The following is a 72,089-nucleotide window of genomic DNA, read 5'->3' as shown; positions in this document are numbered from 1 at the left end:
GATGATTAGTAGATGGAGGAGTTCGAGGCTAGGATAGCCAAAGGGTTAGAGAACAAATGATTCAAAAGATGAATTCGAAGATAGTTGCATTAGGTGAAGAAAAGTTTAAGGCTTTTGTGGCGCAATTAGGTCTTCAAGTACCAAATCAAACAAAGGAAGATGCGCTGGTCTGAAGTCCTCACACTCCAATTAATCCTAGTAGCTGTCACTCGAGGGACAACGAACCATTTGTGAACTTGCAGATATATATTTATTTTAAATCTTCTAGAATTATACCTTGATTAGGTTGTAATGGTGGTGCTAATTTGCATTTGGTAATATAATCTCTTACATTTTACCAAAAAAAAAAAAAAAACTTCTAGAATTATGATATTATGCGTCTAAGACATATAATTAATGATATTGTGTTCTTATTGGATGTTAAGAGTCCAGTTTCGTGTCGTTTGGCGTTAGCGGATGTCTCAGGGGCTGATCATTGCAGTTGAGGGTACCGTTCATCCACAAATGGAGTCATCATCACATCTTACGGCCGTGAAAGTGAGTGTTGGTGATTGTTTTTTTTCTGATTACGCAAATGCTCAAGTTCCACTACCTACTCCATTCATCACGAAACTCAGTCAAGCTATCAGTTCATTCATAGAATAGCCGAAAGAAAGAGTATTTTTAGTCTTAGATAATCAGGTAACTTATATTTAATATCTTGATTTATATAATAAGTAAGCTCGATTTATATAGTAAATAATCTTTATACATATATAATATGAATTAAAAAGAAGTCGAATTGAATTAGGAACATTTGTCTAAGGAAGGTGCGGTGAAAAAGAAAAAAAAATTGGTAGTGATCCTTGCACCGACGAGTCTGCACATAGGCACGTAGATCCTTTTATCGACTTGTCACTGGAAGATATGGATGATATTGTCAAAGATATGCACCGATTATTTTGCAACCGACCCTCAGATGAGCCTTTTAGTATGCAATTATCGAAGGGTACTGTTTTCAATTATGATAGGGATCAGATGGTCATTCTTTCACGATAAGATATTTTTCAACTTCTCACGGAATCATCGCTTAATGTATCCATTTTGCAAATATTTATGATGTGAGAATTCTCAAACTCTAAACTAATTAACATTGATTTTTATTTTTACTGTTTCTCCTAACTATAAGTAGTTGGAGTTTAGGCATTTGGAAGAGGAGTCTGAAGCAGATGGTGGTACTATTGGTTTCATTTGTCCAAGAATGATTTTGGAGACCATGATACTCAATCAACCAGATACCGTGATCAACTACATGGCAAGTTCAATGAAAGTGAATCAACATATGCATTTCATCCGATGTATGTACATTCAAAAGTATGTGAGTTAAACTAATTTTTACTTTGTTTTATATTTATGAACTTGTGGTTATATGAGTGTCACATTTTTCTTCATGCCTTAGGAAACATTGGATTTTTCTTGTAATTTTTCTATCTAAGAAAGTGGTAGATATATTTGATTTGCTCCAGAGAGATAGAAAATTAGCTATCAAGATGACGCTGAATAGTTAAGTTCATAGTTGTTATACATGTTAATTATTTTACATGCATTTTATGATATTTTAAACAATTATAAATGTTTATAGTAATTAATTGTTACACAATTTCTATACTTAGTGCATATTCAAGTTTCACGCGCCTTTAAGGATCCAATAAAGGAACTAAATTGTCTTGCATAACTATGCCGGTAAAACTTTTATGATTTTTGTATTTGATACACATTTTATAATTCTATTTAGGATTTTATTCCGATTCTAATATATATCTTAATTTTGGTGTAGTGTGCTCAACAATCGGGAGGAGCGAAATGCGGCTATTTCGTGATGAGATACATGCTTGAAATCGTCCGCTTGCACTATGATTCAAATCATTTACAGGAGGTATATGTATGTCGTAAATTTGTTATTTACAATTATAGAATTTTCAAGTATATTAATTAATTTCATATCTTTCTAAGATTTTCCACCAAGTGCTCAGCCACTCATAACTGAGATCGACGAACTCAAAGAACTTTTTGCAAAATACTTTGTAGCGATCGTCAAAGCAGCAAACTAACTAGTTAGTATATGTATTTGTAGGCTGGTCAATATTTTGTTGATTGAACCTTGTTGGTCGCTTGATTGCAATATTGGTTGCTTGCTTGAGATGTACTGGAACAGGTTTTGGTTATATATGCAAAATTTTTCCAACGATTTCATGGGTTGTCCAAATTACAAAGGAGACTCTGCCGAATTTTTTGCTCATAATTTATTAATGTAATGTTCATTTAGTTTTGAAGTTTAAGGTTTAGTATATGAAAAAAAAACAAAAAATATGAAGCTGAAAAAAAAATTATATGAAGCTGAAAAAAAAACAAAAAACACTCATTTGCGTCGCACGAGGAACAAGATGCGATGCAGATGTTGGCCATTTGCGTTGCATGTTGTTCCTCGTGCGATGCAAATGAGTGAATTGGGTTGCCGGCATGGCTTGGCAACACTCATCATTTGCGTCGCACATGGCATAACATGCGACACAGATGATGGCCATTCATGTTGTGACCTGTGCGACACAAATGAGTGAGGTTGGGCTGCTGGCATGCCATGGCAACACTCATCTGCGTCGCATGCTTGCAATGTGCGATACAGATGAGTGTTGTTAGGAATTGGTTCGATTCATCATCTGTGTCGAACGCAGATCGATGTGTGACGCAGATGTGTGCCATTTGCATCGCTTGTTACGCTGCATGCGACGCAGATGATTGACGCAAATGACTATTGTATGCATGGAAGAGGCATCATGTGCATCGTATGTTGCATCGTGTCTGACGCAAATAGCTCATCAACTGCGTCGTTTCCATGTTCGACGCAGATCTCCTTTCCCCATTTGCGTCGAGACTTGTGCCATCTAAGCCGAGTCCGAAGCAATTGTAGGTCCTAGGTCCGACGAAAATCGTTAATTTCGTACTAGTTCACAACTGGGTGTGGAGTCCTCTAAATGTCCCAAAACATGCTTTCATATGTTGGCTTATAACTCTTGGAAAAATCAAGACAAGAGAACGCTTGATGGCTGATGGAATTTAATTTGTAGTACAATGCAGTGTTTGTTGTGTGATACTGGTCAAGATGGGTGTTTGCATCTATTTTTTAGATGCCATTACAACATAAGCATTTGTGCCTATCATGAATTGGTTGCATATTAGTGTCGAAAATGATGAATGCATGTACACAACTTGGAAGGAATGGGGGAGATGTTAAAGAACAAAACGTCAACAACAAATTTGTTATGCTGCCTTAGCTACTACAGTCTATCACATTTGGAGAGCTAGGAATCATTCGTTATTGAACAATGCTATGGTGATGCCTGACAAAGTTGTTAAATGTATCAAAGATGATGTATGTTTGAGAGTCAAAACTAGAATGTCCGAGGCTTGGTCTTTTACTGTCACTGATTGGTTTTCTGCTCTTGTTGAGTAGGTTGTTTTTTTTCTTTCTGTGTTGTAAGTGTTTTGTTTCTCAGTAGAGGCTTGTTATAGTGAGTGGTGTTCTCTCTATTGATGGTGATTTCTCACTGATTTTAGTAATATATTTTTACATTTTACCAAAAAAAAAAAATTAAAGTTAAAGAGCATATCCGAGAAATTGAATTCTTCTTCTGAAATGATGAAGGACTAGCATATATTTTGGGCCCTTGACTTACGTCCAAAGTGGAAATTTTATATATGGATGTTACTTAACCGGGGCTCGCCCTGACTAGTAATCTAAGAAAGAGAAATATTCAAATATGTTCTAATTGTTGGCTCTGTAACAAGTATGAAGAAACAGAAGATCATCTTTTTAAAGACTGTCAGGTCGTATCCTATATTTGGGGGTATGTGCCCTTTGGGATAAGAGTCCACATTGATAGCATTATTCCGGTCAATGACTTGATGAAGTTATTCTGGAAAATCAACGGCAGCTACATTACTAGGATTAGGTACTTTGTAGCCACTATGTGGGCTATTTAGCTCCATAGGAATAATGTAATCTTCAGAAGTGTTGACATCTCACCATTTTCAATTATGTCTAACATGAATCTTCTACTGGTCGAGGAGGAAAAAAGAAGCGAATTCAAATAGTCAAATTCTATCACACGCACTTCCATAGCCCCTCCCTCTAATGATTACTCAATTAGATGGGGGACCTATCAAGGTGAAGTCTGCAATGTATGGTATTGGGTAGGTCGGGATCACGAATGGTCAAAAAGTTTTGGAAGGTAATGACAAAGTGATCACTTCTTCTGCTCTACAAGCTAAGTGGAAAGTCTTGCTCTTTTAAGGGATATGTCTGAAGCGTCGAAGAAAGGGATCTCAAGCATTAGAATCTTCACGGACTCTTTAACTCTTCTTCACCACTGAACGAATGACCATGTTCCATTTGAGTTATTTGATATGAATGATGTCAAAGCAAAATGCCGGATTTTCTATTTTGTGAAATAAAAAAGGTAAATAGGTCGGAGGTTCACCTTGTCCATAATCTACCTTTTGTTTTAGTGTTGTTTTGTCTTTGCTTGTACTTGTTATAAAAAATAAAAAAAAGAAAACAATGCAATATAAAAAATAGGACACTAAATTAGGTAAAAATACAATAATTTTTATTTTTATTTTAGAGAAGAAAAGCTTCTATAAGATGATTTTATATTAGACAAAACCACTACTTATTGGACAAATCAATTCTATGAGCCGATCGCTGATCATATAGCTCACTAAGCACTTTCAATTTAATTCTTGTAAGAAAGAATCATTTTATTATATCTACACCTGATGATGATGTTCAAATTTAGTTCAACAATATTCGTACTAGGACAACTTTGAAGTGTGAAAGTTTTATTCTCCTCATGGTGTTTCAACTAACCTTAAAAGAAATTCAAACAACGTAAGTATTAAAAACAAGTTCAAGAAAATTCAAGTAAGTTAAATTAACTTCAATTATGGGAATTAAAATAAGTTTTGGTGAGTCAGAAGTCCATAAGGAAGGTCCCAACACAGGTGATACCTGTGACTACTATGAATTCCTTTCAAGCACTGACAAAAGATGAAGTGACAGTAGGACAAATTATGTGTGAAATTGTGGAGAATGAAGCTGGGAGGGGTGAGAACCCTCCAAATTCTCATGAATAAAGTCCTCTGTTGGAATATAAGAGGCTTAAATGGCCCTGTAAAACATAAAGTAGTTAGGAATTTTATTCAGAACTATTCTACAGGGTTAGTTAGCCTCTTAGAAACAAGAGTAAAGGTTAGCAACATGGGAAACCTTTACTTAAATATATGTCATGGATGGTGTTTTACTTCAAACTCACAATTCCAAAAAAGGGGTAGAATTATTATGTTCTGGAACCCAAATTTCTTCCATGTGAACATTATCAAATGTACTAGCCAGTTAGTGCATTGTTATGTTAAGCCTACTAATGGCCAAGCAGAATTCTATGTTTCTTTGTGTATGCATTCAATGATGCTGGAGGTAGGAGGCAATTATGGGAGGATCTAAAAAGCATAAGGGTTAATAATGTAGCATGGATTTGGATGGGTGACTTTAATTGTGTTCTGAATATGGTGAATAGACTGGGTGCTCCAATTAGAGCAAGTGAATGTGCAGACTTTAGGAGGTGTGTGGAGAGCTGTAACATGGATGACATGAAGGCAACAAGGTGCTTCTACACTTGGAAAAATAAATAGGGAGAAGATACCAGGGTTTTTTCCAAGATTGATAGGGTCATGTGTAACATAGAGTGGGTGGAAGCTTATCAATCTACAGAGGCAAACTTCTTACCTAAAGGGGAGTTTGACCACTGCCCTATGGTCTGACTGCACACCCACAACAGAATTTTGGTAAGAAGCCTTTTAGGTATTTTGATATGTGGAAACATGCTGAAAATTTTGAGAGGATAATCCAGGAGTCTTGGAGTATAGAAGTGGTTGGCACTCCTATGTTTAAGCTCACTCAGAAGTTGAAAAAGGTGAAAGAGTCCTTAACGCTATTGAATAGAGAGGGCTTCACATATCTTCAAGCAAAGGAGCTTAAAATTGCAACAGCTCTAAGGAATTGTCAGGTCAAACTTCATCAACAACCTGGTAATGTTGAATTGAGAAAGCAGGAAGCTGAGGCAGCTCAAGAGCACAAAAGTGCAAATGAAGCTTACTTGTCTTTTCTGAAACAAAATGCAAAATCAGCATGAATAAAAGATGGAGACATGAACACCAAGCTGTTTCATAGAAGTATTAAGAGAAGGCAGATTCAGAATGCTGTTTTTGGCATTCATAATGATGTAGGAAATTGGGTGAACAAGCCTGATCAAGTCATTGAGGCTTTTCTGGATTATTACCACCATCTGTTAGGTGATAAATCTCAGCAGAGAAAGAAGGTGAAAACAAGCATAGTTCAGTGTTGGCCTGTTGTGAATACTCAGCAGTGTGCAAATCTTCTAAGATCTGTTACTAGAGAGGAAGTGAAACAGGCTTTATGGTCTATTCATGGTGATAAGGCCCCTGGGCCTGATGGGTTTGGAAGTCACTTTTACAAAGCATGTTGGCACATTGTAGGACCTGATGTCATTGCAGATGTGGTGGATTTCTTTACTCATGGAAGATTGCTAAAGGAGGTAAATTCAACTACAATCACCCTTATTTCTAAGGTGATATGCCCTAGTCATGTGGGGGACTATAGACCTATTTCTTGTAGTAATGTGATTTATAAATGCATTACAAAAGTGCTTTGTAATAGACTGGGGGAGATACTTCCTGACATTATCATGGAGAATCAAGGTGCATTTGTGCATAGTAGATACATCATGCACAATATTATGATCTGTCAGGACTTAGTGAGACATTATGGAAGGAACAAAACTAGCCCTGGGTGTATGTTGAAGATAGACATGAGGAAAGCCTATGACACTATTGAATGGGATTTCTTGGAGGAAATGTTGAGAGAGTTAGGTTTTCTAGGGAAGATAATTGATTTGATCATGACTTGTGTCAGATCTCCTAAATTTTCATCAATGATAAATGGTAGCCTTCATGGTTATTTTGCATCTCAGCAGAGAGGTATAAGGCAGGGGGATCCTCTATCTCCCTTGCTTTTTGTGGTGTGCATGGAATACTTTTCAAGAATTTTAAAGAAAGTGAGTGAAAGGCCAGGGTTCAAATTTCATCCTAAGTGTGCTCCTATGGGCCTTACACACTTATGTTTTGCTGATGATATACTACTGTGTTGTAAAGGGAATTTTCAGTCCATACTATTACTACTTAGAGGCTTCAAACTCTTCTCTGTATCCTCTGGCCTTCAAGCAAATGCGCAAAAATCTGCCATATATTGCACTGGTATGGAAAGTGGGGAAATATAAAGGGTCCTTGACATATCTGGCTTTGTGAGAGAATTCCTTCCATTTAAATATCTGGGGGTCCCCATCTGCTGAAAGAGGATATCCATTGCAGATTGTGAGAAGTTAACTGAAAAGATCATAGCTAGAATTCCAGTATGGGGGACTAGAAACATCTCATTTGCTGGAAGGGTTCAGCTAATCAATTCTGTGCTTCTAAGTATGCATTCCTACTGGGCACAAGTGTTTGTGATCCCTAAACATGTTATGCAAGACATTGAGAGAATTTGCAGGGCCTTTTATGGTCATGAGATTCATACAGCACCAAACCAGGTTATGTGAAATGGAGCAAAGTGTGCACTCCTAAAGCTGCAGGGGGTTTAGGTATCAGGAATATTTACCTATGGAATGTAGCAGCTCTTGGTAAATATGTCTGGGCTGTGGAAAAGAAGATTGATAACTTATGGGTGAAATGGGTCCACAATGTATATATTAAGCAGGGAACCTGGTGGGATTATGTTCCAAAAACCACATGTAGCTGGTATTGGAAGCAGCTTTGTAATGTTAAAGAGAAGTTGAAGAGACTCTTTACTGTTGCTCAGTTTCAGCAAATCAGAGCTACTCTATACAGGAGATTTATGGGAAGTTAACAGGTGAATATGAGAGACTCCAGTGGCGTCAGGTAATCAGGGGGAGAACAAGTTTACCCAAGCATCAGTTCTGTTCATGGTTAGCTATGCAAGGCAAATTACAGACAAAAGAAAACCTGTTTAGATTTGGGATCTGTGCAGATAATACATGCTTATTATGTGGGATGCAGGTGGAATCCCATGACCACCTTTTCTTTAATTGTCATTTCAGTAGAGAATGTATGATAGCAGTAAAGAGATGGTGTGATCTGAAAACTCAGGAGGTAACACTCCAGCGGATTGTTGAGTGGTTAAGTAGAAGACGTAGAGGAACCAAGTTCCAAAGATTGGTGCAAAGTGCTGCTGTTGAAGCAGCAGTATACATGATATGGCAAGCTAGCAATGAAGCATTATGGCTTGGTAAAGTAAATAGAGTTGATCATACTGTAAAGAAGATACAGGAGATAGTAAAATGTAGAGTCAGGAATGTTATACCAAAGAAAACGAGTCTTAGAGATAAGGAATGGTTTGAAGCCTTGTAAGGTGTTCTATCTTGTTCTGTTCCTCTGTTTGTTAGAGGAATTCTTGGGTGTAAGTGTAATGGTTGTTTTCTGAAGTAAATATAATCATCTCTTACTTATCAAAAAAAAAAAAAAACAATAATAAGTTTTGATAAGTTGAGTTTGAGAATAACGAGTTACACTTCTAAACAAACAATTTGGATAACATAAATCTAGGGAAAATAAGTTGTGATAAGTGAAGTTAAGATAAAGAATTAAGATATGCTTTCTAATTATTTTAATCATGGAGTGCGAGTATATAAAAAGTTTTTCATATCACCATATGCATCTGATACCACGTTTTTAGTACATAAGACAAACTTTCACTTCCACTCTTTATTTAGCTAATTCAATAATGCATATGTTTATACTTTATATAATGTCATTAAATATAATAATCTTAGTTAACATAAATATAAAAAGACAGGTCCATTCCATAGCTTCTATGATGGTCACAAGCACCAAGCAAGTAGGCAAAAGACCCACCACCACTATCAACTTGCCATTACATGACAAAAAAGGTAGTGAGACGACTCATTTAAAAGGGCAGAAGCATTCCCCCTTCTTTTCCATCCAACCACACTCACTCTCCTTTTCTCCCTTTCTTCCTCACTCTCACAAATTAAACATACACATTTTTCTCTCTTCTTCAACAAATTAAATCTTGTTTGTAGAATCTTAGGACTAGGTTCTATCAAATCTAAACCCAACAAAACATAAAAATGTTGCGTACACTGGCAGCTTTGAGGCAGCACATGATCACTAAAAGAAAGAGCCCTAAGGTTGCTGATGAGACCATGTTTAGCAACATTAGCATGGATGCTTCTGGCATGCCTATATATGGCGCTCCTCATGACATCAACCGAAGCACAAGCTCGCGGCACGCTTCGAACGGGCTTTCAGTTATTTCTACCATCTTTCGCATACCGTTTTCCATCCTTTCTTGCTTCTCGCAGCACCATGGCAACGCAAGTGATGCGATATGGGTATCTGGAGATATGGTCAGAAGTACTTCAGAGATTGATCATCTTATGATATGTGACAGTATGCGTTATGCAATTTTGATGTAAAAATTTATACAATTAGAACACCTTTTTTTTTCTTTTTAATTTATTAGTGGATCAATAGTAGAGGAGTGGGGATTTAAAAAAAAAAAACAAATGACAATATACACGAGTACATGTAAAAACTAAGAAGTATTATAAACTGCTGGTTGGTGTATGTAGTCTCTGTATATTCTTCTAGCTCATGATCTTGGATAATAATTAAGGTACTTTGTTTCTATTTTCTTTATTCTTGTTTCTCGACATATTTTTTTTTTTACTTGGAATTTGAGTTTGAGAAGTATTTGAAACTTTCTTTTTGGTGTTATAATTTTGGCCCAATGTGTTGCAAAAAATAATCTCTTAATTATGGTATGTTCTCTACAGCTTATTTTCAGTTCAGTTCAGTTCAGTTCAGTTCGGCTTTGGACAATACTTTTACTCTCAAATATTACTATTCATTTCAGTTCAGTTAAATTCAGTTGAGTTCAGTTCAATTCAATTCAGTTCAGTTCAATTCAATTCAATTGTTTTATGCCGAAGAGAACATGCCCTTAATCTATCGAACTAGTAAAAGGTTAACTAGGGCTGCGAAGGAGTCCATATCTTTGCCATGAACCTGTAAAAGCACGAATTTAACCTATTAATTCGTTAAGGAAATTAATAACCCGATATATATATTCTAAATACGTTTAGTAAATGTCCAAATGAGCTAAATCGAACAAGGTGCTCAATATTGTTTGGTGTTTAGGACTTTGTCTTTATGTATAAGATCATGATTCAGGAGTAAAATATGTTCACTTATTTCTACAAATTGGGCTGCAATAAATAACTAGAACGAATAATTTTATGACCTTTTTTCACTTCTTTTCTCTCACAAAGCTTGGGAGAGTTTTCCCTTTCCTTATGTTATAATGATTGACAACCCTAAAGGAGGATTATTGAGAAAAAGATAATTGAATCAATGAAGTGAACAACCTCCAACAGTGATCTGCTGCCCATTATCCATACATTCAAAATAATGTTATAGGTAGAATTCGATCCCAAATCATAGCCATATAATGCGACTGTCACGTGATTTCAGGAATCAAGCTAGTTATGGGTAATACGACATGCATTAGTGGAATTTGTTTCCCTAGTCATAGTATACGGGAACCCTATTAAGTGAAATTATAATGGAAAAATGCTTAACATAGTCATTAAGACCATGTTTCGATCACTAACTAAATTTCAAAGTCGAAATAATAAGCCGTTAATAGCATATATCAACTTATACATAATCTATTGATAGATCGGTTATAATCTTCATTCTATTTTTAGGAAATAATTTCAATTCTTATACATAGCTCTCAAGATTATGAATGATAAAAGTCTTTGAAAATGTTCTTTGTACCATAATTTTGTATCATCAAGACTTGCCATCTTTTGGTACATACGAAGAATAATAAATAAAAATTTTGAAATCATCGATGCACTACTTTGATATTTTTTATTAGTCACTAATTATTGGATAATATTATATGTAAAGGGATAATATTATATTGTAAAGGGTAGAAAGGTACTTTCATAGTCATATGTCTGTATTATAAACACTATATATATTGAATGCCAGGTTAACCTACAACAGGTTAACACACAATTATTCCCACACTTGTACATGGTATCAAGAGCCTAGGTTTTTTTTTCCTAAAAGAAAAAAAAAAAAAAAAAAAAAAACCTCCACTACCGAAATTTTGGTTTCATCGGTATTTTTTTTTTTTTTTCAAGAACCTGGCTATGGCGTCCTCTCAGCCTTCCGCTGCTACTCTGCCGCCACCGTCGGCCTTGTCTTCTGCCGCTCCGACCATCCTGTCGGCGCCGCTCTTCGCCGCACCGGCTACCGCCGCCGTCGTTTCGGGCGCAGCTCTGCAGCAACACGCTGCCTCTTTTCTTTCGCAGTCGTTGTTCGCTGCTGCACCACTTCCGTCGCCCATCCGCGACAACTCCGGCCATGTTCCGCCGATGAATGTCCACGGCTGGTCCATGTCAGGTCACGCCACCCCGTCGACCGCCCCTATTCAGATGCCAAGCCCTGCATCTTCCTCGCGAGTCCACCCACGATTTCCTCCTGGTTTTTCAAACCCCCAGTCGCCTATCCCTCTCACCGGTGCTGTGCACCCGACCGAGCCACCTTCACAGCAGGCCCCACCATATTCCGGCCACCCATACCACGCCAATGCGCCGTCTTTCTTCGGTCTTCCTCAGATTTCGGCCCCTAATCTTAGTAATTTGGTAACGATTACTCTTTCTTCTCCTGAAGATTATTTATTATGGAAAACCCAAATTACTTGTTTATTACTTGCCCATAATCTACTTGGTATGGTTGATGGTTCTGCTAGTATTCCCTCTGCAACTGTTCTTGATGCACATGGTGTTTTTATTCCTAATGATCAGTTCTATGCATATTTGCGTATGGATCAACAAATAAAATCTTGGATTTTTGCCACACTCTCTATGGATGTTTTTGTAGATGTGCATGATTTATCTACTTCTGTGGAAATTTGGACTCGTTTACAAACTAGATTTGGCTCGATCAATGGAATTAAAGGGTCGTTTGACACGTATTAAAAAGACTGCTTCCCAGACTATAGATGGATATTTACGTGAGATTAAGGTGATTGCTCGTACTATGATTATTCATTCTGACTTTCCTGCGGAATTTTGGGTTGATGCATCATATACTGCCACTTACACTATCAATAGATTACCCAGCTCGGTTTTAGGGGGTGTTTCTCCTTTTGAAAAATTATTTCATCGTCCTCCTTCCTATCAATTTTTGAAAACATTTGGATATGAATGCTTTCCTTTATTTCTGGACTCTAAAAATCACAAACTGCAACCTAAATCTAAAACCTGTGTTTTTATTGGATATGCATTGGAATATAAAAGGTATCGATGTTTTGATCCTACTACCAAGAAAGTCTACACTAGTCGTCATGTCTTGTTTCATGAACATAAATTTCCATATCGTGCTTTGGTTGGTCCTGTATCTCATGAATCTTACACGTCTCCTAGTGTCTTGACTGCTGACTGGTCTCCCACGAATGTCACACCTGAGCTGCCCTCGGCTCCTGTGCCTCTTTCCGTGTCGACCCACGTGTCTGTTTCCCCTGCGCCGGTCTCTCCCTCACCCAGCTCTGCTGTGCCTCGTGCTTTGTCTTCGGGCACTGTCCTCCCCTCGCCCAGGTCTTCCCAGCACATTGCCTCGCCAGCGCACGCTATTTCCACAGGCTCGCCAGCGCATACTGGTTTAGCAGCCTCGCCAGCGCACGCTGGCTCAGTCGCCTCGCCCATTCACCCTTGTGTGTCGTCTCCCCACTCTGCACTGGCTGGCTCCCCCGCTTGCACAGAGTCCGCAACGTCTGCCCACGACCACTCATCGTCGCATGGTCTTGTGTCACCCCCCATCACCCCTCCTCCCTCGTCTTCCGTCACTAATCATCATCCGATGGTTACGCGCCTAAAAAGTGGTGTGTCTAAGCCTAAAATCTTCATGAACTTAAAAACTGATATAACTGAGTCTGAACCTACTAATTTTAAACAAGCATCTAAAGACTCACGTTGGCGTCAAGCTATGTTAGATGAATATAATGCTTTGATTACAAATGACACCTGGGAGTTGGTACCTCGCAACTATGATAAGAATTTACTTGGTTGTAAGTGGGTTTACAAGATTAAATATCGTTCTGATGGTTCTGTGGAGCGGTTCAAAGCCAGACTTGTTGTTTTTGGCAATCATCAACAGGCAGGTATTGATTACTTTGAAACCTTTAGTCCTGTTGTTAAACCTACTACTGTTCGCTTGGTTCTTACTATTGCTGTTTCTCTTAAATGGTCTATTCGTCAGTTAGATGTCAAAAATGCTTTTCTTCATGGTTTTCTTAATGAAGAGGTTTATATGCGTCAACCTCCGGGTTTTATTCATCCATCTAAACCTACTCATATTTGTCGTCTCAGAAAGTCCATTTATGGTTTGAAACAAGCTCCTAGGGCCTGGTTCTCCAGGTTTAGCAACTTTCTTTTATCTATTGGTTTCAAGTGCAGCAGTTGTGACACTTCTATGTTCACTCTCAAATATCGTGGTCATCTCATTATTCTTCTATTATATGTTGATGACATTGTCCTTACTGGTAGTAGTCCTCCTCTTGTTGCCAAATTCATCTCTGTTCTTTCTTCTCAATTTGCTATGAAGGATTTAGGGGATCTTCATTATTTCTTAGGTGTGCAGGTTGTGCGTACTCCTTCTGGTTTATTTTTGTCCCAATATAAGTATGTTTCTGATTTACTTCGTAAATTTCATCTGCATACTGTTAAACCAGTTACCACTCCTGTTGTCTCTAGGGTAACATTGTCTCTGCTTGATGGAGAACTTCTTGCTGATCCCACAGATTATCGTAGTATGGTTGGTGAATTGCAGTACTTAATTATGACTCGTCCTGATATTGCTTATGCTGTTAATATGGTGTCCCAGTTTATGCATGCTCCTCGTACTACTCACCTTCATGCTGTGAAAAGAATTTTCAGATATTTGCAGGGCACTTTGGATTATGGGTTGTATTTATACAGCAGCAGCTCTCCTACTATTATTATTGCCTATTCTGATGCAGATTGGGCAGGATGTCCTGACACACGGCGTTCTACTACTGGCTATGCTGTTTTTCTTGGGAAGAATTTAATTTCCTGGCGTTCTAAAAAGCAACCTACTGTCTCCAAATCCTCCACTGAAGCTGAATACATGGCAATTGCCTACACAGCTGCAGAAACTATTTGGCTCAAGCAACTTCTTGCTGACATTAGCCATCTTTCTCTCTCACTCTCTTTCTCTCTCAACCGTTCTTCCTCTTCTCCTACTTATCTCACTGCTAATCCAGTTCATCATGATCGTAGCAAACATATCGATGTTGACTATCACTTTGTTCGAGAAATGATTGCCAAGGGAGGTCTTATTGTTCGACATGTTCCTACACAGTCTCAGGTTGCCGACATCTTTACTAAAGGCCTATTTACTGACTTGTTTACTAAACACCGTACCAATCTATCCGTTGTTTCACCCCGTAAAGATTGAGGGGGTGTATTGGATAATATTATATGTAAAGGGATAATATTATATTGTAAAGGGTAGAAAGGTACTTTCATAGTCATAGGTCTGTATTATAAACACTATATATATTGAATGCCAGGTTAACCTACAACAGGTTAACACACAATTATTCCCACACTTGTACACTAATTAATTGTTTTAGAAAGTTGATACTCTCATTAAGATAATCAAACAACTTCTTAAATATATGATTAGTGTATGTAAAAGTCGAAATACTACACCTAATAAAGAATGAATGAAGTTACTTCTAACATCAATATGCTTCGAAGATACTTATATATGTTTGATTTAATAACATCGAATTCACGAGGACAAAATTTTTTTGCATCGTTTCAAAAGATACACAAGAGATAAGGTCCCATATTAGTTATAAACGAAGATATGGGAACCAATTCTGTATGCACCTTTTTCTTGCATTTGGTTCAGAGAGCACTTATTGGAATATATTCTGTGCATATCTTTCCCTGCAATACCAAACAATGTCTCCTTTCTAACATGATTATCTGAACAGTACCATGCTATTAAAGTATTACAATGTAATCTTTTTACTCCCCTCCCCCAAAATTCTAACAAGAGTTCAAGAGTACCTGTATAACTTCTCCACCTAGGACCCAATTCAATTACATTTGTAAAAACAATTGATATCTGATTAGTTTTTCAGTATATTTTTATTTTCAATTTTTATACGATTATCTAATTATCTTCATAATTACTTCTATCATTACAAGTCATATACCCCCTAACTCCCTCTGCCCCTTAAATCTCAATCAGATGTTTGGGATAGGAATTGAACCCTATACTTTGCTAGGAAATATAGAAAAACTCACCACTTAAACCAACCCCAATTTTTTATATAATTGTGTTGAAACTATAGCAAGAGAACGATTATGATATGGTCCTTGAGTTTAAATTACAATTAATAATAAAAAAAAAATTAAATTACTATCTTATTAGTAACTTCATTGTTTCAGTTACGTAATTTACGTACAATAAAGATGTTAAGCAAGTAGATTGCTATGTAAAAACTTTTCCTCTATTTTTGTTTGTCTTCTTGGTTTTATTTTTTAATTAGTTATTAGGGTCGGGTTATCCCCCGAGTAAGAAAAAAATTTCATTTATTAATATAATACTTTATGATAATAACACTACATACAACTTAGTGGTTAAGACTTTCGTATATGTAATTGAGATCTCGGGATCGAACCCCTATACTATGCAATTTCTAAATTTTTTTATTGTACATAGATTACATGTACTAAAATTCCCTAGGGAGAGTGTCACGTGACACAGTTTCTTGTTCATGTACGTCTTTTAATATATTTGTATAGATACTAAAGAGGGGAAAGACTTACATTTGACTTTCTGGTGAGTACAATAAATATATCAAATGTGCATCTAAAAAAACGATGATGTATCAACTCGTCGGTTGGACAAACTCTTCTAACCAGGTTCATAATAATTGCGTGTTATGATAACTTATTGGGGAAACAGCACATAACAACAATAGAATCAAACAGTAATTTCATTGATGTTAATGTATACAAAATATAGTTTTGCTCATTGACTTTCTAGCTTTAATTTGTTGACAATGGAGAGAATTGACAAAATTCCAAAGAGGGTAAGAATCATGATTAAGGGAGGAAAATGTAAAGAAAATCACTTTCATTGAATATATAGTCAATCCTCACTACAAGGATGAGCAAAATGCTAGTATGAATATCATTCAATTCATGTTAAAAGTGAAAAGAATATACCAAGCTTGATATATACTCAAATAGAGTAATAATAATGAGTGATGTGGTTCAATCTATATCCATATTAAGTGGGAAGCAAGCAAGGGAAGTAGACAAAGCAACCACTCCCAATTTGATTTAGGTTCCTATAATTGGGAACAAAAATCCCACTACCCTTGTCATTATGACTTGAGTACATGCACTTCATGAATCATGAAATTAATCTCCATTATATTTATTAATTGTGATAGGTTCACTAAAGTTTTGTCAACTCCTACTTTCAATTTACCCATCTATATTCGTTCTTTCTAGAAAAGTTGAAGGAATAAGCTTAGGCAAGAAAGTCAACTAATTATGCACAAGAAAACCTTCTCCAAACATTTTTCAGGTTATTTACAAAGTGGTTTTTGATAAACTAGATGGCAACTTAAATCCTTAAAGGACCACCACCTTTGCCGACTGGTTCAATAGACATGTATAGTCCATAAGAAAAAAATTGTTTCATTGAGACCATGAAGTTTTTCAATCAAATAAAATTGCATTTTCACACAAACACCAAATATACATACTTTAGAAATGGATTATTTTAGTTGTTTTTAATTTAATTGATATCCTGATTAGGAGGTCAAATTATAGGTTATGATCTAGTGGTTGTTTGGTATACATGAAAATCTTTTGATTATTAATAAGCATATCTTTTGATTGTAAGAGCTTGCTAACCATATTAATTGCATATAATATCTCAAACCAAATGATTATTGCCATTAAGAACTCAAAATCACCAAGCTCATTTGTCGCTAAGGATTTAGTTTCACTTTTTATTGTAGAATCAAGATCATTTTCTGATACTTCAAGTAAAGCTTCTCTAAAATCTGACATTTGAGATCTTATAGATTTAACACTATCTACACAATTCTCCCAACGAGTGGATGACAATAACTTTGGAGTCAATCCTTTTACATTATCTTTCAAAAGTTGCCACCTTTTAGTAGAATTTTCATAAATTGTATAAATTCGTTGAATAACTCCAAAAAATATTTAGCTTTACCACATTAGTTATCCATATCACACAATGCTAAATTAAGACTATGACAACCACAAGGAGTATAAAATGCTCTCGGATTAAAGTCTAAAAACTTCTTTTGAACACCTTGATGTTTTCCTTTCATATTTGATCCATTATCATATCCTTATCCTCGTGCATCAAATATGTTAAGATTAAGATTTTTCAGCTCGCTTTGTAAAACTTTAAAAGTCCTTGACCAGTTGTATCATTCACATTTAAAAATCCTAAAAAAGATTCCTCAATTCTAATAGAGAATTTGAAGAAACATCAACATATCTTATTATCAAAGACATTTGCTGTTGGTGGCTAACATTGGGTGTATAATCGAGTATCACGGAGAAAAATTTTGCTTGTTTGATTTTTTTAATGATTTCAGTTTTTATTGCACAAGCAAGCAAAAGTATTAACTCGTTTTGGATGTTATGGGCAAGATAATGCAAGTGAACATCGTCATTTATAACACGTCTTACATGTTCTTGAACAATAGGGTCAAACTCTGCTAACATTTCAATTAAACCCAAAAAAATTACCATTGTTATTTTAGTACAATTACTCTTTAGAACCCCCAAAAGGCCAAACTATGTTTAGCAAGTAATTTCACTATTGAAATGATTCTTTTCAAAACATTCTTCCAGTGCTCTTTCTCTTTTTCAATTAGATTTTGAGTTGTTTTATCTATAGTTTCATTTTTATTTAGCCTCAAACGCAGCTCATACCAAATAGCCATATTATTAACATGTTACATGCCTGTCTCGTGCTATCTCAGTCTTTCACCAATATGTGCCCAATCATTAATATAAAATCCTTGTTTGTAAATTGACCTCTACTAATCCCTCTTTTGAAAACCTTACAAGAAAAACAAAATACTTTATCAAGCTCTTTTGAATAGATAAGTCAATCTCTATCGCACTTCTCTTCATTAGATAAAACTCTAGTGTATGCATTAGCAGTAAATCGTCTAGAATATTTGTCTATAGGACCCTTCACAATAATAGAAAGATCTTTTTTAGGACATTTCATTACTAATACATCAATCATTTTAGAATCAAGGGGCATCCCAATTTCTTGGATCAAATATATCAAACAAAGATTCAAATGGGGTTTCTTGCTTTCCATTGTCATTACTATTATACTCCACATCCTCATCATAGTCATTGTTAGAAACAACATTTTGATTATCCAAATTATCATTTTCAATAGGCACATCACCTCTATTTTCGAGTCCACATTTTGATTCTCCATATCAACATTCTCGTTAGTAACCTCATTTTCAAGAACTTCATCATTTATCTTCTCAATATTTTGATTATCAACATGAATATGAGGCTCTTTTATAATAAATTTATCAAGAGCTCCTATTTGGGATTGAGTTAACTCCTCAAGCCTTTTTTTTTCTTACGTTTTTCATGCCCAGATTCATACTTTCTAGTTTTAGGAGGCATGGGAAAAAAACAACTAAAGTGTAAATCACACAATCAACAATTTAAGACGTAAATAAAAGTGAAAAAAACGAGCGAAAACCTGACAATTAAGCAATAATTCTCCAATTTGTGATGAATATTCCTCAATTAATCAATTATTAAGCACTAATTTCAACCTAAAAAATCAATGAAAAAAATCTCATTAAAATATACACAATACCATTAATCCTTAAAATTATAAAACATTACTTCTAGTACAAAGAACATAACTGAAAACTACACAAAATTTTACCTACTAAAACATATAATACTACTCCTAGTACAAAGAACATATACTGAAAATATAAAACTATAAAGCCACTAAGGCACTAAGTGAGTAACAATTCATATGGTCATACACTCATACCTGATGCGGTGCTGCCACTGTGCCACATCTAGTAGAATTTTTTTTTTTTATTTTAGAGGGGAGCCACATCTAGTAGACTAGTACAGCTGTACAGTACTAATCGTCTTCTTCAAGTTCATATGAAGCAAATGTCCATGAGTTACTGTAAGAAAATTCCAACCATTTCAAACCAAAAATTAAACACAACAAATTGATAATTGATAAACACAATCGAATAACTAGTGAATAATAATTAGTGTAGATATTTAGAATTTAGGATTCACCTGTCTCATACTTTCATCTCTCTATTTTAATTTCTTCGAAGTTCGACTTCGACGGTCGACCGCAAATTTCACGAATCTTCTGTTCTTCACTTCGACCGCAAATTTCACGAATATTTAGAAACATAAGATATTCAGTTCTTCACGGATCACGATTCGACTTCACGAATCTGGTTTCTTCTGCCTCTCCAAATTTCCAGAAATCAAAAATTAACAAAAATTTGAAGGTATGAATTTCGATTTTTTTTGTCTGAGAACTAATTGATAATTAATGAAAAAATATAAATGAGTTAAAAATATATAAAGAGTGAAAAAATAAGCCGTTAATTGAAGATTGAATGGAGAAATCATAATTGATATTTTCATATTCTAGGTAACGGTTGATAAGGAATGAGTGAGAGAATTTTAAGAAGTTGTTAAGAGAAATTGAGAAATTAAGAATTTAGAAGATTTTTAAAAGATAACAAATTTCTGAAAATTGGAAAGAGAAATTAGGGGAAGTTAGAGAAGAACGTGGTTTGTTTCATGTTTGCAGTTTACACACCGAGATTGAAGAATGAAGACAAAGAACTGGAAGAATTTTTTTATTTTTTTTAAAAGTTGGGCTGTAATATTTGGGAATTGGGCCCTCAAAATTTCGGGGCCCTGTGCTGATGGTCTGTTTGCACAGGCCATTGGCCGACCCTGCTCCTTAATTCCATGATAGTATAACTTCCTCAAAAGTAAGGATTACTTTGTTGGCAACATATTTATCTTCTTCTTTGAGAAGGGAAGAAAATTTGATAAACCTAATTAGATACAAGGTTTAGAATGTTCCAAACAACAATCCAATGTGTAAGTTGTGTAATTTCCCTTGACTGGGATTTCTCATTCATTCACATTATGTAGGTTTCATTACAACCTCTACTATGAGAATCCACACTTGCTATATTTACACAATAGATCACAATCATATGCACATAATATATAAACAGAGGATATTAATATATATTCTCTAACACACCCCCGCAGTTGGAGCAGGAGGAGGCCGGATGCTCAAACTGGATCTGAAGTCAAGAAACAGTTATCGAGGAAGCCCTTTTAGTGAAGATGGTTGCATATTGATAAGGAGAGGGAACATGAAGGATGCGAACATGACCCAAATCAACCTTTTCATGAACAACATGAATATCCATCTCGATGTGCTTGGTGCGCTGATGATGAACAGGATTGCTGGCTAAATATATGGCAGACACATTATCACAATAAACAAGGGTGGCCTTACGCGGAGAGCAATGAAGCTCAAGAAGAAGGTTCTGCAACCAACAAGTTTCAGCAACGATATTGGAAACACCTCTATATATAGCTTTAGCACTTGAACAAGAGAGGGTGGCTTGTCGTTTAGCAGACCAAGAGATAAGATTGTCTCATAAGAAGACACAATACCTCGAAGTGGAGCGGCGGGTATCGGGTGATTCGCCCCAATCAGCTTCAGTATAAGAGATTAATTTATTCGGGGAAGATGCATACAAGTGTAACCCATTATCAAGAGTGCCTTTGATATAGCGAATAATGCGCTTTAGAGCGTTGAAATAAGGTCACGAGGAGCATGCATGAAGAGACAAACTTGTTGAACGACATATGCAATATCAGGTCGAGTGAAGATGAGATACTAGAGAGCCCATGCAAGGCTCCGATAAAGAGAATTGTCAAGGACTGGTGCACCATCCTCAACACTTAGTTTTGATTGGGTATCACCAGGAGTTGTGACACTTTTAAAATTACTCATTTTCGCCCTGTGAATGATTTCCTCAGCATACTTCTTTTGACAGAGAAACATATTACTCGTGGAGCGCTGAACGGAAATCCCCAAAAAGAAGCTCAATTTCCCCAAATTCGTCATACAGAACTCAAATTTGATCATATCATTGATGCGGTTTTTGAGAGAGTCTAAAGATGCAGTCAACACAATATCATCGACATATAATAACAAATATTCACTATGTGATATATGATGATAAATAAAGAAAGAGATGTCAATGCGACTACACATAAAACCAATATGCAACAAAAACTAAGCGAATCTATGATACCAAGCCCATGGAGCCTGCTTGAGTCCATAGAGAGACTTCCGAAGGCGGCAAACATGAGTAGGAGCAGAGGGATCCACAAACCCCGGGGGTTGATGCATATAAACAATTTCATTGAGAGGACCGTGCAAGAAAGTATTCTTGACATCTAATTGGTGAATCGGCCAATTCTTACCCATAGCAATGCTCACAACAGTGCGAATGGTGGCAGGTTTAAAAATTGGACTGAAATTTTCATCACAATCCACCCCGCCTTGTTGAGATTCACCATTAGCAATAAGGCAAGCCTTATAGCGATCAAGTTCACATGTGTCCCTATATTTATGATGAAACAACCGTAGCGAATGAATAACATTCACCCCCTCTGGTTTGGGAACAAGATCCCAAGTATGTGGTTCAATAAGAGCATTAAATTCCTCATTCTTGGCAGCATTGCAATGAGGGTCAAACAAGGCAAGTTTTGGGCTTTTAAGTATAGGAGAAATAGTATGGAGTGGAGAGATTAGAATGAACTTTGGGGTTTAGAAACCCCAAGTTAGGCTCGAGTAACCATAGGATGAGATGGTTAGTGTGCCGAATTAGGGGGAGCAAGGGTCCCAGGTGAGGGAGGAATGGGCCTAGAAGTTTGGGCCACGGGATTAAGGGCAGAAGGGTGGATTGGGTGGGTGTTCGGATGGTTGAGAGTAGTAGAGGTTACCAGGTCCCGTTCAGTAGAGGAGTAGGGAACGGAGTGTGGAGAACTGTGCTCATGAGGAGGCCTAGTAATGGTTGTAGGAGTGTGGGCCGAAGGAGATGCAGGAGAAAGAAGTTAGGTTATCACATGAGGAGACAACAACTATCCAGGAAGTCATAGTCATTTTTTTGGAATTTCTCAATTGAAGCAAATGGGAAAATGCTTTCTTCAAAGGTAACATGATGTGAGATGATAATTTTATGAGAAGATAAGTCAAGACACAAGTACCCTTTATGGTTGGACGGGAAACCAAGAAAAGACAAGGAGTTGAACGAGGTGCTAATGTATGTGGAGCGGTGGAGGAAAGATTAGTAAAGAAAAGTATATAATCATAAGTGGGTAGTCGGCGAAAAAGAATTTCGGTGGGTGTTTTGTGATGAAGAGTTACAGCATGCAAGATGTTAACAATATATTGCACCATGTGTAGGGCATAGACCCAGTAAGAAGGTGGGAGAGATGCATGAAAGAGGAAGGGTACGAATCATGTTATTAATGGTACGAATCATGGGCTCAGCCTTACCATTTTGTGAGGAAGTATAAGGGCAAGAAAAACCATGCCATGTGTTTGACAAAATTGATGAAAAGGGTTATTATCAAATTGACGTCCATTGTCACATTGGAAGGTTTTTATATTTCATTCAAACTGAGTGTGAACATAAGCCCGAAAAGATAGAAAAGTGGAATAAACTTGAGACTTGTGTTTTAAAGGAAACACCCATCAAAAATGAGAAAAATCATCGAGAAGTACAAGATAAAATTAATGTCCCAATTTGCTAGTAATAGGAGAAGTCCAGAGGTCGGCATGAATAATATCAAAAGGGAAGAAGGAAATACTAGTTAAAGAAGAGAAAGGGAGGTTAACATGCTTTCCAATAGGACAAGAATAACAAGTGGGAGTTATTTGCTCCTTATTACATTGAATGAACTTATTATGACTAAGACGATTGAAAATATGACCTCCAGGATGTCCCAATCTATTGTGTCAAGTTACGGAGAGATGGCAGCAAGAGAGAAGTGATGTATGAGATGTGTTTGCAGCGAAAGTAGATGAGAATGGATATAGGTCACCCACACTATTGCATCTCGTGATAAGTGTCCCCGTACGGAGGTCTTTCACATAAAAACCAAACGGATCAAATCAACAGATACACAATTATCACAGGTGAATTTTCTCATAGAGATTAAGTTTTTAATGATTTTAGGAGCAACAAGGACATTTTTAAGTGTCAATGGAGGATAAGGAGGGGAGGTTGTGGTGGTGCCATAACTCTTAATTGTAATGCAATTGCCATTAGCAACATAAATGAATTGAGGTGTGCTCAAATTAAACAATTGTGAGAGATTACCAGAAGTTTGGGTGAGATGAGAAGTTACCCCGGTGTCCATATACCAACTGTCATCTGGAGGTTGCAAGCTTATCGTGCTGTAAGCCTGGCTCAGTTAAGTAGGAGACATAAGAGGACTATAAACTTGATGTTGGGCCGAAAAATAAACCTGCTGAGGGTGCTGATAGGTTCGGCGTGTGCTATGAGAGGGGCCCAAAATGTTGTTGGGTTGTCGTGGGCCAGCAACTGTCGGGTAAGGACAAGGAGGAGATGCCCAATTAGCAGGGTGTTGCCATATTGGTCCAGATTGACCATAAGAAGGTTGTTGGGCTTGCTATTAGGCCACAACATAATTACTATGGGTCTGGTAGGCAGGAGCGTTTGGAACGTTACGTCCATGGGAATGATTTCCCCTTCCTCCACGCCTGCTGCCCTTGCCTCCACGCCGATTTCCACGACCACGCCCGCGACCACCACCACGGTGGGTCTGGTCAGAAGACGATGGTGGAGTAGAAGAAGGTGCGTTAATAGTGGTGGTATTGCTAGCAACCAAGGCCACTTAAGAGTGTTCTTCTTGCTTAGATCGTCTAGTTTCCTCCAATAATAATTGAGAACGAGCTTTGTGAAAATTGGGTAAAGGATCGGCTTGCTGAATAATATTTGCTATGGTGTCATACTCACCTTTAGGTAAACCATTAATGAGTAGCAGGACCATTTTATTGTCGGTAACTGAGCTTCCAACGTTGACAATTGATCCGCTAAAAGTTTCAACTGTTTGCAATATTCTGCCATGTTTGTGAAGTTTTCAAGACAGGTTGTATTGAATTGCTCCTCTAAATATAAAACCCTAGTTTGTTTATTGTCTTGAAAAATCTCTTCCAAACTCTTCCACAAGACCATAGTAGTGGAGCCGGGTTTCGTAATCGTGTGAAGGAGGTCTTTACATATGGTATCGTAAATCCATTGTTTAATAGATGCATCCAAGCGCTTCCATGTGAGATCGTCAATGTTGGAGGGCCGAGAAACAATGGAGTCAATATGGTCCAAGACATTGTAAGCACACGCGTGAATGATGAAGATTTCTACCCAAGAAGCATATTGTGCCTCCTCTTGATCAAGAATGAGAGGAATGAAGTTTTTAATATTGTTGATGGCAAAAGCCGCATGAATGGTGGAGGAAGAAGCAGGAGGGGAAGGAGGCGGTGGAGTAGCATCATCCGGCATGGTGGTGGTGGGCAGAAGGAGGGAAAAGGATGAGGGGCACACCTAGATCACGGAGTAGTAGGGGGAGAAGGAAATTTGTTTCCTTTCTTAAAAAATTCTGATACCATGTAAGTTCCTTGACTGGGATTTCTTATTCATTCACATTATATAGGTTTCATTACAAACTATTGTATGAGAATCCACACTTGCTATATTTACACAATAGATCACAATCATATGCACAGAATATATAAACAGAGAATATTAACATATATTCTCTAACACAATGGTTGAGGTTACATTGACGATTATGTAACTTAGAATCTTAGATTCAAAATAAATTCTCCTTAATACTTTTTCCAGAAAATAAAATTGTTTCAGGTTCTTTTAATGTAACATCAGATCTTTCCCTAAAAAAATGGTAACATCAGGACTCAGGTTAACAACTAATCCTAGGATTAACATGCTCATTTACGATTATCAATTTGTATAAGAGAATCATATTTTCCTTTCAAAAGAAATGATCATATTTGATTAAAGGTTCATTGATAAGCCTTCGATTAAACTTAATACATATCTTTTTTTTGGTGAACAAAAGATCTTAAATATATAACCTATGAATAAAATTTAGTTTGAAGTTCATTTCATTGGTCCATTTATTGATGAACACCAATTCATGAGTTTTTCAATGAATCATGTTACATTTGGTCCTGGACATATCATTCATCACTAATCTACGAACTATGTTGTTATGTAAATTTACCAAGAATGTCTTAACTTAGTGATTAAGATTGAGGTGTTGTGAACGATACGTCACAAATTTGAATCCCTCCTCTCCTTCTCTATACTTTGTACTGCCTTGTCTTTATAGTTTGTATGGATAAAAAAAAATATAAATTTTGTGAAGTCTACTTGTGTATATGATGCCAACTTATTTATTGAAGGAATCCTATAGTCTAGCAATTCATGGGACTTTGGTTAGAATGTCACATCGATCATTAGCATCTATTTCATTGGTTCAAATTACTCTATGAATATGAATATATGATATGAGCTGAGGGAAAAAAATAAGGAGGTGACAACCTAACACTTTACCCAACATCTCCACAATAATAAAAGTATAAAACAGCTTTCTTCCTGTACTAACATTGTTCAACTTGTACCTGATCTGTCAAAAATAATTCAGCAATCGCCTAAAGTAATCTGCAATACATAGTGGCGAGTGGGATCCGGATACACACTAAGACATAGAAGCAAATGCGAAACACCAGGACTATCCATACTTTTAGGATAACGTGAAATCAAGAATACAGTCAATTCTCCTTAATCAAGTCGAAAAGTAAAAGAAAATTGACACTAGTCTGAATTATGGCCGATTTTAAACTTACTAAAGGGTGTTAAATTTTGATTGTCACAAACTGGTCCAAATTTTGGAGTCTTTTTCTAACATGGTCTTTGACCTTGATTAATATGTTAATTACAATACATGACAGAATTGAAAAAAGGTTTATCGAACACTATCATGCATCATAATTAACAAGTTTTTTTAAGTTAAATGACCATTCTAAAAGCTAATGAGTTAGCAAATTGCCAATGGTCAGGACTAGTAATATCAAATTTTCCAAAATAGTAAGACCTGCCTTTTCCGTTCATTTTTAATTGCAATGTGGGGATGAACACTTTTTAAGGAGAGAAGAGAGATAAAAAGAGAAATTTATGTGATGAAAAGAAATACACGGAGAACTCAATGCCAAATGAAGTAGCGTTGCAATCTATTTGAGATTGACACTAGAAGAAAGTGTTCCATACAAAAGTTAACGGGAGAAGTATTGGATAAGCGGTTAAGTCATTCATGTTCATATTTTTCATCACGGGTCTAAGACGCAGAATAACTTTCTTTCCCTAAACTTACTAAAACTTGTCCAAACTTATCTAAGTTTATTGGAATTCATTAAAACTTATTTTATAATTTGGAACTTACTTTAACTTATTTGAACTTATCTTAAACGAACTCACCCTAAAAGTGATATTCATCACATCAAACCCAAAAAATTTCAAAGATATAATTACTAACTTTAACCACAGGCATAGATTTGAGATTGTTGTTAAGGATTTCCACACCTGTCCCGGAGAAAAAACTCATTCAACTAAAAAAGTAACTAAAAAGAAGAGAACATACAACTTAAGGAGATAATAAACCATGACCAAATTAAGGTGCCATCTAAAAAGAACTCGGGAAAAAATTAACTGGGCAACTAAGGTAGCTTTCAAACTTTGCTTCTTGTGTCTTTCCTCTTTAAAGAGGATTTTTCCAGATGCAAGGCATTATGCTCTTCTTTACCCCCACATCATTAGCTATATCTTGGAAAATGACAGAATTAATAAAGTTAATTATCAAGTAACAATGGCAATAATAGAGTCTTTTACTTGATAAAGTTGCACTCTTTCTTTCCTTTTTCTTAGAGAGGGTGGGGGAGGAAAATAGAAGAGGTAGGAGGGGCACTAATCATTGCAAGAAGCCAAGTATAAACAAATACAAGAGATATTTATGTTAATTAAAACCCTGATGATTACCCACTTAATTCAGTATTTAACTTTAGAAAGATACAATACATACATACATGTCTACACAATAGAGCTAAGCAAGTCCAAGAAGAGGTGGTAGCTCAGTGGAATACCATCCCGAATTTCAGGGTATTGCCCAGGATTCAAATCCTCATTCCATCAATATATTGGACATTTATTACTGGTTGTTTAGCCTTGTACCCAGCCTTTGAGTTGGTGTGTCCTGCAAGCTAGTAGTCGAACAGGGGTCAGTTTTCGGACCAATTATCTTTCCTAATTAAAAAAGTTGAACTGAGAAAGTCAGATCTTCAGTCTCAACCCGAATAAGTCAGGCCATTATATAGGGTCACTTGCAAGTTAGATCTTACATCCTAAAATATGATATTAAATCATTAGTTTGGATCGTCGTTTGTATTAAGGAGAATAATATCCTCCTTCCTACTCTGCAGACTGCAATTTGATGTTAACCTGCAATAAATACATGTAAATATTTCCAAGGCATTTACTTTTACGGAAAGGTACATAAGCTTGTACATACCCATTTCTACGACTCAAATCATTCTATATACCATACCCATAAAAGATCAATGAGCAAAGATTAGGCATGAAAACCCACAATTCACTGTTATTGTATTCACAGGATCATATAAGATTCTTCAAATATGTAGATTTTTTTGACTGACAAGCTAACGATTAATCGCTTTCATTAGAAAGGATGAAAAGATTTAGAAGTGTGTTAGATTTTGTGATATGGTCTTTTTCATCATCCCATAATCCATCTCCTCACAACCAATTGTCTACATCACTGAAATTTTTCTGTTGAAAATAGAAAAAGGAATGTGATTATGCAATGTTAATGTTGAATATGATTTTTTGCCAAAGAATATAAATTTCCAAAGAATGGATCCTATATTTGCTAAAGATATACTTCCTCTGTATTTTTTAGTTTAAATATTTCCTTTAGGCATATTTGTTGAGGTACTAGTTTGAACTTTAAGATCTCTAATTATTAATTTGGAATAGTGAAGTTGCACTTGATATCTAATCATGTGGTTAGTGGATAGTGTTGATCATAATTCACCATGTTCAGCTTGGATCTTTAGCTTGCAAAGCCTCGCCTAATAACGACTCGGCTCAAATGCGGCCGGCTCGTTTCCGTAACATCCTTCCATTAAATTATGATATCCCAGCTCGAGACCGGTCTCTTCCACTCCAACCTAAAGCGCCTTTCACTTATACGAGCCTTTTTTATACACTTGGACAACCCGCAGAATTGACCCTACCCTAACCAATATACACACCTAGACCGCCACCGAACCTCCCTGGACCACCTGCTTGGCCATGCCAAAACAAAGAGTCGTTGCTAAACCTAATTTTCCAATGACTACTTGTTTTTCAATTTTTGAATTTTTACAATTCTTCACCCCCACAATATACAATATATACACCTACCTAGATTCATCCAAATTTTGCACATCTCGACCCATTTATTCTCTATCATAACAATACGTTGGTCATGTTTTATTTGATATTACCACCCAGAAGCTCAATTTATTTGTTTGGCACATGAAAAATGAAATATTTGGTAAAAATGAAGAACAAGAACAAGAACCGTTGGTTAGAGTTTCTCCACCGAACTGATCCTCCCATCAATTATCGAGTTTCACAACGTTGGTTTCTGGTTTAAACCCACCTCCACACCACGTCCAACTAAATCTGGCAGTGAAGGAGGTATATTTAGAACTTTTGTCAGATCATAAAATGTTTTGTTTCATGAAATTTCTATCAAATCTCTTCTACTTCACAGCTTCTTCCAAGATTGAAAAACTAAGAAACTACTCGACAACCCAATTTATTTTTTCAGAGTACAGGTGTACCTCAAAACACATCTCAGAACATGTGGAGGATTACAAAGGATTTTCCAAGTAAAATATGACTATACCACACAAATGCATTAAGTCATTTCTTTTCCGTAAAGGTAATAGGTGAAATAACACAACCTATTCAAATTAAAAATTTCATTAAACCTCTTCTACTATTATGCAGAAATCGATACAAAATTTATCTAGTAAATGAGTAAACAGATGCAACAAATCAGTGATAAACCATTGAGAAGTGAGAACCATAGGTGGTTGAAGGGGCAACACCGCAAGTTCGCAACACCCGTACCTCACAACCCTAAAGGTGCATCATTTGATTCTGTATAGAAGCCGGGAGAGGATTAACGGAGGACATTACACAGGCTAGGCTGTTTTCAGAGAAGATGCACGGCGGGGCCTGGTCTAGACCTATTTGACATTGCTAAGCTATAATTGTCAAGAACACCATGATTTTAAACTACATTGTATATTCTGTGGTAGTGTCATTAGTCATCACTTATGATCATTCATCAACGACCCACGCAGTTAAGGAAACATAACTACAGAGTTAGAATCCAAAGACCTGCTTCCACATCAACAAGGTCACCTAGGTTATAATTTGACACCAGGCAACAAATGTGCACATAAGCAAACCCCACTTCTTCAAACATCTTTGAATTTCAATAATCCCAAAGCAAATGAAAAAAATCTTCTAATTGGTTTATGACTTCTTAATGCTTCAGAAAGTACTCCTTGGCACACATATAGTATACTTCAATCACCCGTTTCAAAATTCTAGCAGCATTTTAACTTTTGTAGTGTTTTAAATCTTTTGCACCTTCAAAATATGTCATTTTACTACACTCAAACAACATAGGCAGAAATAAAGGGCTCATTTGTTATTGTGCTTTGTTCCTGTATGGCTGTCACCAACATTCCTAACTCATGCAGCACCTATGCTATCTACTTAGTCATGCCATCAAAGATTTGTTATATGCTGGTAATGCTCCACCATTGCCTTCACCCTCAAGCATTTTGTACGATGGCTATCTTGCCTAGACAAATACGTAGGTATGGGTGTTAAGTGCGGGTACATATCTAAGTGTAAGACACATCAAGTTTGTTGTAATAAGTTTGTTAGATATTTTTTGTTAGTTCACTTAGCTTAGTTTTGTTTCTCCTCTCTCCTTCTATAATAGTATATAAACTCTTAGATGCTCAGTTTTACATTCTTTCAGAAAATTAGAGTTTTAGGATTGTAATTCTCTCATTTGAAGTATCTCTCAAATAATGCATTAGTTCTAGATCTTGAGCTCAGAGCAGTGAAGGATGACATCTCGTGTTCTTAATACTTTTCGTTTATTGCAAGTTCTTGATATTATAACATGGTATCATAGCTCCAGTTTGTGATTCTGGAGAATTTGTAATTCCACAATTTCATCAAAATTTGTGAGAGGCGTTTCTTTACAAATGTCTTCTCATTTCTTAGCTGTAATGATTCTTCTGTATTTTTTGTGATTAAATCTTGAGTGAAATCAATTATTGATTGTGTGATTTTGATTTCATCAAGTTTCAAATTCGAATTCAATCTTCGTTCTCATACACTGATTCATAATTTCACTTTTTTTTCTTATTCAATCGATTGAAAATCTGAAAATCGCATATGCCGATCTCTCAAAATGATGAAAATACTCTTGATAATTCTCAAAATAATCCTCAAAATCCAGTTTCGCCGTACTATATTCATCCATCACCCAATCCTGAAATGAAATTAATTTCAATTTAGTTTGATGGAAATTGTTATGGAGATTGGAAGCAATCAATGTTGATCAATTTGTCTATGAAGAACAAGTTAGGTTTTGTTAATGGTTCTATTCCGAAACCTACCTCTACTGATCCTTCGTTTGATGCTTGGAAAAGATGCAACAATATGTTGATTTCTTGGCTGTTAGGAGTTTTAGATCAAAATACAGCTAGAAATGTGTTACGTTTTGCTACTGTTAGTGAGATTTGGAACAATTTAGAAGAGAGATATGGACAATCTTCTGGTACTCAATTGTTCTCACTGAAGCGATCTTTAAATGACATCAAACAAGGTCAAGAGAGCATATCTGGTTATTACACCAAATTGAAGATGCTATGGGATCAGTAAGACTCAACAGATCCTATACCTATCTGTAAATGTAAGAATTGTTCATATTCGATTTCAAGAAAGCTATTGAAGTCACAGCAAGACAGAAGGCTAATGGAGTTCATGATGAAGTTGAATGAAGGATATGAGGTTATAAGGGGAAGCATTCTTATGATGTCACCTCTTCCTAGTATTTCTGAAGCTTACAGGGTACTAATGCAAGAAGAGAAGCACAAACAACTATACAGTAGTCATACAAATTCAGATGACAATACGGCATTTGCTGTTGCCAAGAGAAGGTTCATAGATTACACTGAGAGATCCAAGAATTTCAATAATACTTCAGAGAGATACAATAACAATTCCTCAGAGAGATACAACAAAAACTCATACAACAATGAGAGCACAAGGTGGAGTAATCTTCATTGTGATCACTGTAATATGAGTGGTCATACAAAGCACAAATGTTACAAGTTGGTTGGATATCCAGCTCACATTTTCAAGAAGAAAGCTGTAGTTGTAACTCAGACACAGAAAAGGAATGCAACAATTTGGTCAAGGATGACAACATTTCAATTACAGCTAATCAGTATGACTTGTTTGTTCAGATGATGAATCAACAAAAACCTGCAGCACATAATGATACACCTGATTACTCAGCACATGTTGCAGGTACACATTGCTTCACTTCTTGGTCTAATACATCCTGGATAATAGACACTGCATCTAGTGATCATATGTGCCATGATTTGTCATTTTTTACAACATATAAAATGACACATGCTAATAATCACATTGCTATTCCTAATGGAAAACAAGTAAAAGTCACACATATAGGAACAATTCACTTAAACAATGGCATTGAGTTGCAAAATGTCTTGTTTGTCCCAGATTTTAAGTTCAATCTTATTTCAATTCCTAAACTCTGCAAGGATATGAACTGTTCTGCTATTTTTATTAATGATACATGTATATAGGGCCCTTCAATGAGGCATTTGTCTCACACAAAAGAAGTTCACTAATGAGTTTCTTGCTACTGTTGGTATTTCTCACACAAAGGTTGTTGCTACTCCCTTGCCACTTAATCTCAAACTCTCAGCTACAGATGGGCCTCCTTATGCAGATCCAAGTCATTATAGGTGCTTAGTAGGAAAATTGAATTTTCTTACACACACCACACCAGACTTGGCATACAGTGTACATCATCTCAGTCAGTTTCTACAAGCTCCTAGAGTGTCTCACTTTGAAGCTTTGGAACATGTTCTTAAATATGTTGCTACTATTCTGGGCTAGCGTATCTTACTACACGTTCTAGTTCTCCAAGCTTATTCAGATTCAGATTGGGGGGCTTGCCTAGGTTCTAGGAGGTTTATCACTGGATAAGTTTTATTACTTGGTAAATCCTCTGTAAGCTGGAAATCTGAAAAGCAAGGGATTGTATCAAAGAGTAGCTCTGAATATAGAACTATGTCTGCAGCTGCTGCTGAAGTAACATGGCTGGTTAGACTCCTAGAAGAACTTGGTGTTACAAGGCTTAAACCAGTCACTTTGCGTTATGACAATCAAAGTTCTATACATATTACCAAGAACCCTGACCATCATGAAAGAACAAAGCACATAGAGATAGATGTGCATTTCACAAGGGACAAAGTTCTTGAAGGATTGCTGCAGCTCACATACTTACCTACATCTTCTCATATTCCAGATGTTTTCACAAAAGTGTTGCCTTCTCAACAATTTATACACTTTTATCCAAACTTGAGCGTGGTTGATATCTTGCCTAGTTTGAGGGGGGGTGTTAAATATAACATCAGTGAGTGTGCTGATGATCAGGATGTTAATCAAGATCAAGCAACAGTCAACAATCTAACAGAAGCCAGCTCAGCAAAAGCAGTTAGAAGCAACAGTTAGAAGACTCAAGTTGGTTAAGCATTGTAATAAGTTTGTTAGCTATTCTATGTTAGTTCACTCAGCTTAGTTTTCTTTCTTCTCTCTCCTGTAATAATATATAAACTCTTAGATGCTCAGTTTTACATTCATTCAGAAAATTAAAGTTTTAGGATTGTAGTTCTCTCATTTGAAGTACCTCTCAATAATGCATTAGTTCTAGATCCTGAGCTCTGAATTGAGAACAGTGAAGGATGAAATCGTGTGTTCTTAGTACTTAGCCTAACTCTTCATTTATTGCAAGTTCTTGATATTATAACAATATAGCCATACTTTGCTTTAATATGACACATCTAGTGAAGGTTTCTGGTCTATAAACAACAACGCGTCTCCTATATCGAGGTAACTGAATGTGGAAACATATGCAAGGAAACAAACAAGATATAAAGCTCAGATTCAGTATTCAACTATAGAGCTATAATATGGCTTTAGTAGGCTTTAGAAAAATTCCTACTATATAAAAGCTAGCAATCAAAAACAAGAAAGAAAACAAAGAAGTTACTACTTATCAAAAATAAATTGCAACTGAATGATAATTGAAATCATGACCACGTCTACTGTAACCAATTTGCAATAGATATTTTGAGTTTCCAAAAAATTTCAGTCTGCTAAACATCAATTCCTAAATATCCAGCAGACAATATACTCTCACAAGATCAGAAAGTAATCTGGGAATAAATCAAACTAACCTTTATGCCATGCGTCTTCAAGGTCAGGAACACCGGAATAGACGGAGCGACCAGGACACTTACTCATTCAACCTAAATAACGGAGCTTATAGATACCACTGGAAACGAGTCCATAATGAGATGTTGCCTCAATGCCACAGAACTGAGCAGAACAATTGCAATACAAAGTTTGCCGGCAGTTCCCGTAGAACTACTGTGTGCCAAAGAGACCCTGACCACTTCCGGGCATTTTACCCTTTGAGATATCGACTTCTCACACTTATCATTGGTATCATCAATGCACTTAGAAGCAACGTTCAGTCTCACAAGAGATCAAAAACATAAAAAGAAGGGAGAGGTATCAGGGTTGAAGGACTGTTCTATGGGGCTTTGGTGCATTAGGATTTCCGCGTTCATAAAATATTTGAAAAAGAGAAACTGCTTCAGATGCCATTATTCCTCCAGTGCATTTAAAGCCTTTTGGTTCAGCAAAGTCAGAGTGCTGAGAGCTCATTGAATGTAGGGAAAGGATTGAACCACATCCTCCAAACTTATCATTAGCACATCCATAATACACTTCTTTTAGACCCACAAATGACAAAGCAGCTGCACACATTATGCAAGGCTCACATGTAACATACAGAACACACTCTGAAAACTTCTTAGAAATATCTGCTGGAGAAAGTCCGTCATCCCGTTGCCACTGCTGTAGAAGGGTGTCAATAGCTTCCATCTCTGCGTGTCTTGTAGCATTCCTTGTCTCGTTAGTACGATTACTACCAGAAGCAATGACCTTCTTATTCTCGACAATCACACAACCAACTGGCACTTCAAGTCTCTCCAAAGCATGTTTTGCTTCTTGTATTGCCAATTCCATGAATTCATTACAATCACAAGAATTTTCTGATTCAATTGAACCCATCACCAATGACTACAAATTGACAACTTTTAGTTCTAAAGAAAAAAAAAGATTCACGGAACTACTAGGAGCTTCAATATTAAAAGAAACTTTGTCTTGGACAAATTGCTTCTCTCAAACTGTGCGACGAAAAGCTCCAATTTCTGCATTCAGCAAAGAAGGAAATTGAGAAAGTACAACAAATATACGAACTTCTCGAAAAAAGCCAACATACCAGAAAACGGACCAGAAAACCTAATAACATATTAATTGACATTTCCCGAATTTATAATCAGACGAGGCAGACGGCACCTAGATTTACAAATAAAAAAACACATTCATGAAAAACATATCTTATAACCATCATGAATCCCCAATAAAAGTTTGTAGAGACTCCTAGTAGTAGCTCTATTCAAACTTCAGTGTAATTAAGTGCAACATAAACTTGCACAATTAATTAATTCAAATTGAAGAGCATATTGGAGAGTGATACCATTGTTAGCAATGTTTGAAGGGGTGATCTTGAGGAGAGAGAACGTTAAAAATGGATTGGAGAGTAATCTTGGAGAGCTATATTGATGTTGGAAGGTGATAATAGAAACGAATTTGTATGTACATTTGTAAAGAAAATCATTGTTGATTCCCATAGTAATGGTGATTTATCTTTGAGTGTGTATTTTTCTTCTTAAATTTTTATTCCATCTCATCCCACCCTGTAAGGTAGTAATGAATAGTAATGAAAATTGCTTCCTCTTGGACAAAACACAAGCTTAAGGGTGAGATTGTTTTCCCATGGAGAAAAAAAACACAAACTTAGTGGTTGTAATTACTTCCCCAAGGAGATTTTAAGGATGGGTCCTCTGTAACATTACACTTGAGATTCATTCCCTTTACCACCATTTATTAACGATTACCAAAGAGGTTGAGGGCCATGCAAAAAAACAAATTCCTATAATAAATATGCATTTTCCATTGTAGTGGAATCTATGGCATACTTAAAAATAGAAATAATGTCTATACATTTAACACCCATTAATTTGGTTGAAAATTATAATTGATGAGTTCTTAACTACCCAAATCATGCTCATTGAATTAGGCTTTTATAAATATAAAATAAAAATAAAAATAAAAGAACACTTGTCCTATAAAAGGGTAGTTCAACCTCTCATAAATATAAAGATAATGAAACGAAATTCAGCCAGTAATGAAAATTCCTATATCCAAATATTGCAACTACAAAAAACAAGCAACATTTGGCAAAGAAGATAGAAGCTTAGAAATATCCTCTCCAATAATACCCAAAAGAAATAACTTGCTGAATTTCTACCACCCTCTTCATGTTTTCCGATCACCTGTCATAGCAATCTTTACAAACAATATATACATGGCCTTATTACATAATTGTTATAGAATACAAATGCCTCTTCTTCACTCTCAAAAGTGGATGATGGTGATATTTTCCAGATACCATCACTAGTTCACTACTAAGCTTCTAACTCCATTCCCCTCAAGTTTCAAACCCTAATTTGTGTGGAAGGGAGTGAGAGGTTAAACCCCAGACAAGAGAAGCCAGCCGTCGGCGACCACCTTTTTCCGACCACCACCAATCGGCAACCACCTTATTTGCAGAAGTTATGTCCTCTTTTCGTCCCCAATTTCTTGTTACTTACAGTTTTGAATTATTGTTGTTCAATTTTGTAATGATTTCTTGGTAATTACAGTGACAAATTGCTATATTTTTTATCATCTTTCTTTTCTCTTTCATCTTAGGCGTGCTATTGATATTCTATAGTTAAAGAATTGTGTTTGAGAATTGCAGTATTGATATGATATTCTACAGTAATCTTTGAAAAATGGTGTGCTATCACTGATATGCTTTTGTTCAATTACAATAACTATCCCTCATAAATTGAACATTATTTCTATACAATAATAATATGTTGTTGATATTCTATGAATTGCTTTGAAAAATGGCATGATATCACTAATACTGTGATATGATTTTGTTCAATTACAATAATGATATGATGTTGATATTCTATACTTTATGCTGTTGATATTCTATACTTATCATTATTTCTATGCCCATTAATTTTGGTGAATTCATATACTAGTTAAGTAGTTATTTTAAGGGCTTGTTTAATTGCAATTTTCTAATACTAGTTAATAGTGAATGGAGTATAGTGTATGTATATATAGAACTCATAAATTGTTTTTACAGTTTTATATAGCAATTTCATGTGAATTGTTATATTTTTATATATTTCTATAATAACTAGTATGAGTTCAAGTATAGTTGTACTAATATAAATTGTATCAATTGACCATAGTAAGGAGATTGAAGAAAAGACGAATAAAATTGTTATTACTTTCATGGTAGTTAACAATACGGTTTTTTTACCAAATACCCCTGACAAAAAAATTTATTCACCAAATACCCCAACTTTTTTCAAAATTCACCAGATACCCCTAACTTTTAAAAAAAATCACCATATACCCCAAATTTTTAGAAAAATGACAAATAATGCCCTTAATGACTAACGCCAGTTAACTCCGTTAGTCATTAGTGTTAATTAACCCTAAAAAATCCTAAAAAACTCTAAAAAACCCTAACTAACCTAACTAATCTAACTCCCTCCTTCTCCCCTAACCCACCACCCCCCAACAACCCCAACCCCCCTCCCCCTCCCCTCCCCCTCCCCTCGCCGGCAACCCCTCTCCGTCGCCGGCAACCACCTCCCTCTCGCGCCGCATTTCCAGCAACCCCCTCCCCCTCCCTCACTCTCGTCGCGCCTCCCCTTCCCCTCCTTCCTTCCTTCGCACTTTCCGGCAGCCCCCTCCCCCTCCCTCACTCTCGTCGCGCGCGCCTCCCCTCCCCCTTTTGGAATGAATTTTGCACATCACCAAATATATTATTGGCTTAATATTAGGAAGTTGTTAGTTTGTTGTTTGTAGTGAGATTTCTTAGCATAATGGTGTGCGTGTGTTAGCATTGTTTTCCTGATTGTTAGGCTTAGGTTGTTAGTATTATTTCTATAAAAGTGTGTGCTTTGTAGTAAGTTACAGTAGCAAATATATTTTCAGAATCAGTTTGTTATCTTCTATCTTGCATCAATTCTATCTTTCTCTTCTACCTTTTTATGTTCAACATGGTATCAGAGCAATTCCGGGTTTTGATCTTAAATTAAAGTCGTGACCAAAAAAAAAAAAAAAAAAAAAAATGTCTGTCAGTTGTTCCAAATTTGAGTGAAAATGTTTGAGTGTGTTTTGTAATGTGCGTGTAAACAAAAAAAAAAAAGAAATGGGTGTGCTTGTTTGTTTACTTTGTCGATGGGTTCCCATTTAATGGGTTGTCGAGGTCGTGGGTATGCAAGTAGTCGTAGTTATGGTTGAGGTAGTCGTCGCGGTTAGGAAGGAGGTCGAGGCCGAGGCCGAGGTCGTGAAGAAAATCGAGATCGTAGTAAATGTGGTCGTAGTTGTGATCCAGAATATGGAGGACGTGTTGAGTAAGTAAATTATGTTCAAAAGGTCGAAGAAGAACTCTTCTAAAGTCGAGTGTCGCAGTTGTGCCATGAAGTCGTGGTTGTGTTCATGGTTGTTTTATGTTCGTGGCAAAGGACGTGATATCTAATTATGGTCGTGAGAAAGTTGAAGAGGTCTTGACTATGCAAGAGTCAAGTGTCGTGGTTGAAGCCGTGTTTGTCGTGAGGCTAGCTATGTTCGTTTGTTTCGAGTTCAAGTCGACATTGCAAGTTAGTTCTATAGTTCAAGTTGTAGTGAAGTATGCTCTTTGAAGCAAGGGGGTGTGTTGGTTGTAGTGCTTCAAAGTCAATGGTATTAGTGGCTTAATATTAGGAAGTTGTTAGTTTGTTGTTAGTGGTGAGATTTCTTAGCATAATGGTGTGCGTGTGTTAGCATTGTTTTCCTGATTATAGGCTTAGGTTGTTAGTATTATTTCTATAAAAGTGTGTGCTTTGTAGTGCTTTGTAGTAAGTTACACTAGCAAATATATTTTCAGAATCAGTTTGTTATCTTCTATCTTGCATCAATTCTATCTTTCTCTTCTACTTGATGATGAGGATGACGTGATAAATTTAAGAAGCAAGATATGACTTAATTTAGGAAGACATGTCATAAAAAGATAACCATCAATCCAGTGGGTATGTTACAAAAAATGTAAGGTAATTTCATGAGCTATTAGAAAAAAACTCATATTTAGCATAACTTTAACCATTAGTTTCTTTAAATCAATATATAGGGAAATAGTAGTAGACATCAGAGAAAGAAAAGAGTATGAATATACCTCTGCTCACAAGAGCAGCGAAGAACAGAGGAATCAGCGAGAGAGAAGGAAAAAGATGTGTGGTCGCAGGTCCGGCGAGGCATGAGGGTGGTGCGGCGACACATCGAGCTAGCGGCGAAGCAGCGACGCCAGCAGCAGCAGGTCCGACAAACTAGGGACACCGACGAGAACAACAAGGAGAGAGAAAAACATAGGCAAAATAACACAGCAGCGACAACAAACCAGCAACGGTGCCGAAGCTCCGACGATTAGCACATCTCCTGCGAGCTTGGGGAACACCGGCGAGTTTCAATAGCAAATCGAGGGAACAGGGAAGAGGGATGCAGAACCATAAGGGTTTCACGGGTTTGGGAGAAATTAGTTTTGGGTTTCTTTGGGGCTTGGAGAAGTAACGAAAAGGTACTAGGTTTATGGGTTTTGTTTCATTAACGTGACAGAAATAACAAAAGTAGTCTAATGGTTTGAGAATGAAACCGATTTTGGTTTTCTAATTTGCAAAATACCGCTCAACTAATTGCACAAAACTCACAATATAAAATAATAATAATAATAACCTTATAAAATTAAACATATTGTTGAGAAATAGTGGAATGAACAATTCCACTGTTTACATATGTGTGAAGTCCATATTTTCTGCGTGCTTTTGATGCATGTCAGGTAATTTTCTTGCCGGTTTGCAGCAATTGTTGATTTATGTAGAATATACAGTAAAATTTTACATCTATAAATACCACCATTTATAAAAAGTGAAGATACTGAACTAATATACAATACTCTTCTGATAAATTTCTTTCAGTAACATTCTTTCTATATATCTTTTCTCACAACACATTATCAGCACGAGTGTTCTACAGAAATTTTTTTTAAGGTATCTTTAAAATCTTTACATCCATTTTGTTTTTTTTAGTTTGAATTTTTCTCCAAGCCCAACCCTTTACTATCCGAACATGGATCAACAAAGTAACGGGATTAACATTGTTTTACACATTATTGTCTCTAATCTTCTATTTTTTTTTTGCATTTATAGTTACATATATTATATTACCATTTACTAGCATGCTCTAATGTATATTTGTCAATATTAGAATTTTATTGCGTTGTATATTTTTTAACTGTAGATGATGCACAGTTAGGGATAACCCTCTATAAAAGCGGATTACCATCCCCATTTTCACCACACATATCCCTTATCTTCTTCCGATTTTTTTCCTCTAAACCCACAAATTTTTTTCTCTTCTTCCTCAACCTTCCGGCCACCATGTTTAACGCCGACGACAACCGTCCTCCACCCTCATCTTCCTCTTTTGAAGAGGATTTTAGGAAAATAAAACTCTACTTATTTCTTATAGCCGGTTTCTTTTTCCTCCTCATGGCATTAATGATATATCTCCTAATACATAAATAGGAGACAAAAAAAAATTTCCCCCGGAAGAATGGCGAAAAATGCACATGAATATCAATTTTTTTTGTCTTTAAGTGCATTTTAGGAAGTTTTTTTTTTATTCACTTGTTGTATTTTGTTTCTATTTTTGGTATTTTCTTGTTTTTTTTTGCTTCATTATTGTTGTACGCTATTTTTAGTTTTTTTTTGTATTTATTTTATCTATAATAATAATGATATAAATCAGGGGGAGATAATATATATATGTGATTTATCATCATTACTAATTTCAAATATTTACCTATTTGTAGTCAAAAGAATGGGAGATCTAGTGAAAAGACAATTTAACATACTAGATCTATCTGGGCAAAAGTTTTTAGAATGGACGGTGGACGCCCAAATGAATTTAAAGGCCCAAGGACTGGAACATACAATTAAAGATGTGACAACCCAACAAGGGGATGCAACTACAACAGCCGCATCAGTTAAAATTGCGACTGTACAAGAAAAGGCAAAAGCCTTAGTCCTCCTAAGACATCATTTACATGAAAGTTTAAAAAGTGAATATCTACTTGTGGATGATCCAAAAGAACTATGGGATAGCCTAAATGAAAGATATGGGCATCACAAAAATGTGCTTCTCCCAAAGGCACATTATGACTGGACCAATCTGAGGTTCCAGGATTTTAAAACGGTCAGTGATTACAATTCAACATTGTTTAGAATTGTATCATTGTTAAGATATTGTGATCATCCCATCACAGAAGAGCAAATGATAAACAAAACGCTCTCCACTTTCCACGCCTCTAATATCATATTGGCAGAACAATACAGGTTCAGAGCTTTCAAAAAGTACTCTGAGCTAATCTCAGTACTACTTGTGGCTGAACAAAATAATGATCTTTTGCTGAAAAATCATAATCTTAGACCTACGGGGTCTTCAGCCACTCATGAGATAAATGCAATAGAAAGCTCTAATCCACCAGAAGCAAATGCTATACATAGTGGTGGACGCGGTAATTACAACGGTCGTGGGAGAGGACGTGGTAATTACCGTGGCCGAGGGCGTGGACGTGGAAGAGGCCGATTTTCCCCAAGAAATAATAATTTTAAACATTCTGATAAAAATTGGGGACAATCATCTGGAAATCAGAGGCAGACGTCCTATAAAGGAAATGATACTTGCCATAGATGTGGCATGACTGGGCACTGGGGCCGCACATGTCGTACTGCCAAACATTTGGTAGATCTATATCAAGCTTCAATAAAAAAACAAAGGAAAAAATGCTGAAGCAAACTTTGTTAATGAAGCCACTACATCCATGCCCAGCCTTGATGTTTCAGATTTTTTTATGGATGATGCTGAAGTTGAAAATAAGTTTGTTTAGATCACAATCGATTAATGTGCTTAGTTTATTTAAACTGCTTCAATATCCACTTTCATGTATTTGTTCCTTTATTATTAATAAAAATACGTATTTTTCTTATACTAATCATCATATTTATTATTTATGAAGATATGAATTCATCAGAAGTTGGAACTAAAGAACAATGTCTTCTGGACAGTGGGACAACACACACCATATTGAAAAATAAAGAGTATTTTTCAAAACTTACAATATTCCAAGCAAATGTTAGTACAATTTCTGGGACAGCCAAGCTAATTGAAGGCTCTGGAAAAGCTTGCATTATATTTCCAAATGGGACAAAATTGATAATTAATGACGCATTATATTCGAGTAAATCTCGAAGGAACCTCATAAGTTTCAAAGATGTACGTCAGAATGGTTACCATTTGGAAACAATGACGGTGAACAAAGAGGAATTCATATGCCTAACGGCAGAGAAAAACGGCAAGAAATACATCTATGAAAAATTGCCAGCAATTTCCTCGGGACTATATCGCATAGATATACGTCCGATTGAAATTAATATGATATCTAACCAGAAGTTAGATAATAGAAAATCATTTACTCTATGGCATGACCGATTAGGCCATCCCGGCACAGGAATGATGCATAGAATCATTGAAAACTCAAATGGACACTCTATAAAGAATGTCAAAATTCCTCGGTCAAATGAATTAACATGCTCTGCATGCTCACTTGGCAAATTGATAATCAGACCATCTATAAATAAGATTGCCACTGAATCTCCAATGTTTTTAGAAAGAATTCAAGGAGATATTTGTGGGCCTATTCATCCTGCATGCCGGACCATTTCGTTATTTCATGGTATTAATTGATGCCTCTACTCGATGGTCACATGTGAGCCTTCTGTCAAGCAGAAATGTTGCATTTGCAAAACTTTTGGCTCAAATAATTCGATTAAGAACTCAATTCCCAGATCATACAATAAAGAAAATAAGATTAGACAATGCTGGGGAATTTACATCCCAAACATTTAATGACTATTGCATGTCTATTGGGATTATTGTTGAGCACCCTGTACCTCATGTACATACACAAAATGGTCTTGCTGAATCATTAATCAAAAGACTACAATTAATTGCAAGACCATTAATAATGAGGTCAAAATTGCCATCTACTACTTGGGGTCATGCTATATTACATGCGGCAACATTGATAAGATTAAGGCCGACAGCCTATCACAAATTCTCACCATTACAATTAGTACTGGTCGAGAACCGAATATCTCACATTTGAGAATTTTTGGGTGCGCTGTACATGTACCTATTGCTCCGCCCAACGTACTAAAATGGGTCCACAAAGAAGGATGGGAATATATGTTGGATTTGAATCTCCATCAATTATCAAATATTTAGAGCCAACAACTGGTGATCTATTTACGGCTCGATTTGCCGACTGTCATTTTAATGAGTCGGTATTCCCATCCTTAGGGGGAGAGAAAGTGGACCCACAAAATATAAAATCGGAAATTACATGGAACGCATCGCAAATGTCGTTTCTGGACCCGAGAACAAATTCATGTGAACAAGAAGTCAAGAAAATTGTTCATCTGCAAAGTATTGCAAACCAATTGCCAGATGCATTCACAGATTCTAAGAAAGTGACAAAGTCACATGTACCTGCTGCGAATGCTCCGGAACGGATTGAAATTCCTAATGACAATAAGGCAATTGAAAATGAGTCAATAGCACGTCGAAAACGTGGCAGACCACCCGGTTCTAAAGATTTAAAACCGAGAAAAATGAAAAGGCAAGGGGAGACAACGAACGAAATTAATATAAATCCCCCAACAGAGCATGATGAAAACAAAAATGAAGAGAAACGTGTTCCAGAAGAAAAGGAACATGAAAGCTAGACAACAATGAAACTTCAATTAATTATGTTTCTACAAAGAGACAATGGAATCGAAAAGATGTTGTCTTGAATGAAATTTTTGCTTACTCGATAGCGGTTGAAATGACATACGATGAAAATGATGTAGAGCCAAATACAGTTGATGAATGTCGCCGTAGAAAAGATTGGCCAAAATGGAAAGAGGCAATTCAAGCAGAATTGAGATCACTTGAAAAACGTGAAGTATTCGGTCAAATAACCCAAATACCAAAAGGTGTAAAACCAGTTGGGTACAAATGGGTATTCGTGAGAAAACGAAATGAGAAAAATGAGGTTACTAGATATAAGGCAAGATTAGTAGCCCAAGGCTTCTCGCAAATGCCAGGGATTGATTATGATGAGACATATTCTCCAGTAGTCGATGCAACTACACTAAGATTTCTGGTAAGTTTATCAGTTTCGAAAGGATTGCAAATGAGATTGATGGATGTAGTGACCGCATATTTGTATGGCTCACTTGACACAGATATTTATATGAAAGTTCCTGAAGGACTAAAACTACCAGAAAATTGCATGCCCAAAGAGATGTTCTCAATAAAATTGAGAAAATCACTCTATGGGTTAAAACAATCTGGAAGAATGTGGTATAATCGTCTTAGTGAATACCTATTGAAAGAAGGATTCAAAAATAATCAAATCAGTCCCTGTGTTTTCATTAAGCGATCTAAATCAGGATTCGCGATCATTGCTGTATATGTCGATGATTTGAACATTATCGGAACTCCTAGAGAACTTGAAGCGACTGAAAATACTTGATGAAAGAATTTGAGATGAAAGATCTCGGGAAGACAAAATTTTGCCTTGGCCTGCAAATGGAACATCTAAGAAATGGGATTTTTGTCCATCAATCAAACTATACAGAAAAAATCCTGAAACGTTTTTTCATGGACAAAGCCCACCCAATAAGTTCTCCAATGGTAGTGCGTTCCCTGAATGAGAAAGATGATCCATTCAGACCACGAGAAGAAAACGAGGAGATTCTTGGTCCTGAAGTACCATATCTAAGTGCAATTGGTGCTTAATGTACTTGGCTAACAATACTCGACCTGACATAGCTTTTTCAGTAAACTTGTTAGCTAGATACAGCAATGCACACAAAAGAGACATTGGAATGGAGTCAGACACTTATTACGTTATCTTCGAGGAACACAAGATCTCGGATTATTCTATCAGTCAAGACCAATGCGTCACTCATTGGATATGCAGATGCTGGCTACCTATCAGACCCACAAAAGGCTAAGTCTCAATCCGGATATGTATTCACTTATGGAGGTACTGCAATATCTTGGAAATCTACGAAGCAGACTTTGACGGCCACATCATCAAATCATGCAGAATTAATTGCTCTTTATGAAGCTGGAAGGGAATGTGTATGGCTAAGGTCAATGATCAAGAATATCCAAGAAGAATGTGGGATGGAAACAATAACAACAAATCCAACTATCATCTACGAAGACAATACTGCATGCATCACCCAAGTAAGCGAAGGGTACATCAAAGGAGACAGAACTAAACATTTATCACCAAAGCTCTTCTTCACTCATGACCTCCAAAAGGAAGGGACGATCAACATCGACAAATCCAATCATGTGAGAATCTTGCAGATTTATTCACCAAATCCCTTCCGGCGAAGAAATTTGAAGAATTAGTCCGAAAAATTGGAATGCGTCATCTTCTGATTATGCTAATTCAGGGGAGTATTATATGCGCTGCACTCTTTTTCCCTTCGATCAGGTTTTTATCCCACGGGTTTTTCCTGACAAGGTTTTTAATGAGGCAGTTGATTTTAAGCATATAAGGATACATAATAGTTGTACTCTTTCCCTAGTTATGGATTTTTCCCAGGATTTTTCCAACAAAGATTCTTAATGAGACAAGTCTATTATGACATATAAGTGGACATTCAAGGGGGAGTGTTGAGAAACTGTGGAATGAACAATTCCACTGTTTACATATGTGTGAAGTCCACTGTTCACATATGTGTGAAGTCCATATTTTCTGCGTGCTTTTAATGCATGTCAGGTAATTTCTTGCCGGTTTGCAGCAATTGTTGATTTATGTAGAATACACAGTAAAATTTTACATCTATAAATACCACCATTTGTAAGAAGTGAAGATACTGAACTGATATACAATACTCTTCTGATAAATTTCTTTTAGTAACATTCTTTCTATATATCTTTTCTCACAACACATAAAAATATATTACAAACACTACAATATAATTCATACTCCAACTCATAAGAATTTTTTTGAAACATAATTAACCTAGTAATTATATTTAACGTATAAATAAACGCTCTTAAAAATAGGGCTATTACAGTAAAGCTAAGGGTTGACACGTCGTGCAAGGTCAGGGTTATACAAGACTAGGGTGTATGAAATGCAAGGCAGGATCAGGATGTTGCAAGGCTAGGATGATCTGAATATGTAGAGTGATAGAATGATAAGAGATGATAGAATGCTATTCAAATATCGTTTTTAGTAAATAAGAAGGGTCCGTAAACGAGGTTTGCGGATTACAACTATTTGGGAAGTTTGATCTGAATTGGAGAAACCACCACATAAGGAAGCCCCCACTTTGGGTGAGTTTATCTTGCATTTGGCATGTACATGATCTGATATTGTAATGTAGTTGATATGTCTTGAACGTTGAACTAATCATCCACCAAAGTCAAGAAATAACGAGCACCACAAGACAATACATGTTTATATGGGCGTCACAAGTCACAATGAACTTTGTCAAAAATTCTATTGGCTTTATGATCACTAATAGGAAATTTAGTGCCAGGATGTTTAGCACGAAAACACACCTCACAACCCTTATTCAATCTACCCTGCTGATGAAGAACATGAGGAAGTAATTTTACTATCTTCTTGGAAGGATGACCCATGTGATGATGCCACATGATGCACATAAGTCCACCACCAAAGTAATACAGTCCATCCCTTCAAACATCCATTCCATTTAGATTCCTCGAGTCCTATATAACACAAACATCATAATTGAATTGGATAATACAATTCATAGTTACAGTAGTTGTGAAACAGAAAGTAAATTGCAATGTATACAATGAACAAAAAGTATATGAGTGAGAATAAGAGTATAAGAAAGACGAACTGAACCCTATTTTTGTGCCATAAAAACCGCACCACTAGGAAGACCCACGGGACAATTGACAATACATACAATATCAAATAATAAAGAAACATCACCCGTCACATGATTAGAGGCACCGGTATCCACAATCCAATTAATGGTAGTAAACATACTATGCAAACGAGCGTATGAAATTATTACTCAAGAGACCGGCTAAGGCCTTCCATTGATCAGCTATAAATAGAGTAGAGGGGGTGGTAGAAGCCCCAACAACCGTAGGAGAAGCCATGACAGCAGCGCTAGTGGCATTAGCGCGGACAGACCTGCGACCTCTCGTTGCAGCAGGTGCAACAGGTGATTGAGTGGAGCGTAGGCCTCCATGACCGGCAGCGGCTTGCTACCGCTCCTCCAACCACACTGGATATCCCAGGAATACGAAACACGGACAAACTTCGTGCCCAATTTTCCTGCAGCGCGTGCACTGAAGATGAGATTTATCTTCCCTTACATTCGGCCGAGAGTGAGAAGAAGACGCATGGCTGCCACGAGGAGTTACACGCAATGCGTAGCTTACCACATCATGACAAGAGTCGGGCACAATTTGAGCCAACCAAACCTGTTCAGTTTGAACCACTAACTGATAAGCCCTATAAAGAGTGGGCATAGGATCTTGGGAAAGAATATTAGTGCGAACAGGACAATAAAAATCAACATCAAGAGCCATTAAGAGAAGAGGTAAGTTGTTGAATATGAGGTCCATTAGCCATAGTAAAACAAGATTGTAAGAAATCTCATAAACTACCAAGCATATCTATAAAAAAAAGGAGCAAAAACATCAGGTACATGGGGCTTTGTTGCCAGGTATTGAAAATAGTGCTTTCTTAACTTCCTCTGCTGTATATAATGCTGAGAGTATGATTTTGTTAGTCGAGTATAAACACTTGAGCAACTACAAGAGAGGGGAGGAGGGGGAGGGAAGATGAAAGTTGGGGGAGATTTTCTTACTTTTTGCGGAAATAAAACAATCTTTAACTAAGAAAGAGATAAGTACATAAACTTGAAAGAAATAAGAACACGAGAATTTTTACAAGGAAAACATCCTAGGCCCAATAGGAAGAAAAACCTTGACCACAAGGGATTTTGACTCAATTCTCTTTAATATACTTAGGCCAAAAAACTCTCTTTTGTACAACCTAATCTTGGACCTTCTCAGTTCCTCTAGGAACTTGTTCCCTGTCACCTTGTTCCCCCTGAACAAGTGAATTTCTCTCTTGACTTCACTCGAAGTCTTTCTTTTTCTCTCTTTTCTTTCTCTTTCTCTTTTTCTCTCAAAATGATTACAGATTTTGTGTCACACAACCCAATCTCTAATATAGTGAATAATAATGAAAGAAGAGATGAAATCGAAAATACTTTCACATAACATATTACAATAAAATTCTGAAAGCCTAACTATTTTGTTCGTTACACACAACTATTTGTAGATAACAGATTTCCCCATGATCTTCTCCACAAACATAGTCGGAGCTAAATTTCAGCCTCACTCATCCACTTTGTAGCCGTTGGAGAATCAGTTTGAAGTTGTGTTGTTGTGGTTCCGAATCTTCAGCCACGATCACACGCCTTAGAATTAGGTGGGCAGTTGTGCGTTGTTGTAGTTCCGAAAATCTAGGAACTATTTCAACAGCCCTCCTTTTTAGGTGCTGGAAGTTAGCGCCTCATAAAGCTCTTCATCAATTACATTTTCATTTCCTGCGTATACACTGGCTTCCAGGAACATTATGGTTTCTAATATTTTCACAAATTAAAGACCATGATATTACACAACAAGAATCCACATTTTTAGCGTCTGCCTTTAGCGTCCGACGATATAAGCGGACGGTAAATTTAAAATTAGCGCCCGGTAAACGACAGATGCAAATTAGCGTTCGCTTTTTGAAATTTAGCGTCCGTTCTTTTAAACTGACGCTAGTTAGCGTCCGTCTAGTTATAATACAGTCCGAAGGAAGGACGCTAAATAAGAGGTATAAAAAAAAATTTGCGTCCAGTCGACCAAACTAACAACCCTAAGTCCCTAACCCACGCCTCACTCTTCCTCACTCTTTCCACGCCTCTCTCTCTTCCTAACTCTCATCTCACGTTTCTCTCTCTTCCTCACTCTCATCTCACATTTTCGTGCTCTCTCTTTCTTTCAGATCTCACGAAATCAGGTATTTCTACTCAGATTTAACTAATAAATTTGTTTTTTAATTAGTTTTGATTGTTGATTATGTAGTTTATTTTTTCGATTTTCTTTGTTTTTTTAATTTCGTTTTGCGTTTTCTTGTTCTTGGTTTTTCGGTTTTTCCTAGATATGACTTTCCTAAGATTTTTTAATTTTTTTTTTTTTTCGATTTTTCTTTATATTTTTGAGTTTTCGGTTCTATGAGATTTTGATTTTGTGTGTATCTTCTCGATTTTGATTTTGATTTTGTGTGTTTTTATTTTCGGCTACTTAGTTTTATTTTTTTTGGGCATGAATTTTCGTCTTTTTTGGAAATCAGTTTTTCTTTTTTTTCGTTCTTCGCTTTTTAGGAATCAATCTGTATAATTTTTTTTAAAATCAATTTAGGGTTAGGTTATTTTTGGGAAAATATCAGATATAGATGTACTGTGCAATTCTAAACCCTTATCAGATATAGGTTTAGGGTTTCTTAATTCCCTTATCAGAAATTAGTTGTTCGTTTTTTTTCCGTTCTTCTCTGATTGATATTTGATCATCATCATGCTAATCTGTCTTGTTTCAATTTGTATTTATGAATATCTTAACTTGTTTAGTATAGCTAAAGAATAAGTAACAAGTTCCTGAAATTAGAGAATATGCATCAATTGACTGTGTTTTTGTATTTATTTCACCTGGCATTAATTTCTATGGGGCATATGATACCTATCTGCTTATGATACCTATCTGCTTAATCATGTTTTTAATATAGCCTCTAATAAGGAGGAGGGGTTTGGGCTTGGGTGGAAAGAGATGGATAAAGGACACATAATCTTATCATTGGAGTCTCCATCACGAAGTAAGCACCTAACTGCTACTTGAGAAACACTTGGTTAATATATCCAACCATCATTAAGGGAAAACAATAGTTTATCACATCCATATCAAGCAATTAAGAAAACTCAGAATGATACAATTCACCAATTTGTCGTTTTCCACGGAATACTTTAAATCCCACTTTTTTTTATGGTTTGTTAACAACAGATTGGTTAAACATGTCAAAACCAGACTACTCTTTCAGGAGTCAGGACTGAAGGTTTGGAAAGCAACTACACAAAAGAAGGTAGAAAGTTAGATGGTGGAGAAGAAGCTAAGTGGTTTAAGATGTACCGTCTATATTGACACCCTTATGTTACCTATAACCCAATATGCTAACCAAAAAGTACAAGGAAGGAAATTATGAACACTATATACACAAGCAGGTAGCAAAGAATGAAGCGGAAGCAGTATAGTAATTTTAAAATGCTAATGGGAAAACTGTTATCATGCAACTAAACTAAAATAACATAGACAAAGACACTACCAGCATAGCAACCAGGCAACAAGGAAACAAAGATTATAGTGCCAGGAAAACTGGGACATCTAGATCTTTTTCTGCGTGGGTCTTTTTTTCCCATAGAAATTAGATCTTTTTTACACAATGTTTGGATTACAAAACCAAGTTGATTGAATGTGTGTAACCTTGACTTAATGCAGGTAGTCTTTTTTTCAGTTATATGGAGTCATTGTAGCTGTCGTTCAGCTGTATTACTGGTCATTGTTTCTTGTCTCTTAGAGCAGCATGTCTATAGTATATAAAGCATATCACTAGCATGTTATTTACTTGTTCCCAAAATGCATATAATAGTTTCATTAAGTGGTGCATAGATTATGTTAACATCATTCATGTGGATTGTACTGTGCAGGGAAGATATTGAAATGAGCCTTAGACTTGTGGTCAACTACAGTGGCATGAAAATTAATACAGTTAAAGGGTAAGATTCATTAATTCTCTTTTAATATACTTTTGTATTTTGATTGTGGTTTAGGTACCTTTAGTTCAGTGGGAATATAGAGATTTCAATGTGTAGAGTAATATTTATTTATTCTCATTGTTGTCTTTTGGGGAGCATATGTCAAATATGTCTCTATAAATTTGTTAGATTGGACATTTTAGGGCTTGATATGTGGGGCAATTTGACGCTTAAGTAAATTTGCATCAAATGTATGTATCAACTATATTATAGAAGACAACTTTATTGAAATGATCGACATCAAAGTAGCTTGAATTAGTTAAGAAATTGTTACATAGTTATTTTCCGTATGAGCTATATATATATAAGTGGATGTGGATCTCTCTATTTTATCCAATGAAGCTGGGCCGGCTATGCTGCCATATCTCTTACTTGTGATGTGTGGTAACAACACTTTTAAAGTTTGTGAAAACACAATCACACCTCTGTCTAAATTTTGGCTGGGTGATGGGGGGCTGGGTGGTGGGTTAGGCTGGCTCGGGTGGGGGTTGGGCAAAATAGGTTCCAGATTTATTTAGTTATTCATTTATTCTTGTTAATAATTGTTTTTTTCTGGTTAATTTCATTAATTTCTTTGTTTTGGTTGATTTGCAGGGTTATCAGATTTGCGTTTGAGTTTCATATTTTTGTTGTGGAGTTTAAAGTGTACATGTAATTATATGAGATTTGTATTAGATTTTGTTCTAAGTATACTAGAATTTAGTTCTAGAATTATTTTTTTTTACTTGTATCTACATTTATTATCAATAATAATTAAATTGATTAATTTGTTTGCCTTAATAAAAGTATTATGGTATTTGCATCATTTCATATCTTATTACATTTAATATCAATTAATTAAAAGCAAAAAGCTATCACATTTAATACTAGTTAACCAAAAGCAAAAAAAAAAGAAGTGCAATAATGTAATGAGTTGGGTCGCTAAGTAGTTAACCAAAAGCAAAAAAAGATGTGCAATAATGTTAACCAACAGCAGACACTAATTAGCGACTGCCAAGGCTAATTAGCGACTGCTTTTGGCGGTCGCTAATTAGTGTCTGCTTCTGGCGGTCGCTAATTAGTGACTGCTGTTGGCGGTCGCTAATTTCAAAATATCAGACGCTAAATATTTAGCGTCCGCCTAGCAGACGCTATTTGGAGAATTAGCGACCAGGTGTTTTGCATCAGCCCTTTAGCGTCCGTTGGCGGACACTAATCTATTAAACATGATATTTGTGATATAAAGTAATAAACCTGATTATAAGATAAAATAAAATACATAAATATAATAACACGAAATAAAATAAATAAATTAATCAAAGATAAATATTTGTCATTATCAAAATAGTGAATACAACAATATTCCCCCTTTTTGATGATGGCAAATAATTGGTAAAAAAAAAATAACACACAACCTAAGTAACTATACTCAACTAGGACTGGGAACAAGATCAATATCTACTGGGAACAGGAATGAGAAAAACATGCATAGGAACTAAGGAAAAAAATTTGACTTACACCAATAACATCTCTTTCCCCTTTTGTCATTATCAAAACTAAGGATATGGACCTGCAGCACTAGAGAGTCAACAGTCTAGGTAGCAAGCAAGTAGCTCAAACATGTATCTTATAATATTAGCCACCCAAGCACAGCAAAATTAAAATACGAAAAATAGAAAGCAGCAATATGGACAACAGGTAATAATCAATATGCAGAGCACAAGAGTAAAGAGAAAATAGTAGAGATTAAAGTGCTTCATGTGTCTCAAAAGGACACATAAAGAGAAAACAGAAAGGAGATTGTTTAACAAATATTACAGCCACAAAAACTAATGATGCATAGTTAAAAAGAGATTAGGGCTTGGGGCGTTTAAAAAGGGTGGTGACCACATAATCAATTTTGGAGACGACACATCTACTTTGTTCCTGATCCCCATATCAGCTTGCTTAATGGCCACCAATTGTTGCTGCTGCTAATAATTCAGAGTAGAGACAGTGGCCCCAATGACATTAATCCTAGAGTGCAGGAGAGTCGGAGAGTCTTGAATTTCCCGAAGCATTTTGTGTAGTCCAGTGGTAGGCAACAAAGGGAAATCAACAGTTGTGGAAGGAACTGGATCCGAGTCTAGGTGAATAAACACAGCTTCACCTTGATCCTGCTCCTTCAGAGACTTGGACCTAGCAATTCGTTGACTCTTCCTCACAGACCCACCAGGAACTCTCTCTTCACCCAGTTTCCTCTTACCACCCACTTCCACTTTAACAGGAGTCTCTTCCCTCTCAAATTCCTTTCCCATTAACCAACCTTAAATTGAGTCTTGACAATGTGTCCTTGGTCAGGTAATTTTCAGGTTCAAGACAGAAGGAAGGACTGGCATGCAATTTTACTTTGCAATTTTTGAAGATGGTAGAGAGAAGGTTTCCATAGCCAACTTTTGTATTATGAGAAATGCAATGCGACAGATGAGAAATTACCAAAGAAGGGAGGTTGATTTTAATGTTCTTGGCAAGGCAGTACATAATGAAGAGATCTATTAAACTAGCCTGGGTTCTTTTGAGGAGCGGGGTAAGACAAAACGCCACACAAATTGAAATAACAGTTTATGGAAGGGGGAAAGTTCTTTTTAATCTAGGGACAATGCATTCGGATTTCCATTAAAGAAAACAAGAACTTTGTCATTAGAGACTCTATTGATGTTCAGTTTTGCTCTACCCTTAACATATTATTTATAACCCTCAATTGGAACTTCAAACCACTCCCCCAACTTCTTCTCAGTTATAGTGACAACACTTTCATTTACAATACTCGCACAGACTCCCTCAGTGATATTAAAACTGGAACAAGAATCACGCATTTCTTTTTCATATAATCCATCATCAAAACTAACAACTTTCCACCATTTTTGAAATTTTAAAATGTTCAGCAGTTCCATCCATTTGGACTTTTTGCACCATGCAACATCAATACAAAAACCCACAAGAAACTGGGATGATTTTGTTTTCTTACCTCTCTTCGTAGGAATAGTAATTTCCTTTTCTTGTTCACTTTCCACTTCATTTTCATCGTCTTCATGTTTTAGGAGAGAGAGAGACAGGGGCAGAGGATTCGGCTTTTGACCCAGTTGAATCTTCTTTTGTTTTTGATGATTCTTGAGCGCTAATGTCTTCAAGTGATGGTGTTTTCTCCCTTGGAAAGTTTTCTTGATCACCGGAATTTTTGCTGTGGGAAGACATGGTGAAAAGGTTTTGGAGAAAGGTTGAAGATGAGAGATGAGAGAGAGATGAATTGATGTGAGAGTAGAGAGTTGTGAGGGGTTAGTGATGTGATGGATTGGGGTTTAAAAGCAATGCTGAACCCGTGTGAAAGTAAATAAAAGGGGTAGGTCCAGTGAAACGGTTTATGGGGTTTTGGGAAGAATTTAATGAAATTTCTCCTTTTAACTCAGATACACCAAACTTGCAATTTTGGCCATAATACATGTTAACGCATTTATGTACAAAATTTAGGAGAGATAGAAAAAAAAATCAAGGAATTTTGGAGGAAAAATTAAGAAAAAAAATAGAAAAAGGGAAAATTGCTCTTGCATATAATAAAATTTGTCCACATTGTACAAACTACTTACGTACCAAATTATGTGCAAGGACAATAAGGGTAATATTCAAAGACAAATATGAGTCCTTATACTTGACCTAGGTGTATGAAATTTATTCATGAAAGTGGCAGGCATACTTAGTAAGAAACGATTCTTAGGGAATTAACATCATTGGTACATTCAAACAATTCTTATCATTCCTAGTTCCAAGCGTATCTTTTCAAACCTGTCCCTAGAGAGAGGTTTAGTCAATATGTCAGCTATTTGATTTTCAGTTGGACAAAAATCAACTTTGACTAATCCCTTTTCTACATTGTCTTTTAGAAATGATGACGAATGTGAATATGCTTGACCTAGAGTGATGAACGGATCCTTGGAAATGCATATGCACTAGTATTATCACAGAGTATAGGAACACACTTAAATTTTATCCAAAGTCCGTACCTGTTTTGATCCATAATACCTGAACAACATGCAGCTGCTGCACATATTTAGCTTCGGCTGTTGAAAGAGCAACAGTGTTTTGCTTCTTTGAACTCCAAGAAACTAAGCTTGATCCTAGGAACTGGGCAATCCTGAAGTGCTTTTACGATTCACCAAGTCTCCAGCATAGTTAGCATCAGAGTAGCAACTAGATCAAAGATGTCACTTCGAGGATAGAATAACAAAGATCATCACTTCCTTTCAAATATCTAAGGATCCTTTTGACGTGTCAAATGAGATTCCTTAGGATTTGATTGGAATCTAGCACATAAACCAACAGTAAAGGAAATATCAGGCCTACTAACAGTTAGATAAAGTAAGGAACCAATCATACCTCTATAGAGTTTCTGATCTATGGACTTACCACTTGGATCCTCATCTAACCTTTCTCCTATTCCTATTAGAGTATGGTTGGTTTTTGCTTGATCCAGCCCATATTTTTTAGTAACTCCGTCACATATTTTTGGTGATGGATCATTGTTCCTCTTTCAGTTTGCTTGATTTGCAAGCCGAGAAAGAAGTTTAATTCTCCCATCATGCTCATTTCAAATTCACTACGCATTAACTCAGCAAATTCCTTACAAAGAGATTCGTTAGTTGCACCAAAATTATATCATCCACATAAATCTGAACTACTAGAATGTTGTTCCTTTAGATCTAAGGAACAGGGTTCTATCAACTTTCCTCTTAAAAATCATTAGAAAGTAAGAATTTTAGAGTTTTCATACCATGATCTAGGAGCTTGCTTAGCCCATAAAGAGCTTTATCTAGCTTATAGACATGGTTAGGAAGATCAGGGTTTTCGAATCCGGGTGGTTGTTCAACATAGACGTCTTCTATTAAATACCCATTTAAAAAGGGACATTTGACGTCCATTTGGCATAACCTAAAACCCATGAATGCAGCAAAGGCAATCAAAATTCTTATTACTTCTATTCTAGCTACAGGAGCAAAGGTTTCAATCAATACATTCTTGTTGATTGTACCCTTTGCTACGAGTCTGGCTTTGTTCTTATGACTGTTCCATGCTCATCCAGCTTGTTTTGAAGACCCATTTCAGCCCAATACCTTTTGGTTTTTAGGCTTGGTCTCAAGATGCCAGACCTTGTTCCTCTGGAACTCATTCAGTTCCTCTTGCATGGCAGATCCAGTCAGACTCCAGTAGGGCATCATTGTGATCTCGAGTTCTGTCATGGACAAAAAGGCTTGGAAAGCACAAAATTTTTAGTTGGGATCTCGTCTGAGTTCCCTTTTATATCACTTACGATTAAATCCAAGGGATGGGATTTCAGGTGTTTTCATGGTCGGTTCAAATCTCCTTGTCTCTGGTCCTTCAGCTTGAGGATCTTCATTGTTTCATTTTCTGGATGAATTTCTTCTGCCTGTTCCTCCTGAATGACAGGATCAGGAAAAATTATCTCTTCTTTAGGAATATGCTTTTTGTCAGTACCTGCAGGTGTTAGTTCCTCATCAAAGTTCACTTACTCTTCAGAACGAGTCAGTCCTATCTCAAAATTATTTTCATGACTTTGTTCCTGCATGGAGTTAGTTTCATCGAAAATAGTATGGACACTTTCCTCAACACACATTGTTCTTGTGTTGTAAACTCTATATGCTTTACTATTTAAAGCATATCCTATAAAAACAACATCATCACTTATAGCATCAAACTTTCCTAAATTGTCTTTACCATTGTTGTGTACAAAGCATTTACATCCAAAGATTCTAAAGTATGAGATATTGGGTTTTCTTCCTTTGAGTAGCTCGTAAGGGTCTTCAAGACAATGGGTCTCAGCATGACTCTATTATGATAAGCAGTCGTGTTCACTGCTTCAGCCCAGAATTCTTCGGAAGATTGCTGGCTATTATCATTGTTTTGCCATGTCCTCCAAAGTACGATTCTTCCTCTCCCCACGCCATTTTGTTGTGGGTCCTAGGAGCTGAGAAGTTGTGGTTAGTCCTTCATTACTGCAAAACTCATCAAATTGGAGTTTTCAAACTCCTTACCATGATCAGAACGAAATGCTTAATTTTAAAACCACTTATTCTTTGTATTCTTTTAGCAAAGCTTACAAATTCATCAAATATTTCATCTTTGCTATGAAGAAAAATAACCCAAGTGTATCTTGAAAAATCATAAAGTAGAACAAGTACATATCTCTTACCAGATCTGCTTTGGATTCGAACAGGGCCACATAAGTCCATTTGAATCAATTAAGAGGACTTTTGTGCTTACCATCTTCTTTGGTTTGAACGAGGATCTAACTTTTTTCCTTTTGCACATGGTCCACAAACTTCATGATTTGAGACTTGATTGTTGGTAACCAACAACTAAGTCCTTACCACTTAGCTTCTGGAGCAAGTCATACTTGCGTGACCACACCTTTTATGCCAAAGAGTGGTTCATTGTCGACACACTTAAACAAGTTAGATTGTTCCTAGGAACAGGTTTAGGTCAACAACTAAGTGTTTCCTTCCTAGTTCCTTCCAGAATCTTGTGTCTGTTCCTGTATACTTACTACACAACACTTCATCAGTAAACTTCACATTGTTCCCTTTTCACAAAATTGAGAAATACTAAGTAGATTGTGTTTCAAACCCTCGACCAAAAATACATTATCTATGGAATGTGACTTAGACTTTCCTACCTTACCTACAGCTACAATATTACCTGTAAGATTGTCTCCAAATGTCACAGTTCCTCCATCATAGGCTGAAAGCGAGAGAAATTTATTTTTATCTCCAGTCATGTGTTTAGAACAACCGCTATCGAGGTACCAAGGTTGTTCCCCCTCACTTTAGCCTGTATCCAAAACAATTGTAGTGGTAGGAACCCAGTCTGACTTGGGTTCCTCTTTGGGCTTGTATTTCTCTTAACTTTCCACACTTGCTTAACTAAGCGAGTGTTCATCTTCAATATGTTCTTCTCTGGAGGAACAGTCAGACACTAAGTGACCACTGTTCCCACAGTAAGAGCATACTCGGCTGCTTGGAAGATCAACATATTTTTTCATTTTGTTTTTCTTCTTGTGATTGAAACCTAATCCATTCCTTCTTTCATTTTTATACTTTTGTATCCAACTCACTGGATCAGGCAGTTTTATTCTTGAACATTCCAATTTCCTTTTAAGTACCAGAATTCATTTAAAACTTTATCATGTTCGAATTTTAATTTTCGAAATCGGATCTGGTATTTATAGAGGAACTGGTTCCTTAGGAAAAATAGTTCAATTCAGCCATCTCCATATTCAAGAAATAATTTTCATTTTTAGCATTTTCAAAAGCTTCTCGAATACGTCGTTTTCATCAAAAACTTCAAAGAATCTTTCCTCAATATTGCATTTACTGTTTTAAACCAATTCGAATGTTCTTTGGTGACTTCCAACTTTCCAAGGCCTTCTCTAGATTTTCTTCTCTAATGCCGATTGCCTTGTAGTCATCTAGATTTAATTAATTGATTCTTTGAAAGTTCTTTTAACTCTTCTTCAATAACATTAATGCATACCTTATTGCTTGGCAAGTCTTCTTCATCATCTGTCTTCGCCATGAGACATAGATGTGTTGTTTCCTCTTCAGGTTGTTCCTGCTTCTCGTCAGAGTCTGATTCTCCCCAGGCAGCAACCATGGCCCTTCTCATATCAACTTTTGAGAAAGGTTTATGTTGTTCCTTTCCTTTCTCCTTGTATTTACCTTTACCTTTGTCATTTTCCCAAAGTGGACATTCCTTTATAAAGTGATCAAGATTTCCACAGTTATGACAGCTTAGCTTTGAAGACTTTTTCGTGTTTTTCCCTTTATAATTCGTGTTAAAGAATTTCTTAAATTTTTTCACGATCAATGCTGCTTCCTCATAATCAGTTTCTGAATCATTTTGTTCTTTCAATTTGAGAGCCAAAGCTTTAGGTCTACTAGGATCAATCTCATGAGTTCCTAGATATAGCTCATGAGTCAACAAGGAACCTGCAAGTTGTTCAATATTGAAGGTGGTGAAATCTTTGGTTTCTTGCAGAGCCGTAACTTTTGCCATCCATTTGTCATCCTGTGGGAGACTCCTAAGTACTTTCCGTACTTGTTCCTCTGGAGTGATAGCCTTTCCTAGGGAGTCAAGCTCATTGATGATGTTGGAGAACCTAGTGAGCATATCATGAATTGACTCCTTAGGATTCATCTGGAACGACTCATACCTGTGCATGAGCATGTCTATCTTCAATCTTTTGACTGTGCTTGTTCCTTCATGAGTAACCTGTAGAAGTTCCCACATCTGCTTGGAAGATTTGCATCCCATGATTCTATTGTGTTCATGGGGACCAAGACCACAGTGGAGAATCTTCTTGGCTAAGTTCATCTCCATCTTGTCGAAATCATCTTTATCATATTTTGAGAGTGGTTTGGGGATGGTCTCGCCTTTTTCGTTTTTCTCAGTGACTTCAAAGTCACCAATTTCTATACTCTCCAAACTTGATAGTTCTCAGCTTTGATGAAGATTTTCATACGGTTCTTCCAGTATGGATAATGCTTGCCATTGAACATAGGTGGACGTTGAGTTAAGTAACCTTCATCCAATCTTTCTCCCGTAGTGTTCATGATTACCAGGTACTAGACACTACAAAAATTAGAGCATTATAGAAACAAATTATGGCAACAAAGATTTGAATTGTTGATAGATAGCAACATATACTATTTTTTTGTTACCTATTATAAAGTGACGTTTTTTACTCTACTTTTTCAACAAGTAAAAGCAACATATTTTTGATTTGTTGCTCTTGGAAACTAGTTGTTTTACTATTTGTTGCTAGATAACATCATATTTTCAATTTGTTGTCATTAAACAATAAACTACGACAATAAATATTTGGTTTGTTGCCATTAAAAACAATTAATTTTACTATTTGTTGTTAGATGGCATCATATTTGCGATTTAATTTGTTGTCATTTAGCAACAAATTACGACAACCAATTGTCGCTCTCTTGACATTAGGAACAATTAATTTTACTAATTGTTACTAGATGGCATCATATTTCCAATTTGTTGCCATTTAGCAACAAATTGCCAAAACCAATATTTCATTCGTTGATCACATTAGAAACAATTAATTTTATGATTTGTTGATAGATGACATCATATTTTCATTATGTTGCTATTTAGAAACAAATATGGAAATAGATATTTGATTTATTATCGTTGGAAGCAATATATTTTATTATTTGTTGCTGAAATAATATCAGTTTTTCCTAAAAATGTGTCCCACATCGAAAAAAGATTAGCCAAACTACCACTTTATATATCAAGAAATTTCATACACCATTATCAATTTCTATTAGTATCAGTATGCAAATATCATTCAGAATTGTAAGTGGACTGACTCTCCTTCTATTTATTGATTTGCATAAATGTATTTATCAAATCATCAAACCAATAACAAAAAATATAAGGTTAACCCACATTGTATGAAGAGTGCATTAGTCAAAGTGTAACTCTATAACAATCAAAAGTTTGTTTCTATTTTTAGCAATCAATATCAATAATTTGTTACTAATGTCTAGCAACAAAACATTAATAATTTGTTGTGATAAGTCGCAACAATCATTTATAACTCGTTACTAGAGTTGTCAACAAATTCGCCAAATATAGAAACCAACATGACAACAATATTTCAGAGGATGCTATGTGGCGACGAAAATGTTTCAGATTTTGTAGCTAAAATCATATGGAAACAAGCCTTTTAGCAACAACTATTTTTTGTTTCCAATTTGTTGCTAATGCGAGTTAGCAACAAATTTCTCATGAATACCAACAATTTTTTTACTGCTGCTAAATTGATTTATTTTTGTAGTATAGCTCCTCAGTGTTAACTGATTTTGGAGGAACCGCGCTCTGATACCAATTGTTAGTCGAGTACAAACACTTGAGCAACTACAAGGGGGGGGGGATGAATTGTAGTTCGGGAGATTTTCTTACTTTTTGGGAAAATAAAACAATCTTTAACTAAGAAAGAGATAAGTACATAACTTGAAAGAAATAAGAACACGAGAATTTTTACAGGGAAAACTTCCTAGGCCTAATAGGAAGAAAAACCTTGACCACAAGGGATTTTGACTCAATTCTCTTTAATATAGTTAGGCCAAAAAACTCTCTTCTGTACAACCTAATCTTGGACCTTCTCTGTTCCTCTAGGAACTTGTTCCTGTCACCTTGTTCCCCCTGAACAAGTGACTTTCTCTCTTGACTTCACTCGAAGTCTTTCTTTTTCTCTCTTTTCTTTCTCTTTCTCTTTTTCTCTCGAAATGATTACAGATTTTGTGTCACACAACCCAATCTCTAATACAGTGAATAATAATGAAAGAAGAGATGAAACCGAAAATACTTTCACATAAAATATTACAATAAAATTCTGAAAGCCTAACTATTTTGTTCGTTACACACAACTTTTTGTAGATAACAGATTTCCCCATGATCTTCTACACAAACATAGTGGGTGCTAAATTTCAGCCTCACTCATCCACTTTGTAGCCGTTGGAGGATCAGTTTGAAGTTGTGCTGTTGTGGTTCCGAATCTTCAGCCACGATCACACGCCTTAGAATTAGATGGGCAGTTGTGGGTTGTTGTAGTTCCGAAAATCTAGGAACTATTTCAGCAACCCTCCTTTTTAGGTGCTGGAAGTTAGCGCCTCAGAAAGCTGTTCATCAATTAGCATTTTCATTTCCTGCGTATACACGTACTAGCTTCCAAGAACATTATGGTTTCTAATATTTTCACAAATTAAGTCCATAATATTATTTATTGGTCACAAACACAAATAAAGTTAATAACTTAATTTTTGATTAAACTCCTAATCAATTCTCCATAAGTTATTAAACATGATATTTTTGATATAAAGTAATAAACCTAAGATAAAATAGCAAACCTAGATTATAAGATAAGATAAAATAAATAAATCTAATAACACGAAATAAAATAAATAAATTAATCAAAGATAAATATTTGTCATCATCAAAATAGTGAATACAACAGATTTTGTGTGCTTTTGTGATGAGAGGGCCTTCTTGTACCAGTTGTTGTATCACTGTCTTCCTTCTAGCTACATTTGTACCCAGTAGCTTCTCATAATAGCTCAAAATAGCTTGTGCAACTGTATCAGGGGTATCCTGCCAATTACCAGCTTCATCATGAATACAATACACTTGATCCTGGAGTCTTCTTTGTTTTATGCTTTGATGAAATAACTGAGTATTCTCATCAGCATGTTGAATCCAAGCTGCTTTGGATATCTGTGCTAGAAACTCCATATAAGCTTGATGTATCTTGTGATATTCCTTGACTGCTGCAGTTTCCTGTGCTGCATATTGAGTGTTATCAGGATGAGCATGCATCAATTCCTGAGCAACAAGCATCTTATGATGAGCTTGCAACTCTGAAGCCTGCTGAATTTCAGAGAAACCCTGCTTGTTGAGTTCTCTCAAAGCCATCTTGACAACTTCCAATTTATGTAACAACCTATACATCTTTGTTCCTTGTACATCTACCTGCCAGGCTGTTTTCACTATATCTTCAAACAATGGTGATGTTCTCCACATTGTAAAGTATTTAAAAGGTCTTTTACCTTCCCTATGCTCTTCATGGACAACCAAGACTGCAGGTGAATGACAAATTCTCCTTCAGGTTGAAATGAAACTGCTGCTATGCTATACATATTCTGCCAAGCTGGATTGGCCATTATTTTGTCAAGTTTTGATTATCTCTTTCCTTCTAGTTCCTCCAATTTTGGGAGGAAAGGGAAAGGAATATCTATTAGATTTTCTTTACTCTCTCTTACCTTCCTTTCCAATTTGATCTCTTATAATTTTTTTACCGAGGTTAAGAAAGTCTATTTTTCTTTTAATTTCGTTTCTTTTCTATCCAACTTTTCCCAACCAAACACATTGTCGACATCTCATTATATTATCATAATGACAAAGAGGACAAATACTGTAATTGGTAATTATTTCTCGATGGGCTAAATTTGTTCTTCAAGATAATTGAACTTTAGGTACAATATCAATTTTCTTGATCCAATGGAAAGGCCATGGAATGGAAGACAAAGAATGGATACCATAAGCTAGTCAAGTAGCCGTTTTAAGAGAGAAATAGCTTAATAAGCTAATACGATCACACGAATAGTAGACAGGATAACCGAAAAATAACGGAAGGAATGTTTTAACAACATCAAAGTTCAAAATCCAAACAACATGAAAGCTATTATTAAAATTACAATTGTATGATTTTAGCTAGCAATCCTCTATCAATGAAGCACTATTACTGTCGTAGCTATTGTACTTGTAAAACATGGCACATACAAGATAATAAATAAAACTTACTAGCCCTAAGATGCTGAGCATCCAATATAGGTAATCTATATTACCATGGTTAATATCATCTGGTAGCCATGAAGTAGTATGTTGAACCACACTTAGAACAACAGCACCAAAATAGCTTCCAAGTGCAAATTGCAAACTAGTTATAGCAACTGCAGTATTGCTAAGAGAAGCCGGAAGTTCCTGGTAATAGAATCTCATCAAGGACGAAAAATCAAACGCCGCGCTAAAACCCAATAACGCAAGCGGGAAGACAAGCCAAAATACTGACATAGGAGATACTGCATGAGGTTGTTCCAGCATATGGTGATCACTCTTGACTACATTAAGCCGTTTCATTTCGACTAAGGCGAAAGCAACTGCGCTTAGCACATTGAGAAAGTATCCGACACCAATGCATTGGAGAGGCGTAAGAGATTTATTAGCTATCTTTTGTAATAGTGGATATATGACGCGATCAAGGAAAGAAATTCCGATGCAAGTTGTTATAAGGATAAAGATGGACATACTTCCTGCTGGAATTTTGAAATGAGGTCCCATGCTTCTATCCATGACTAAAGCCTGGAGCACGACTAGACTTGAACTAATTGTGAAGATGATGCTAGAAACTATTCCAGCTGACAATATTGGCAAAACTTTTATCAATCTTTTGAGGTCTTCCACTTCCTCTACAGTACATAGGCTCCACGATTTCGTGCATTTTTGGCTATTGTTTGCATCTTCATGTTTATGCATTGTTTTTAGAGCTGCTCGATTAAGAAATCTACATTGAACAATTCAAAGAATCATAAGGATGCTCAAAATTTTCGTTGGAAATATAATTAAACTGAGCATGAGAAAATACAAATTTCAACAACTTAATTTAATTTACCTGAGGGTATTGCTTGGGGCTTGATGATTGATAACGTCTGACGATGAGATTCCATAAAAATAACAATTCCTGTCATAGTTTTCAGCTACGATTTTGTTCATCTTTCTAAGAGATGCTACGAACACACGAGCGATGCTGGTGAAAGGGCTCCCTCCTCGTGGCATTACACGCTTGTAGAAACACGAGCCACACAAGAAGACAACTATGGCTACTGCATTAGCTGCGACACCAATGCCATAACCGAGTCCCCAACTCACATTATTTTGCAAGTACACAATGACTGTGTAACCTATCACTTTGCCGAGTTGATTAGCAATAAGGAACCAGTTAAAGAAAATTCGTTGTTGTTCGGAAGACTTAGGAAATTGGTCTGCGCCTATTGTTCCTAGTAGAAAATTTGTACCTCCAGCTCCAGTTGCAGCTAAGGCTATGGTGACATAGATAAAGCATTGTTGTTGGTTTGTTGGGAGCTTGCATTTTATGAAGCTGCTTGTGGTGCATGGAAGGGGCCTTAAGGAAGAAATTGTAGCTGAAAGTGTAAACAAGATAACACCCTGGAAGAAATCAAGAATAGTATACAAATTGGTTATTGGAAGAATATAATCTTAAATTACATGTCATTTCAATATATCCCCCGAGATTTTTTTTGAGTATAAGAACGATTACTATATCGACTGTTTCACATACAAATTACTACTTTATATATTAAAAACATATGTACTACTCCGATCCTTCCGTCGAATTTAGTTGCAACAATTGTGTTTTGGTTTTTAAATAAGACCATTGGACACTATTGTGGTATAGTTACTCATTAACGTAGAAGCATGCACCCTTAAGTAGAATCCTATAATTTTTCTTTCTCTCTTCTGAGCATGCATTCTTTACCAATATCAATTCCTTCACGATTGATGAATTAATATTGGTGAAACTACGATGATTTCCATTTCCAAAATCGTGAAGTTTGATGAAATTTTAAAAGTTCGGGTTTATCAGAAAATTAGGAGCAAACGTGGAATTATTTAGGGAAACAACACATAGAATACAAGTTTTTTATATAATAGTATAACATTCCTAAATCATATGATATAGTCCTATACCCATAAACAGCACGGCTAATTTGGTAGTCGTCTAGTAGATGTAGCAAAACACAACTAATTTTTGGAAGGCAAAGAAAAAAGAATCTACTTACAAGTAGAGAAACAAAAGATGCAACAGTGAAGATGGAGAGCGATCCAAACAAGGAGTCTGCAAAGACTGCTGCGAGGATGTTGACAAAGGTCATACCACCCATGGATATATTATATAACTTTGCAGCAGTAATCTCCTTCATGTTGTACTGCTCTATTGCATACACAACCATGTTGGCAGTCCAACCACTTGTAGCTAATGATAATCCCATGACAGTCCCTGTATAATAATATGCAATTTTAAATGTACCATGCTAATTAAGATTTAAAGAAAAATTAAGGCTTTAATGAAAGAAATAATACTATATAATAGAGGAATGCAACTTGGGTTGTTATTTGTTAATTGATTCCAAGTACTATCTAGTATGAGATGATGGAACATATAGGAGTTGAAACATCAAGCATCTAGCGATTTTATCGGGTTAAGTAAAGATTTAAACAAATATCTAGTCAAAAGATTCTGGTGCTTTCTAATACATAAATGGATTACTTGTACGAGAGTTTAACCACATATATATGAACTCAATTGATATTGTGATTGTATGCATGATAAATTTATTGCTAGACCAATTCGCTTTAAGTCAAAATAGGTCATTTTTTTTGTCAAAATACTTTCTCAGTCAATAAGGTTTACTTAAAAACAAAGGTAACTTTTAACCTTAGTTAGTCACTTTTATATAAATAAAAGTGACTTATTTTGAACAAATAGTTACCCCAATATGATAGATAATTGATAAACTTCATTGGGCTACGTCGCACACCAGAGGAGAGTTTAAAGGTATGTAAACAAATAATATTAGATCCACACCTCTTTTTCTTCCCTACCACATACATGTGGATTTTTTAAAAATCTCTACCCAACTCTCTCCTCTCCCAACTTCTTATGCCAAATTCAAGATTATAAGTAAATAAAACGGTGAAAAGTACATAATACTGATACATACATGTTAGACGTACAGTACTTAGATTGTTAGAGTAAGTGTCAAACTCAGAAGGAAACTAAGAAATTATAAAACCTATAATAAGATAGTGTATTATTGTTTGTGTGTAGTTTTTGCGTTTATAAATCCTTTTTTACCAACAAAATACAATCATAAACAGACACTATATGTCTACAAACACTATAGACGTTATGTTAGATGCATCTAATCTAACAGGTAGAGGTTCATCATTCCTTGCATGACACTCGGCTCAAATATAAACTTGATAATAATTGCAGAAAGTAGCTACAGTAGTACCCAAAAAAAAAAAGAGCATTAAATAGCTAGTTACAAACATATGATAATAGGCGAAAGCTGAAATTGCTAAAATCTTAATCAGTGAACGAGAGAGCTGAATACCAGTGATGAACGGGAAGGTGATCCATCCTCCTTTCTTCTTGTTGTCAAAGCATTTTTGCCCATTATCATTCGCTTCATCATTTCTTGATAATGCCTCTTGCTCCTCCGGTTTACAAGCCTCCATTTTTTACATTTACTATCAAACAAAGATGGAAACGAGTAGTTTCATTTGGCTTATTAATATACTTGCTACCTATAGTAATTATTAATTTTGTTAAGACAGTTGTTCGTAGTGGTGACTTTAAAAATTCATTTCATTTCTGATTTTCTGATTATTTACTTTGGCTTTTAGTAGCTAATTATTTAATAGATTTACTGCTATAATTTATCTGGTATACATGTGATGGGACTGGTTACCAAAGCTTCAATACATGATCCGTTTTAAAAAAAGTAATGTATATATTCTCGTTCTGAACACACGCTATTTTAGGCTAGGATGATAAAATAAAGTAATAATTGTTTTAGATAAGTTAATCTTTGCCCCGTCTTCTCAAAATAGGTCAAGTTATGGATTATTCGTGAGTAAGTTAACTCTACACCTAGATCATATCTCTTCAGCCTAAAATAGCTGAAGTAAACTAAATTGAACTAACTGAACTGAACTGAATTGAATTGAACGAAATTGACTTGAATTAAATTGAATTGAATTAAATTGAATGTAATAAATATATAAATAATATTTAAACAATAATAATATGAATATTAGTTAATAATTATAATGAAAAGTAATAATAATGAATAATAATAATATTTTGGATATTTTTAAATGATAGTTATGAATAAATAATATTAATAATCATAAATTATTAATAATAATAATTAATAATAATTATTTTATATTATTTGTATTAATATATTAATACTTGATGATGATTATATAATAACAATAATATATAAGAAGTAAATTAATATTACTATTTTAATAATTAGATTTAATAATATAATAATATTTAGTGATAAAAATAATGATTGTGTCAGACCGCGCAAAATTGCATCATAAACCGTTTTGACGCAATTTGATTGGTTTACTGGCTAAAAACGTGGGTTTATTTGTGCTTTTGACCTAATTCATGTTTCTTCTAATAATAATAGTAATAATAATGAGTAAATTAAAGTTATAATAAACAAAATAATATATATAATAATAATAATAATAACAATAATAATAATACTTAATAATAATGATATAAAAATAAATAATAAGAGTAATTAGTAAAATAAATTAGACCAACATAATAATAATATTTAACAAAATGGTTATAAAAGAATGGAGCTGAACTGAATTGAACTGAACTGAACTGAGCCGAGCTGAACTAAACTGAGTTGAAATGAACTGAACTGAAAATAAGCTGGGGAGAACAAGCCCCCTACTTTAACTCTATGTGAGTTTGATTACACGTAACCTATTGGTAACCTGTTGACTTCTTCCCGACCAAAACCCCTTCTTACTCTCTGCCCCACCCCTACAAACACCCCCTTCCCATCCCTGCAAACTCCCCGCCCCCTCTTCCTATGACCACCCCCTTCCATCCCCTCCGAACACCTACCCTACCACTCTGCTTATAACATGTTTATTTAGAAATTTGGGAACAACCAAACAAATGAAATGCTTTCATATTTGACTTATATACTGTTATTCTAAGGATAGACAATTATCCAGTCCCACCAGAAGATAACAATTTTCACCTTCCATTTAGCTCCTCTATGTTATAGCCAATGAGTTACCGATTGATGAAAATTTTGCCTCCAATCCGAAATTTAGAGATACGTCTCGTTCCATCTTCCATAAGTTGCCTCCTGAGAAATCTCGGGGCCTCATACCTAGCCACTGCATGTTGAGCTTTTTATTAGCAATATTGTGATTCCACTTATCCCAATTTATGAAGCATACAAGAAAATACATATATATTAATGAGAAATTGCCAATTTACATCATATATATATATATGCAAATAGGTCATATTTCATGCCATTATTTTAGAAATAACTTCCAGAATCCCCCTTTTTCAGGAAGTTTCTAAATCGTCGATCAGTTTCTTCAACAACATCACCGATCAACTATATTATGGGTTTCAGAAAAGGGCATTTTTAGATGATTTCCCCCCCTTTTTTTATTTACATCACTTAAAGGGTGGAAGTCAAGGTATTAAGTTATATATTTTAGGAAACATATATTTCCTTGACGTATTGCCTTGTAACTAGAATTCTTAGTTTTCAAAACTTGTTGTACTATATTTGATCAAGATTGAATGAAAAACACAACAAAACATTTAACCTAGCAACTCTTGGCATGGTATCAGGCTAAGGTGTTGTATACCCTTACATATTCACATCACTATGGCCGGTGATGAAGCTTCTGTCAAAGATCAAGCACCACCCACGCCCCTAACCATCCCTCCCACCTCTCCTTTCTTCCTCGATCCTCAAAACAGACCGGGTGACTACATCACCCCCACCCGTCTCAGGGCGGATAATAATGACCAGTGGGCTTCCAATATGCAAATGGCGCTTGAAGCCCGACAAAAATTCGCCTTTCTTGATGGCACGATTACATCTCCTTCACCACCATGTACTTCTTCTGATTGGAGTATTATTCAAGCCATGCTTATTTCCTGGATCATGAATACTATCTCTCTAGAGATTAAAGGTACGCTTTCAAGATGTCGTGATGCAAAACGTTTATGAGATTCCTTGCAATCTCGTTTTGCTATGGCTAATGGACCTTGTATTCAACAACTTGCCTATTCTCTTAATGACTCTTGATGCTGATTTTTATGGTCCTGTTCGCACTAATATTCTTTCCCAAGATCCTTTGCAGACTCTTTATAGGGCTTATCAATTAGTTGTTCAAGCGGAATGGGTTCGCTTGGCTCAAATCGTGCCCGACTCTTCTCATGATGTGGTGAGTTATGCATTGCGTACGACTCCCCGTGGCAGCCATGCTTCTTCCTCTCACTCTCAGGCAAAGGTGAGGGAAGATAAATATCATCTTCAATGCACGCACTGCGAGAAATCTGGGAACGAAATTGGTTCATATTTCGAACTCGTGGGATATCTAGTTTGGTTAGAGGAGCGGTATGGTCATGGGGGGTCCATGCTCCACTCAACCACCTATTGCACCTGCTGTCACAAGAGGTTGCGGGTGCTGTGGCTTCTCCTGCGAATGTTGGGGCTTCTGCCACCCCCTTTACTCTATTTACGGTAGATCAATGGAAGGCCTTAGCCGATTTCTTGAGTAATACCAAAATTTCAGACGATCGTTTGCACAATATGTTTACTACCACTGATTGGATTGTGGATATCGGTGCCTCTAATCATATGACTGGTGATGCTTCTTTATTATTTGATATTGTATGTATTGTTGATTGTCCCGTGGGTATTCCTAATGATGCGGTTATTATGGTACAAAAAGAGGGTTTAGTTCATCTTTCTAATACTCTTATTCTCACTCATGTGCTTTTTGTGCCTAATTTACATTGCAATTTACCATCTGTTTCACAACTAACTGCAACTATGAATTGTATTGTTCAATTCAATTCTAAAGTTTATGCTTGTAACAACCCTAGTAACCCTGGCTAGCTTACAGAGGATTAAGCACAACAAAAGAGACTCTAGTTGAGATAACCTGGACTATTACCATCACACTCACCGAACTACATCAAAGAGTGTGGAACTCAATTCCTAATTCTAATTATACTTATCAGTACCAAATAAAATTCATATCATATATCTCTTTCTTTGTAAACATAAGTTAAATTGAAACTTAGATAGTAAAATGAACATCATAATAACACTTTCAACTCATAACAAAGTTAATTGGATTGGTAAAGGAATGAGGAAGGCAGACTTAGTTTAGTACATCTGTCAACCACCATCTATGGCGGCAACACACTGGAAATTAGACGAGAAGTAGAGGCAACAACCGCATAGAAGTGAGAGAAGAGTGCGAAACAGGACAACATCAGACGCAAGAGGAGAGAAAGAACATCAGGAGCAGCGGCGGCGTACAAACAACGACGGAGACCAACAGTGACACGGACAAGAGAGGATGCAGGAGTAGCGTCGGCTAGCAATATCGAACACATAACAGACGAGAGAGAAAGAGTGTTTCGAGGGAGAAAAGAGAAAGTTCGGACAACTGCAACGCTGGCGAGCAGAAAGCAAGCTCCAACGAGCAGCAACCGGGGGGGATTCCGACGAAGGGCTAGGGAGAAGAGAAAGAGGAACGGGATTGGGGTTCTGGGTTTTCACGGGAAGCAGGGAAGAAAGTATGGGTTGGAACTTTTGGGATTTTACGGGAGAGAGAAAGGTTTTGAGGGGGTTTGGGTTTGGATCAGCCAAACTAAATTGACAAGGGGGCGTTTGGGCTAGTTTATCTAACCGACAAAGGTTGGGTCCAAAACCGACAATAGGAAGGATTTAGGATTAGCAAATTACGATTCAAATAATCTGGGTACTTATCACCCAAAAAAAAAAAAAAAATATTTTAAAAAATAACTTCCTATATTATTTTTTGGAAAGTAAGTGAGTAGTATATTGCCAACCAAAAAACATATACAACCTAAGTCCTTGGAGGATTGGAAACACACAGGCCATACAACCAGACTACCAATTTACGGGCTATCTATCCATTCACAATCCCTATCACTCCACTTCGCCGAAGTGCAAAATTGGATTCTATTTTTAACTATACATTTTGTATTTACACTTTCTATTCTACTAACTTTGTATTGCCAGAAGCTTCATTTCGTGTCATCCAAATCTGGTATACTATTGCAGAAATTACAGTATACAAAACTTGCTTCCTCACTTTGGTCCCCTTATATCTTCTCCTGGTCCAGTTTACCCACTGCAGTAAACTCCTTTGCCTCCATATCACACAAATCCATTCAAGGATTTTGGAGAGAACATGCTTACTGAATTATTCACACTCAAAAAAATGTGATCATGTGTTTCCCCTGCACTTCTACACAAGCAACATGTGTTGTCTGGGCTAATATTGTGGAGGAACAAAGTATCTTTTGTTTTCAATCTGCCCTGAATTCTCAACCACAAGATAAATTGTGCTTAGGTAGGTTCATCCTATTCCAAACCCCTGGT

At 36.1% G+C, this 72,089-nt stretch overlaps 3 protein-coding genes and 2 long non-coding RNA genes across 12 annotated transcripts; 2 read left to right on the top strand and 3 right to left on the bottom strand.

The window, feature by feature from the left end:
* Positions 1–9,117: 9,117 nt before the first annotated feature.
* On the top strand, positions 9,118–9,849 carry LOC104883274 (hypothetical protein). Its single transcript, XM_010667761.3, has one exon. It carries the CDS (start codon positions 9,279–9,281, stop codon positions 9,624–9,626), a length of 348 nt encoding a protein of 115 aa, XP_010666063.2. The 5' UTR covers positions 9,118–9,278; the 3' UTR covers positions 9,627–9,849.
* Positions 9,850–19,161: 9,312 nt separating this feature from the next.
* On the bottom strand, positions 19,162–20,565 carry LOC125493388 (uncharacterized). Its single transcript, XR_007269938.2, has 2 exons — positions 19,629–20,565; positions 19,162–19,507 (listed from the first exon to the last, which is right to left on the bottom strand). It is a non-coding gene; the product is annotated as an uncharacterized LOC125493388 (long non-coding RNA).
* A 6,972-nt stretch (positions 20,566–27,537) lies between these two features.
* Positions 27,538–39,722, bottom strand: LOC104883262 (tRNA-specific adenosine deaminase TAD2). 7 transcript variants are annotated; one of them, XR_007269568.2, is made up of 3 exons: positions 39,327–39,722; positions 34,147–35,187; positions 27,538–27,750 (listed from the first exon to the last, which is right to left on the bottom strand). XR_007269568.2 is itself a non-coding variant. In XM_048636022.2 (2 exons), the coding sequence occupies exon 2, from the start codon at positions 35,045–35,047 to the stop codon at positions 34,487–34,489; it is 561 nt and encodes a 186-aa protein (XP_048491979.1). In that variant the 5' UTR covers positions 35,048–35,187; positions 39,327–39,722; the 3' UTR covers positions 33,937–34,486. The 7 variants fall into 7 exon arrangements, 1 of the variants encoding a protein (XP_048491979.1); XR_007269567.2 differs by lacking the exon at positions 27,538–27,750 and adding an exon at positions 30,985–31,139; XR_007269569.2 differs by lacking the exon at positions 27,538–27,750 and adding an exon at positions 31,754–32,236.
* A 9,284-nt stretch (positions 39,723–49,006) lies between these two features.
* On the top strand, positions 49,007–51,949 carry LOC104883261 (uncharacterized). 2 transcript variants are annotated; one of them, XR_788523.4, is made up of 3 exons: positions 49,007–49,340; positions 51,076–51,144; positions 51,778–51,949. It is a non-coding gene; the product is annotated as an uncharacterized LOC104883261 (long non-coding RNA). The 2 variants fall into 2 exon arrangements; XR_007269675.2 differs by lacking the exon at positions 49,007–49,340 and having other exon boundaries at positions 49,347–51,144.
* An 11,477-nt stretch (positions 51,950–63,426) lies between these two features.
* Positions 63,427–67,131, bottom strand: LOC104883271 (protein NRT1/ PTR FAMILY 2.3). The gene is made up of 4 exons (XM_048636248.2): positions 66,990–67,131; positions 65,652–65,869; positions 64,463–65,016; positions 63,427–64,354 (listed from the first exon to the last, which is right to left on the bottom strand). The coding sequence occupies exons 1-4, from the start codon at positions 67,111–67,113 to the stop codon at positions 63,505–63,507; spliced, it is 1,746 nt and encodes a 581-aa protein (XP_048492205.1). The 5' UTR covers positions 67,114–67,131; the 3' UTR covers positions 63,427–63,504.
* Positions 67,132–72,089: the final 4,958 nt, after the last annotated feature.

The sequence above is a fragment of the Beta vulgaris genome, chromosome 9, assembly GCF_026745355.1.
Source record: "Beta vulgaris subsp. vulgaris cultivar EL10 chromosome 9, EL10.2, whole genome shotgun sequence".
Taxonomy (NCBI): Eukaryota; Viridiplantae; Streptophyta; class Magnoliopsida; order Caryophyllales; family Amaranthaceae; genus Beta; species Beta vulgaris.
Note: the sequence above shows the minus strand (reverse complement) of the source record. Positions and strands in the feature narration are given on the sequence as shown.

Excerpts from the sequence above, each read along its gene's own strand:
- LOC104883274 (XM_010667761.3), top strand. The coding sequence starts at position 9,279 with ATGTTGCGTACACTGGCAGCTTTGAGGCAGCACATGATCACTAAAAGA.
- LOC104883262 (XM_048636022.2), bottom strand. The coding sequence starts at position 35,047 with ATGGGTTCAATTGAATCAGAAAATTCTTGTGATTGTAATGAATTCATG.
- LOC104883271 (XM_048636248.2), bottom strand. The coding sequence starts at position 67,113 with ATGGAGGCTTGTAAACCGGAGGAGCAAGAGGCATTATCAAGAAATGAT. Across the intron at positions 65,017-65,651 it reads CATCTTTTGTTTCTCTACTT|GGTGTTATCTTGTTTACACT; the intron begins GTAAGTAGATTC and ends GATTTCTTCCAG. Across the intron at positions 64,355-64,462 it reads GCCCCAAGCAATACCCTCAG|ATTTCTTAATCGAGCAGCTC; the intron begins GTAAATTAAATT and ends TGTTCAATGTAG.